We start from the raw sequence: 70295 nt of genomic DNA, 5'->3' as shown, positions 1-70295 counted from the left end.
TTGTGAAGTGTTTAGAAGTCTGTAGGTGAAAAGTGCTAGAGAAAGGCCAAGTAAAATGACTGTATCCTTAAACAGCATCAGTATCATCTTGTTTCACCAAGGAAAGGTATGTGTGGTACTTCTACTTCTATTTGTAATATTAATGACTGACAAGTCTACTTCGTCACCGGAGTGGTGGTAATTGTATTAAAAGTGATATATAAAATTGCCAGCCCTGTGCAGAACAGGGGTTTGGAAAGCAATGTGCTTTGTATTCTGACCTCTTTAGATGGACCAGTTGCCATGGTTGGGTCAGCTGCTATGGGAGGAATACTGCTAGCTTTGATTGAAGGAGCTGGTATCCTGTTAACAAGATTTGCCTCTACACAATTTCCGAATGGTAGGTGTTCTGCTCTTCAGATTACAGTACTTTTTCCTATAATACTTTCTCAGAATACAAGTGCTCAAGTGTAACATTAAAAATGAGTAGTCCTGTGGCACTTTAGAGCATGTCTACGCTATAGGGGGAAAAAAGTAAAATTAAGATACGTAACTTCAACTATGTCAATTGCACAGGTGAAGTTGAAATAGCTTAATTCAGCTTTTGGCACTGTCTACGCAGCAGGAAGTTGAAGTAAGAGCACTCTTCCTTTTACTTCCCTTACTCCTTGTGAAATGAGGGTTACAGGAGTCAGAGAAAGAAGTCCTCCAGTTTGAAATTATTTCAAAATAACGGCTTGCTGTGTAGACACACACTTCGTTATTTTGAAATAATGCCAGTTATTCCAAAATAACGCTGCTATGTAGATGTACCCTTGGAGACTAAAAAATATATATAGAATCATGAGCTTTTGTGTGTAAAAACCAAGTGTAACAGTTTATGGGGAATGAAACAGCAAAATTCCCTTTTCAAGTATTGAAATACCAGGCATGGTAAGTTCATTTTCTGAGCTCTTTAGGATTCTGTTTTTCATTTTATAGTTGGTTTCCAAATGTGTAGTTATTACATGTATATTTTAAAAAAGCTGCATAAATACTGGAAGAGTGATTTTCTGTTATTACACTCCTCCCCCCAAACTTATCACATTATTCCACCTAAATTCTCAGGTCAGCAGAACAGAACTCTTTACATAAGGACATTTGTAATTAAATTTACCTGGGAATGGTTTTTGACCTCCATATAATAGTCTCTCTTCTGTGATGTGGCTGGTCAGTTTCACCAGGATACTGAATATACAAAAAATGCACATTAATGTTGTTGGCAGTAATAAGATGTGGTGATGCCTCAGAACAATCACTGCGTTTAGTTATGTGGCATACCTAACCCAGTTCACATGTTCATGGATGGGAATAACAGTTGTTGTGCAGGCCTTTTAGCAAAACTTTGGCAAATCTGCATTCATTCTTGAGGGCACAAATTGGGACAGGGGTTTTAATTCTGCAGTGATGGGTTGGCTCACTTCTGTGATGGATTGGAAAGAATACTTTGAAAGTGTATCTTAATATTTTTTGTCATAAATCACTGTCCTACTGAGCTTTCTTTTGCCTGTATTCATTATTTTCTTCTTTTTTTTTACAGGCCCTCAATTTTCAGATGATCCCTCCCAGTTGCAGCCCTCCCCATTTGGAGATTACAGGCAATATCAATGATTACATTATTCTGCTGTTTCGCATTGTACGTGAGAGTTGTCATTTATAAAATGCTGAAGAACAAGATGCAGTATGTTTTAAAACCTTACATTGGAAATGGATGCTGGACCTCTTTTGTACAAACCATGGCAAGAGGACATGTCACACTTTTTCACTGTAAACATAGACAGAACTTTTAGAAGATCATACCTATATTTATTCATCATAGGGTTCCATGGTCACACAGTTGATATGTCTGACATAACACATTAATGCTTAAGCTGAGGACCAAACAGAATGCCGTAATACTTTGGATATGGAATGAAATGAATTTCCTTAGGGACTTCTTTGAAGTGTGGTATTAACCATTATTGTTACCTCCATTAACAATAGAAACGATCTTCTCTCTTCACAGTCAGTATCACATTTAGATCACAATACTGAGCATTTTGGTTTATTTTAAGAAAATTCATTCGTCAACACTCCTGAGGTGAACATTGGAGAGGATGTTGTGTATTGAGCCAATGAAGAGTAATACGTTTTTGGAACTATCTTTTGTGCTGCATAAAGTATTTCTCTCCACACAAATCAATTGTAAGTAAAATATCTAGCTTATAAAAGGTTCCTTTCCAGATTATTTCCTACAAGGCTACTGTGCCTTGATTGCTGACCACCTGAAACCTTCCTTAGTGTTTAAATGCTCAAAATACTTTAGAAGAAAAGTTCTCTGCAGATAAGGGTTGTTTGCATTAACTAAAAGTTGCTGATTCCTGAGCTTCAGTTGGGAAGAAGATATTTTTCTTGTTTTTAAACATGGGCCAGGAACTAATTGAAGCAGAACTTGTGACTTGCAGCTTTATAAGGCACAAAAATGTTTGCTTTCCTCCATTGCTCTAAGATGCGATGGTGCATGTTCTAGTGTGAGACCTCAAGTACTTCACTAGTGTATACAGTAGCATAATAAATAATTGACACTTTTGGTGATTCAGTATTTTTGGTTTTGAAACTAGTTCTAATGTTCAAAATGTAGTAGCTTGCACGGTGGGTTTCTTCCTGTCATTAATAGGAATTAGTGAGGCGTGGCTGTATTTTGAACAAGAAAACGAAATAGTGTGTCCATAATGCATATTTTAAATTTTCTTGCCTGTTTGGGAACCTGGGCCTTGAAATGGGTCATTTAAAAGAATTGGAACAATGCTATACTCAAATAAGCGCAGTGTATTGAGTCAGCCATATCTTCTTCCTGGATTGGTACTTGTAAATGATCATGCTTGCTTAACTGGAAAAGAGTGTCAGATCATTACAATGTATCTAAAGATGCTCATGTACAAAATGGAAGTCAGTTTATAATAAATATAATTAGTGCAAATACCACATATGTGCAGTGTGATGTAGTCTGAATTTTAAAATCTTCCTCCTCTTTAACAGAGCTTTGTCAGTGTCATGTGCAAAACACAAAGGATTTATCTTGCTAAAGCAAGGAAGAAATGAAAAGCGTACTGCAAATTCATTCCCACAGTACTGAGAAGTTTTGTGACTGAGGGCATAGCAAAGATGGTTAATGCTTCATGTACCTGCTCATCACAGTGCCCATCACTCCCTGCTGATGGTAGGTGCGGGAGTCCCCCCATCCTTTCTCAGGCAGCATGCCCATGGTGGGCAATAGGCGGCTTAGGACCTCAGCACTAGCATTAGAGAGCAGTTCTTGTACCCACCTGTGCTGAAGGAGAAGCTCCCAGCTGTGAAGAATGACTAAGTAACGGTTCATGAATAAACCCAACCAATGTGGAAGTCCATTGGACTAGAGCTACTCAGCAGGAAGGGGACGAGTGAGGAGGAAATGGAGAGAGCATGGCAGCCAGGCACTGCTGGTGCATGATCAAAAGCAGCCAGATGACGCAGGCTCTGACAAGTAACATGTTATACAATTGATGTAAGGTTGCTGTTTCTAAAGATCTGAAATTGTGTGTGATGGGTTAGCTCACAGAAGTCCCCTTCGTGTTATCCCTCAGTGTGCTGATCATGCCACTGCTGCCCACCTTCCTGCCCTGTCCTGCAGGGGCCAGAAGCTCTGGTCTCCCCCAGCCAAGGCAGAGTTGTGGTTCCTGGCCCCCGCAGATCTCGCAGACACTGAACTAGCTCAGCTCTGGGAGGGCTCAGCCCCCAGGAAATCAACCCCCCAAAGAGACCAAAACCCCAAACAAATCCATCTTCCTCCATGTAAAAGGCTTACGCTGAACAAACTCATAAGGCCCACCTTCTCTTTCACAAAGTAAGCAGCCTCTTAGCTTGGGACCAGTCCTCCCCCCATTCACTCTTAGATGTTTCCAGCAGGAGTGAAACAGCTTGTGGGGTCTTATAGATCACAGCAGGAGACTCCCAAAAAAGTGTCCCCAGAGGAGACAGGAGAGGGTACAGTAGTAGCAGTGGAGCCCCATCACCCGTGTGGTGGTGGTGAGGACTGTGTCTGGCAGTATCAACCACTCTCTACACAGGGGTTGGGCTGGCTAGGGGAAGGGACAGGAGAAAGGATGGGGGGCTGGGAGCCACTTTGAGGGAATGTTGCCTATGAATCTCAGCACTACTTGGCTGGAGGTAGGGGGGCAAGGCCCCAGCCCTGGTATGTGTCAGCTTCAGCACCCACCCCACAGCCCCAGGACTCTGGATCCTAGAGCACTGGGCAGGCAATGCGTCCAGCTCCCTGTGGGAAGTGCACTGGCCTGTGGGAGGGGCCACAATAGGCTATTTGCGGATACTCAGTCTCCCCCTGCCTATAATACCTGGCACCCATGCTATGCTACAGCCTTAGGCAATCTACCATATGTTGCTCAAGTGTGTGTGTAAAAGCCACTTCCCTTCCTGAGCAACCTGTTTTGTCAACAGCACTATAATAAGGACCTAGAATGGCCAGACTGTCAGACTAAGGATCCATCCAGCCCAGTATCCCATTTTCCACCAGTGTCCAATGCCAGGTATCCCAGAGGGAATGAACAGAACAAGTAATCATCAAGTGATCCATCCCGTCACCCATTCCCAGCTTTTGACAGAGGCTAAGGACACAATCCCTGCCCATCCTGGCTAATAGCCATTGATGGACCTATCCTACATGAATTTATCTTGTTCTTTTTTGAGCCCTGTTAAAGTCCTGGTCTTTACAACATCCTCTGGCAAGGAGTTCCACAGTTGATTGTGCATTGCGTGAAGGAACATTTTCTTTTGTTTTAAACCTCCTACCTATTAATTTCATTTGGTGATATTTAGTTCTTATGTTCTGGGAGCAAGTAAATATTTTTCCTTATCTACTTTTTCCACACTAGATCTCTATCCTATCCTCCCTTAGACTCCTCTTTCCTAAGTTGAAAAGTCCAAGTTTGTCATCTCTCCTCATATCGCAGCCATTCCAAATGCCCAATGATTTTTGTTGCCCTTTTCTGAACTTTTTCCAGTCCCAAAATATCTTTTTTGAGATGTGGCCACCACATCTGCATGCAGTATTCAAGATGTGGGTGTACCATGGATTTATATAGCGGCAATAAGATATTCTATCTTATTCTCTATTCCTTTTTTAAACTTATTTCTAACATTCTATTTGCTCTTTTGACTGCAGCTGCACCATGTGGATGTTTTCAGAGAACTATCCACAATGACTTCCAAGATCTCTTTTTTGAGTGGTAATAGCAAATTTAGTCCCCATGATTTTGTATGTATAGTTGGGATTATGTTTTCCAATATGCATTACTTCACATCAGTGTTTCTTAAACTTCTTAAGACCGAGGAACACCAAGGATTTTTTTGTTTGGGGAAGAGAGGGGAAAAAAGGTCAGGAGGAAAGTTATTAAGCAAAAAAAAAAATTCACCATTTTGAACTCTGTTATTCTCTGTGGCACACCTCCGACTTGGCCGCGGAACACAGTTTAAGAAACACGGTTTTGCATTTATCAAAATTCCAGATCGCAGGCCCTGGTTCTCGTGGGGGACTTTAATCACCCTGACAACTGTTGGGAAACCAATACGGCAGTACACAGGCAATCCAGGAAGTTTTTGCAGAAAGTTGGGGATAACTTCTTAACACAAGCGCTGAAGGATCCGACCAGGGGCCGTGCTCAGCTTGACCACCTGCTCACAAACAGGGAGGAACTAATAGGGGAAGTGGAGGTGAGTGACAACCTGGGAAGCAGTGATCATGAGATGGTAGATTTCAGGATCCTGACCAAAGGAAGAAAAGAGAGTAGTAAAATACACACCTTGGACTTCAAAAAAGCAGATTTTGACTCCCTCAGAGATCTGATGGGCAGAATTCCCTGGGATGCTAACATGAAGGGGAAAGGAGTCCAGGACAGCTGGCAGTATTTTAAAGAAGCCTTAGTGAAGGCACAGAAAGAAACCATCCCAACGCATAGCAAGAGAGGCAAACATGGTAGGAGACCGGATTGGCTTACAGGGGAAATCCTTGGTGAACTTAAGCACAAAAAGGAAGCTTACAAAAAGTGGAAACTTGGACAAATGACCAGGGAGGAGTTTAAATGTATAGCTTGAGAATGCCGGGGGGTTATCAGGAAGGCGAAAGCGCAAATGGAATTGCGACTGGCTAAGGATGTGAAGGATAACAAGAAAGGTTTCTACAGGCATGTTAACAAGAAGGTGATCAGAGAGGGGGTGCGGCCCCTAATGGATGAAGGAGGTAACCTAGTGACAGATGATGTGGGGAAAGCTGAAGTACTCAAATGCTTTCTTTGCTTCTGTATTCACGGACACGGAAGTGATTCTTAAGGAATCCATTTTGAGGCACTTGGAAGAGAGGAAAGTGATCAGGAATAGTCAGCATGGATTCACAAAGGGCAAGTTGTACCTGACCGATCTGATTAGCTTTTATGATGAGGTAACTGGCTCGGTGGACATGGGAAAGTCAGTAGATGTGATATACCTTGACTTTAGCAAGGCTTTTGATAGTCTCCCACAATATTCTTGCCAGCAAGTTAAGGGAATGTGGATTGGATAAATGGACGGTAAGATGGATAGAAAGATGGCTATAAGGCCGGGCCCCGCGGGTAGTGATCAACGGCTCGATGTCAGGATGGCGGTCGGCTTCTAGCGGAGTGCCCCAAGGTTCGGTTCTAGGACCGGTTTTGTTCAATATCTTTATTAATGATCTGGATGAGGGGATGGATTGCACCCTCAGCAAGTTTGCAGATGACACTAAGCTGGGGGGAGAGGTAGATACGTTTAAGGGCAGGGATAGGGTCCAGAGTGACTTAGACAAATTGGAGGATTGGGCCACAAGAAATGTGATGAGGTTCAACAAGGACAAGTACAGAGTCCTGCACTTGGGACGGAAGAATCCCAAGCATAGTTACAGGCTGGGAACCACTTAAGTAGTAGTTCTGCAGAAAAGGACCTGGGGGTTACAGTGGATGAGAAGCTGGATATAAGTCAACAGGGCGCCCTTGTAGCCAAAAAGGCTAATGGCATATTAGGTTGCATTAAGAGGAGCATTGCCAGCAGATCCAGAGATGTCATCATTCCCCTTTATTCGGCTCTGGTGAGGCCACATCTGGAGTATTGTGTCCAGGTCTGGGCCCCCCACTACAAAAAGGATGTGGACACATTAGAGAGGGTCCAGCAGAGGGCAAACAAAATGATTAGGGGGCTGGAGCATATGACCTATGAGGAGAGGCTGAGGGACTTGGGTCTGTTTAGTCTGCAGAAGCGAAGAGTGAGGGGGGATTTGATAGCAGCCTTCAACTTCCTGAAGGGAGGTTCCAAAGAGGCTGGAGAGAGGCTGTTCTCAGTGGTGACAGAGGGCAGAACAAGGAGCAATGGTCTCAAGTTGTGATGGGAGAGGTCCAGGTTGGATATTAGGAAAAAGTATTTCACTAGGAGGGTGGTGAAGCACTGGAATGGGTTACCTAGGGAAGTAGTGGAGTCTCCATCCCTAGAGGTGTTTAAATCTCGGCTTGACAAAGCCCTGGCCGGGTTGATGTAGTTGGAATTGGTCCTGCCTAGAGCAGGGGGCTGGACTTGATGACCTTCTGAGGTCTCTTCCAGTTCTATGATTCTAAATTAAAATTCAGCTGCCATTTTGTTACCCAGTCACCTAGTTTCATGAGATCCTTTTGAAACTCTTTAGTCTGCTTTGTTCTATTTTGAGTAGCTTAGTATCATCTACAGATTTTTCCACTTCACTGTTTACCCCATTCTCCAGATTATTTGTGAATACGGTTGAATAAAATTTGTCCTAGTATGGACCTCTGTGGGACACCACTAGTTACCTCTCTGTTCTGAAAATTGACCATTTTATTCCTACCCTTTGTTTCTTATCTTTTAAACAGTTATCAGTCCATGAGAAGACTTTCCTATTGTCCCATGACAACTTTACTTAAGAGTGTTTGGGGAGGGATGTTGTCAATGGCTTTCTGGAAATCTAAGTACACTATATCCACTAGACCCCTTGTACATGCTTGCTTACTCCCTCAAAGAACTCTAGCAGATTGTGAGGCATGATTTCCCTTTACAGAAACCATGTTGACTTTCCCCCAACAAATTATGTTAACCTATGTGTCTGACAATTCTCCTCTTTACTGTAGTTTCAACCAATTTGCCCAATACTGAAGTTAAAATTAGAGGGATCACCTCTAGAGCCCTTTTTGAAAATTGGGTCACATTTGCTATCTTCCAGTCAGTAGTTTGGCACTTTCAAATCTTAGTTCCTTCAGAACTCGTGGGTGAATGCTATCTAGTCCTGTTTAAACAGTTTTTTCCAGAAACTCCTCTAATGGCACCTTAATCTTGGACAGTTCTTCAGATTTTGTCACCTAAAAACTAATGGCTCAGGTTTAGGAATCTGCCTGACATCCTCAGCTGTGAGGACCCATGCAAAGAATCCATTTAGTATTTCTGCAATTACCTTATCATCCTTGAGTGCTCCTTTAGCATCTCAATTGTCCAGTGACCCCAGTGGTTCTTTAACAGGCTTTCTGTTTCTCATGTGCTTAAAATTTACTTTTTGAATTTTTGATTAGCTGTTCTTCAAATTCCCTTTTGGCCTTCCTAATTATATTTTTACACTTTGACAGAGTTTATCCTTTCCATTTTCCTCACTAGGATTTAACTTCCACTTTTTAGATAATGCCTTTATATCTCTATTTCTTTTACTTGGTCGTTAAGCCACTTTTTTGGGTCTCTTGGTGTGTTTTTCGTTGGGGGAGATGCTCTCCTCCCAACGTAGCCTTTGTTTTGTGCAGAGGTGGAGTGTGACGAACTGGGAATTTTACCCACTGTATTGTTGCATGGGAGTTCTACTGTCCTATAAGAACCGCATGTGTGTACCTCAGTTTCCCTGGGCACTGCACCAGTGCCTAGATGGTGATGAGAATTTCGGGTGCGATAGCTTCCTGCATGTATGCAATGGCCGATGCCCTTCAGAGCCTGAGCTTGGGATGGGGGGGGGGGGCAACCAGGTGACAACTTTTGCTCGGGAAGCAGGACAGGGTCCAGGGAAGCCTGGCTGGGGCTGTGCTGACTTGGGGCACAGGACCAGGGACCGTTCTGGGGCCCCCTTCCCCAAGACGGATTGGACTGACTGCTGCTGGTTACTGTGCTGACAAGTCTCTTCTGCGCTGTCCCCCTGTTGCCTAATATACTTAGTCACATCTGGCTGCAGATGGGAGTGCAGGGCCCGGTGGTTCTCCCCCGTGACATGGAGTGATAACGCTGAGAGTGCTTACCCCTGGGCACGGTAGCACTTCACCAGACATGCTGCAGGCTGCTCTGCCATAGCGCAGACGTGACCCACGTAGCTTTGTGGATTTCAGAGAGTTCTGCACAGCTCATTAGCTCTGGGGCTGCGCCATGAAGCTGGGTTTTGAATTCTAGATTAGCCCTGTTCATTTCACTCCCTTTGTCAGGTGCAGTTCATGGCTTCACACAGGGACCAGCTTTCCACATTGCCAAGGATCTGTTGGCTCAGATAACGTGCAGCCTCTTGCTCTTCAGCTTCCCTCTGTCCAACAGCACACATGCTTGCGTGGCCTGCTGGATTGTTCCCTCATGTAGCATCTGCACCAGATAAATTTCACTATTTCTGAGCCTTTGGGATGAGCAGTCTCCTGGTGCTGAAATTCCCTTTCCTATGTGTTAGCAGCCCTGCACTGCATTCTGGGATCAGTGCTGACCTGGATAAGAGGCCTACTGCTGCTATTACTGTTTATTCTTGGCCCAGCTCCTGTATGTTACTAAGTCCGTCTCTCCTGCTGGTGCCATCATCGACCATATGGAGTAATTTGGACCTGCTGTGCTGTTCGAGCAGGTTAGCAGAAGTCCCCCCTTCTCAACATTTTGCCAGACTTGCAATCACTGCTCTCAGCACTGTGCTCGTGGCCTGGTCTGGACCCTCACTGGCTTAGAGCTGGCCCCACACCAGCCTAGCCAGGAGCCATCTTTCCATTCTCACCACCAGCAGCACTAGGGCCAACAAACCAGGACACTGAAGCTCCCAGCACAACTTAACTATTGACCGTTTTATTTCAGTCAGCTACAGCAGCTCTACATTCCTCTAAAGCCCTGTCCTGTCCCTCCCACGTTACCACAAACAGCTTGCGGGCAGACACCCTGGAGTGGCACCAAGTCTCTCTTTAAAGCTTAGTATTAAATATTAAATAGTCTCATTCCATTTACATTACTGGGTCAAGAAAAAGACAGTTAAAAGGTAAGTTACATGAACCTGTGAAGAGCCCCTGCACAGGGCCAGTCCTCAGGAAAGTGGCAGGTTGCTCCTACAGAGACGGGACCCAGACCATGAACTAATAAGAGTTTCCTGTCTCTCCAGAACTGAAGCTAAAAACAGGGGCCAGCCTGCCGTGCTGGAGAGCAGGCAATCTGCACCCTTGGCTTTCAAACAGAATTTCTGCTTCAGACAGAAAATCCTGCTGTGATTGGAACACTGTGGAAGAGGAGGGTTTTTATTTCCTATGAAGGGCTAAGTTGAAAGTGCTTCTTCCCCTTGGCTACTATTGGCAATGCCCAGCAAATCGCTCTGAGGCAGGGCAAGGATTTGGTCATTATGGACTTTGCTGGAGAATGTCCCCTAAAAAAACAAAACCAACCCCCCAAGAGTTAAGTCTTCCTTTCATTTGAGCAAAGAAGTAGTTTAAAAAGCACTTAGGAAGCCGGCACTAGAGTCATTAGAGGTTCTCAGAGCAGAGAGTCGTCCGTGCATCCCCCTTCGAGTCCATAGCGAAATTCTTGCAAGTTTGAGACACCGTAGAAGTGGACAAAGGCTGCAGCCACCACCAGGACGTGGAAGATCTGATGCGACTGGAACTGTGGGGAAGGCGAGATAAAGCCCTTAGAAGACAGACCAGCAAGAATCCAGCAAGCCCAAAAGGTGAGTCCTGTCCTGATTGAACTGTCAGGGCTGCATGTATTGAGACACTTTACACCTTGGGGGAGTGCCCTGTAAGCCCCATAGTCCTCATGTATAGAGAACGGTGATACTGCCAGGTGAGGTAGCAGGGGAAAGGGCATGGCTGTCTGAAAGCCACTGTTCTGCCTAAGTTTGCATAGCAGCAGTGCAGAGGAAAGGTGTGAATTCTGTTGTGGCTGTGGGTTTGGGAAGTGCCCGGACACCAGCTCAGATTAAAAAGGGTGGTACATCCACTTTCCATTGGTGAAGTGATAACCAATTAATAAACGTGCATCGCCCAAAAAAGACTCTTGAGCAGTGCAAGTCAGCATAGTCCTGATGTACTGAGCGGGGAGATGGGGCTGGTGCCTTTCTTGGTGGTTGCAGAGAGGCTCTAGGAGCATTCCTGCAATCTAGCTGGGTGTAGGGCTCCACATGTCTGTACTAAGTGCCTGGGGGGATTTCCTGCTTGTCACTAGCAAAGCACTGAGACAGCCCAGGCTGCATCTGGGGATCCTGTCCAAGCATCGCAAACCAGGCTGACTGCTGGAGGGTACTTCCAGTGCCTCTCGTCTTGGCCTATTGGCAATTTGCATCTCAGTGACTGGGGATAAAGGGAGAGTCTCTTTGAAATGGGCCATTTACCTCCCCCTACTGGAGCTAAAACTGCCTGGGGACAGAGGTGCCGCCTCTGCACATGGCTGTGTGGAATCAGAAGCCAAGCTCACTGGAGGGGACAGGAGCTGCACCAGATGGCAGGGTCAAGTCCCTCTGGAATTGCCCCCAGGAGCAAATCAAGAGCTGCAGGAAGGAACCCTCGGTCTCATACCTTGATCGAAAAGGAGCCCATTTTGAAGAGGCCAATGGAAGGCCAGGGACTGGGGAGCTTTACTCATGGAGATTACAACTCCCAACATGCACTGCTTCTGGCTGATCAAAGCTGTGAGGCTGCACTATACGATGACTCCTGGAACCACAGCCCCCCCTTGCTCTCTTCATAACCCAGAGAGCCCCACTCCCCAGAGCTGTCCCAGACGACAGCCTGTCCACAGTCTTTCCACAGACAGCCTGGAGGGGCTGGTGTTCTCCTAACGCCCCAGCCACCATCTCTTCTTTCTGGGACCCGCACGTGGGCTCTTGCTTACTGGTCCCAGCTAGACCCTAGACTTAGACAAACACTTCTACCACCCTCTGCACTGCTGGCGTTTCCTGCCTCTGCCCGTCTTCTGGGCCCCTCACGGAGAAGGCAGCTCTGCCCGCCCGGCCCAGGCTTTACTCACCCAGATGTCAAACTTGCCAGGAAAGAAGCGCTCTGGGATGCGGGCGGCATACAGCCCTGCGCCTGTTATGTACATCACAGCCATGAGGAAGAACCAGCCCATCTGGCCCACGGTGGTGGCTTTCACAAACCCCTCAGCGATGGTAAAGTGCATGGTGGGCACGACGCCACTCAGCCCCAGCCCCAAAAATACCCCTGGGGGAGAGAACGAGAGCCCTCAGCCTTTGTTCACAACAGCCTGGCTGGATGCACTGCCCAGAGGCTGCCTGTGGAGGGAGGAGAGTCAGAGCAGCGGTACCGATGCAAGCAGGCTGACTCCAGAGCCTGGGCCCTCTTGCTTGGCCTTTGAGAGGCCTGCGTGGACCCAGGGTGGGGGAGAGTAGCAGCAGACTGATGCGTGTCGCCAGATGGGAACTGGAGTGCCAACCCCCACGCCTGCCTTGCAGGGGAGCCCGAGACCATCTCTCCTATTAGCCGTCACCAGAGCCCCCTCCGCACTGATTCTGCAGCCAGCAGCGTTCGTTCAGACTGGCTGGCTGGAGCTCTGCCCTGGCCTCCTGTGGGGCCCCAAGCGCCATGGAGACATGCTGTGGGGGGCTCAGTTTCAGCAGCCTCCTGGCAGCTGCTTTTGAGCTGTAGCCCCTGGGGGCCCAGTCTGGGAAACAAAAGGGGCTTTTCTGCTCATCTTGAGAACAGCCCAGCAATGTCAGGTTTGTATTTTCTATAGCGCGGGCTTCTCGTCTCCGGCCTTGGGGCCATGCTGACGGGGCCCATGGCCTTGGTCCCGACAGACCCATGGCAGGCAAGGGGGAGAGCCACCCCAGCTCTCGTGGCTCACAGCTGTATGGGAAATGAGCCCCTAAGCCCCCCTGCAGGCTGTTCCATGCTCATGCCTACCTGCCCTGGTCTGTCTGTGCTTGGGGGTCGCAAACCGGTCCCACTGAGCAACAATGATAGCGGAGATGCCCAGGACACAGACGATGGAGAGGTAGATGAGCCGAGGCTGCGGAGAACAGTAGAAGGAGTAATAGAGCCAGGGGACGAAGCTCCCCATAATCAGCAGTGCGATTCCTGAGTAATCCAACCTGGAACAGAGCCACAGAGAGCGGGGGTCACTGGACACGCACTCCCCTCGCACTGGCCGCCTACGTCTGGAACCCTAGCGGGGGAGAGCGCGACTGGGAAGCCCCACTGCAATGCACTGTGGGTGCATCTGAGCTTGTGGAGCAGAGGCATAGGAGGGGCCAGGGCATGAGCAGAATCAGGTGTGTCTTCAGCTTTCTGGACAGGTCAGTGACAGCCCAGCCAGGGCACGCACGGGCCCAGGCACCGTGGGAAGTGGCAGCTCAGAGTGCTGGTCTGCACAGGAATGCTGAGACGGGAATCACTTCCCCACCGAAATGCAGCCAGGGCTGGGGTGAAGAGCAGCAGCTGAGTAACACGCCAGGGAACAACAAGGCCGTTCTGTCTGAGCCTGCTCTGAAGCACACAGGATCTTCATGCTGCTCGCAGCACCTGGCAGGCAAAGCCTTGCACACACTGTGGCTTAGTGCCTGGGAGGTTGCGGCTGGGCTTGGTTTCCTCAGGGGCAGTGGGCTGCATGGACAGGGCCAGGAGTTACCTGTTTGCTACCAGCGACTCACTTGGAAAACGTCCGTGAGACCTTCTCCGAGTGACAGTAGACAGTGTGGAAAAGCCAGGAGAAACTGAGGCACAGCACTGCTCCAAGGAAGAACATCCCAAACACCACCTTCTCCTGAAGCGGGGCCATGAAGTACATGTTGGGCCTGAGCATGGTCAGGATCCCCAAGAAGAGGAACAACACAAAACCTGCAGCAAACACAGCAGAGTCAGCTAGCCAGCAGGAACCTCGTCCCCCAGCCACCCATGGGAGCACCTGTGTGAGGGCCACAGCAAACCCAGGGGCTTTGCATGCCCTGCTGCACCCACAGGAGACAGTGCAGGGGGCTCACACCAAGCATCAGCCCTGTTGGAGAGCTTGGTAGCTCCCTTGGAACCAAGAACAGCTGCCCGGGTGGGAGTCTGGCTCCCTGGCAGGGCCTGCAGCAGCACGTGACTGCCCAGAGCAACATGCATGCCACTCTGCTGTCTTGGAGAGCAGTGGGGGCAAGGGTCAGGCTGCCTGGCTTATTCCCCAAAGACCCAGCTGTCTCTGGAGTGAGGCGTGGCAGCTCCCTGCCCCACGCATCCATTCTGCTCCGAGAGGAGGGGAGAGACCTTAGCACCACTGGCTTGGGCCAGGCAGGCCACAGACTGACACCCCTCAGTCCCAGACCACACGGTGGACGCACTGTCCCAGCTGCTCCAGACAGGACAGGCTTTCCCTGCCTGAAGAGCATTGAGAGTCCTGCCGTGTGACGCCCCAACCTGTGCAGAGGATGGGGCCGCTTGGAGAGAAAAGCACAAATGAGCTGGTCCCAGAGGCAGCGAGTCTCAGCACACCCTGGAAGGCACACGCCCGCAGCTTCTGAGAGTCGATGGAGGAGCTCATTTGGAGGGGCCTCGGCCTGCAGAGCTGGAAGGTGGCTGGCGTGTAACGGGGCCAGGTGAGAGCTCAGACCCAAGTGAGCAGCCGGAGAGTCCCAGACAGACAGGTTTGTTGCCCCAGCAGTGTACCCAGCCTTTGGGAAAGGCAAACTGAGCCTCTGCCCTGTTATTGAGGGATCAGGCATGATGGGCCTGTACCAAGCTCCCACCATCTCCTTGCTGAGCAGGAGTTCTCCCCTTCTTGCCCGGAAAAGAAGAGGGAAGATGCGAGGAGAACAGGCCCCTCCTTCTCCTCCTCCCCCCCCCCCCCCCCCCCCCCCCCCCGTTGTGAGAGATGACTGAGTGAAACGTTTCCCCTGGGAAAAAGCCAACCACTGGAGTTGGCTTATGAGTCTGGAGAGTCAGGACCCTTGCGTTGCGAGGGCTCTGTCCAGGGCAGGGCATGCTTGTGGCAGCACGCCCATCACCCCAAGCATCACAACTCCCCTCAGTCACCTAGTAAGTGAGTCCAGATGTTGCCCGTCTCGGTGTGTATTCGGAAGATGCTCTTGAAGCAGGCTCGGAAGGACGGCATGGGAGGTCGGTGTCCATGCAGGAGGTAATCGTTGTCCTTCAGCCAGTCCGGGAGCACATCGTAGGGAATCACCCGCCAGCGCCCTTCCCACACCTGCAGCACACCAACCCACACAGGCGGTTACTGTGACTGGCAGCCCCCGGCCTGGCAACAGGAGCTGCTCTTTCCAGGCTGCCCACTGCTGTGAAAGTCAAGCTGAAAACCACAAAGAACCAGCCAGTCTCTTCTGGGAGGTAAAGACTGGGCTGGCCCCGCTTTCTCCCCTCAGAGGACTTAACTCAAGAGCAAGTTCTGCTGCCACAAAATGTAACGCTTTGCAAACTCCCTAAAGAGGCCCACATAGGGCATTCCCCACACTCGATATCCTGGGACCGACAGAGACCAGCACCCTCAGAATTTGGCCTTTCATCTCTGCTGAGCCCCAGCCGACGCCATGACAGCTGTCATGGGACATGGTGACAAAACCCCCAGTGGGCGGAGACGTTTTTAGCCCTTCCCTCCCAGAGCGCCATTTCCAAAAAGGACTTAACAAACATTTGAACTATCTCACCCATTACCAAGACAGTTTCCCCAATTATCACCTGTAATACCATTAACTCACAAACATCCCACTCTCCCCACCTCTAATATCATCAATTCACAGACACTTACCTTCCTTCCCCCCCCCCTCCTGTTCTGCAATGTGATTTGTCCTTTTCATATTTGTTTATTTTTTTTAATTGTATCCTTTGGTATATATGGTTGTGACTATTTTCTTCCGCTATTTGATCTGAGGAAGTGGGTCTGGCCCACGAAAGCTCATCATCTAATAAACCATCTTGTTAGTCTTTAAAGTGCTACATTGTCCTGCATTTTGCTACAGGTGTGTGTGAGAGAGTTCAGGAGCTTGTGTCCGTGCCCAGGGCTTGCTGAAACCCAGCTGGCTCAGAAGTGCTCTGCTGAGCTAGGTTAGGGCAGGGGGTTGCACCACGTTTACTGCTGCCAGATGTGAGGGGCCTCGCTGCCACATGCACTAGATACACCCAGATTGTTCCACCTGTCAGGCCCCTGGCACCCTCCGAAATGCCCCTGGGGCCAGTGCTGGCTGTAATGGGCTTCTTCGGGGCACCGAGAGCCAGGGTGGGAAGGTGCTAAGGGCAGTCACCTGCCTCTTGGCCTTGCTGGTGACACTATTACGCTCTTGGCTTAGCTCCCGCCCATGAGAACCGCAACACACTGGATTTAGTTACCCAGACTGATGGTGTCCTGGGAGTGGGTCAGAGTGGCCACCCACTGACCCCAAGCGGGACGAGCCCCTCCCTGAGCCTTGGTGGGCAGCACCTGGCCCTACCAGCTCACCTGGACAGAAGCCAGGAGGCGGGACCAGGGATATAAAAGTCCTGCCAGAAAGGCCAGTCAGGCCCCAGCCAGCAAGGAATCCAGAAGCCTCCCCAGCACAACCAAGGAAGGAGCTAGACCCTGGGGAAGCTGACGATTGGCCTGGGCTGTCAGGCCCACTCCTGGAGGACTGCCCGGAGAGTCTGTTTACCTGGCCAGAGGACTCCAGCCCACGCTGCCCTGAGGACCTGCCCCGGAGCCAGGTACAACCCGAGGGGGGAAATGGAAACGGCCCGGGGGTAGCCGACCTTGGTCTAGCAGAGGGTCGTGGTGTGGACCCCCGCTGACCCACCAGCAGAAGGTCAGTGAGTTTTGGCACAGATCCCGGCTGACCCAGCAGTTGTCTACTCTGCTGCTGTTAGGGCCCTGAGCTGGGACGTTGTGGACTAGGTGGGCCTGTCCCCCCCCGGGCTGTTCCCATTCAGCCGCCTGCATCGGCCGGACCCCCACCTGGAGCTGTTGCAAACAGGCCTTGAGCTTCTTACAAACTGCTTTATTGCAGCCCTTCCCTGACCCAGGGCTGTCTTATAGCTGCTTCCCTGTACGGTATATTGCCTGTTCCCCTCCTTGACGCAGGGGGGCTCTCAGGGATGTTGTCGGCCCGCCCGGAACAAGGGCGGGCATATTTGACTGTAGACGGGGGGCTGTGCCGTGGGTCAGAGTGGCCACCCCCGTTTCTGTGCCCCACTGGGCTACAGTCCTCCAGGCAAGATCAACCCGAAGCAGACCCATACAATGCCTCACTCAGGCACAGCAGAGGGGCACAGCAGCCCAGAGCCCTGGAAGCCATCTCTCATTGCCCAGGATTCAGAGTGCCCATGAGACGATACCTTATACACAAATTCCTCCATCTTCTCCATCGCGTGATGAGCCTGGAGTGGCAGAGTCAACACGCGAACCACCTCCTCCTCCTCCTCCTCCTGCGGTGCTGTGCATGGCTGCTCCTTGGCCTACAGGGACAAAGCACAACCCCCCAGCGAGTTGGCACATCAAGATGTGAGGAACTGAGGAAACAGCAGGGACATTCCAACCCTTTGCCTACACAGAGGCTACAGCCCTTCTGAGGGGAAAAACGGGAGCCGCCCCATTGTGCTCTTCAGCCTCACACAGAAGGGCTAATCCCAGATTCAGTCTTGCTTAGAACAAGGATTAGAGTGGAAGATTTTCTTTCTTCACTGCCCAGCATGCAGCCTGACACAGCCACAACAGGGAGCCCAGGACAGAGGCCACCTGGCAGCGGAGTGGCCCCTTTGCACTGCATGCCTCAGGCGCGGGCTGCTGGGGACATTCTGCCCCCCCCATCACTAACAAGGATTAGACAACTAAGTTGAAGGGCCACAAAAGCAGGTGAACCAGCAAGAATGTTCCTTAGAGCCCCTGTGACGCCCGCTGTCACCTGTGGGCAGGAGTGTTGGCAAGGGTGCAGCAGGCCTTCCTTGGCTCATGCTACACGGGGAGGGTTTGCTGGCAGCTGCCAGAGCTCAATTCCCCTCCTGCCCCAGAAGCCAGGAGCAAGCCGGGGTTCTTGCTCATGCCAGGATACTTTCTATGCAACAGAGTAAAAATTTCCAGGACAAATTTTCGGACAAGTCAACAGTGAATACCACAGCGGGGGTGTAAATTCTACCTTTCAGATTCAGTCGTTTCACCTCCACTGTGCATTGGTGTAAAGGGACAAGAAGGGTGCTGGTGTATCGGAGGGAGCACCAAGCCCCACAAAGCTGCTAATGGGATTGCAGACTGATTTCTGGGTTAATCGGCCAGGACAGTGTTGAGAGCCTATATACCCAAGAGCAGTTCGGTCTGTACGTCTGGAGACTACAGGGCCTGCTCAGAGGAAAACACAGCACCTAGCGGGTTTAACATGAGAGTATTCCAGGGGATTGTGGCTTACGCTGGCTGAGCCAGAGGCTCCCTGGGCTCCCTTCCCCTCTAACAGTGGCCCCAGCTCTGCCAGCTCCAAATCGTCTCCGTCTCGGCTGCTGCTGGAAAGTCCATTTCCTTGGCTAGTTGCTGACCCTTTGCGGGATGACATCTGGCCAACGTGCAAAAGTTCTTGAGCGTCTGTGTCCTTGTGCATCACACTAGGAATAAAAACAGCGGCATTTGAGGCCTGGCCCCTGCCCCCTCCATCCTCCTTCCACCCCCGCTCTAACTTGCCACACCAAGCCACCCAGCACTTTGCAACTCTGCCTTGGCCCACACCACGAGAGACTCTGCACGAGTCAACTTCTCAGCCTAGTGCTCACAGCAGCATCCCTGGCGCTTGCAATGTACAGTCGTACTCGGGGCACGGGCCCATTCAGACTTCATGGAAACCAGAGCTCCCTTCTCCCAGGCTTCAGGCCCCTTTCTCCAGACCCAGTCTGCCTTGAGCCCGGGGAAGCCAGCCCAAGAGAACAGCCCCAACATTCAGTGGTGCCGTGGAAGGAGGGACTAGAAGAGCAGCACCTTCGGAAGTACGTATGGTTCACAGAACACAGACCTGCTGGGCTGAAGTTTCTAAATGCAACCACGATGCTGTGACTGGATTAGCACAAAAGCAGCAATTTCACTGGGAATCTACCATAAATGAGGATCCTCCCATACTCTGGGGAGAGGAGAGGGCTCGGGGGTGCTCTTTCAATGGGCAATGGGAAATCAGAAGGCAGAGATGTTAGGTAAGAAGGGAAATGTTCACCCAACCAAATATTGAAATATTAAGGAAATAGATTTCTCATAAGACTCAGCTACCCCTCCAGAGAGAGGGAGCAAGCCCCATGACCTAGCAGTTACAGCAGGAGACCACCAGAATCCCAGCTCTGCCATAGGATCCCTTGCTGGCTTTTATCAAGTCTCTTAGGCCAGTGGTCTCCAACCTCTTTACACCCAAGATCACCTTTTAAGATCTACCGCTCCGCCCCTTCCTTGAAGCCCCGCCCCTTCTATTCTCCTCCTGTCCATCATTTGCCATCCCCAGCCCTTACCTACACACTCTGATAAACACTGTTTATTTTTAAATTATGTGATGTATAAAATTAAAATCAGGTGTTTATAGTTATGAAATAAATGGTCTTTTTTATTCATGCTATTAATCTAAAATGAAGCATTTATACTTATACATTTTGTGGGGACAGAGTTCTGCAGCTGGGGACAGGGTGCCAGTGGGGTCAGGAATAGGGACAGAGTTCTGTGGCTGGGGGCAGGGGAGAGGGTTCTGGGGCAGGGGACAGTGTGCCAGTGGGGAGAGGTTTCTGCAGCTGGGGACAGGGTGCCAGTGGGGTCAGGAATAGGGACAGAGTTCTGTGGCTGGGGACAGGGGAGTGGGGACAGTTCTGTGGCTGGGGAGTGGGGTGCCAGTGGAGGCAGAGAGTCCCCTATATCTGCCTCCTCCCAGGATTCCCCCGCCCCCAGAGGGAAACCAGCGTGTGCCTGCCCCGGGGCTGACTCACCCCTCCTGTGCGGTGCAGGGAGCCGATGCTCCCTCCCGCAGTGCACCCGGCAGAGCAACTAGCGCTACTTCTGGAATCGCCGCAAGTGGCGCTAAGCTGCGGGACTTCTGTCCATGTCCGGGAAGCCTACACTAACCTCCATTTTCACTGGAGGTAGGTAGTGGGGGTGGGAGGGAAATGACACCTCGCGATCGACCTGTTGGTGACCACGGTCTTAGGCCTTGTCTACTCTAACCCCCGCTGTCAATCTAATCTACGTGACTTCACCTATGCAAATAGCGCAGCTGGGTCAATGGCAGCATCTTGTGTGTGGTAAGGCCAGGGGGCTGCTCTTCTGTCAACACTAGCTCTAGTGGAGTACCAGCATCAATGGGCGAGCGTTTTGGGATTGATCTATCGCCTCTAAGCAGCAGCCAGTGGTTCGACTGTCTCTAGTGGAGACAAACCCTTAATCTCTTTGAACCTTAGTTTCCCCCGCTGCAGGCCACGGGCAATACTAATACAGACGCTCAATTCATGAGCCATTTGAGGAGCAGCATTCATACAGTGCCTTGCCTGCCAATATGACTGGAGCAGCGCTAAGTAGCATTTTGTGGATGAAGGGATTTTGGTCTCATTCTATTCACTAGCAGGGATCACTCACATTACAACTAGGGACGTAAGGGAGTAGTTGACTACTCGATAAGCCTATGTTAACTGGGTAGTTTAGTCAGCTACCCGCTTCCCCCTCTTTGCTGTCTGCGTCAGACAGCAAGGGAGGGGGGAGCAGGAGCTGGCTTAAAACCTGGTTTCCCCCAGCACCATCTCTGCTGCAGCGCTGCATTCTAAATGTATTAAGAGCCCGCCAGAGGTAGTGGGGGTAGCTGCTGGGACTAAGCAGTCCTGTGTTGCAGTGGCTCCAGGATCGCTGCAGCTCTGAATTTTAAATGTAGTAAGAGCCTGCTGGGGCTCTTGCTACATTTAAAATGCAGAGGCACAGCAGTCCCGGAGCTAGCAAGAGGTGGGACTGCTTAGTCCTGGCTCACGCTGCTCTCAGGAGTTAACCCCTCTGTGGCTCTGCATTTTAAAGTAGTAAGAGCTGGGCTGCCTACATGCCTGGCTCCTACAACACTTAAACTGCAGAGTTGCAGTGGAAGTAGTGAGTCTCCCACACCCCCTGTCTCCCTCTCCCCCCCCCACCGCCATTGACTAATCCATCAACTACTTGATTAGCTAATTAACTGCAACTTAACATCCCTAATCACAACACCCATGCCATTTAGCTTGCCAGGTCATTCCGGCTCAGGAGATGACCAAGGAGCAGGATGGTCAAAGGCTCACACTACTGCAAGTTTGGAAAAAAGAAGATTAAGGGGGGACATGATAGCGGTTTTCAAATATCTAAAAGGGTGTCACAAGGAGGAAGGAGAAAATTTGTTCCTCTTGGTTTCTGAGGACAGGACAAGAAGTAATGGGCTTAAAGTGCAGCAGGGGAGGTTTAGATTGGACATTAGGAAAAAATTCCTAACTGTCAGGGTGGTCAAATATTGGAATAAATTGCCAAGGGAGGTGGTGGAATCTCCCTCTCTGGAGATATTTAAGAACAGGTTAGATAGACATCTGTCAGGGATGGTGTAGACGGAGCTTGATCCTGCCTTGAGGGCGGGGGGCTGGACTCGATGACCTCTCAAGGTCCCTTCCAGTCCTATTATTCTATGATAAGTCACAATGTAGACACAGGGGAAGCTGTCTCTGCCATTCAGTCCTCACTCACGAGAGCCACCTTAATCCCACCTATTGGTATCAGATTCCCACATTACCTCCTTACCTCAGGCTGACAAGCATTCACCCTCCCTTCCAAACCCCAGGACAAAATACTTCTTCAGGAAGCTTACACGTATCATGCCACCATCTGCAACTTACACAAAGCGTCCTGCTCTTAGGAATCTCTGTCTACACTCCTGCCTATATGGGTGACACATTACTCCAGGTGTGAGCAACATACGTTATACTGCCCTAAGTGCCAGTGTGCACAGCGCTATGTTGGCAGGAGAATGTCTCCCACGGACAGTTTCTGCTGTTTGCAGAGGTGGGTTTTTAATGCTTACAGGAGAGTTCTCCTGTCAGCACATGCCATCCTCCCCAGATGCCCTGAGTGGCACAGCCATAGTGGTAGAGCTGTAGATGTGATGCTCTATTGAGGAAGCATCCTCTAAACCCCATTCTCCATCTATGTAACCGTGATATTGCATATACAGCTGGCCATGTGCAGTATTGGGAACGTCATTTCCCTATCCGTAAACATGTATCATCAACACACATGAATTGCACTGGCTGATTGTCACTAAAAGACTTTGGGAGGCACTCAAAGGAGGTCTATGGAGACAATGACAAGGGAGGAACCCAAAATCCAGGTGGGTATGGTTGAACGGACATCTCCAGCAAGGGAGTTACAATTTGATGACTCACCTGCACAAGGCCATACCAAGGGAATTGCTCCTCTTTGCTTCAGCAACATCTATACTTACATAGAAGTTCAAATTAAGATACACAACTCCAGTGACGTTAATTGCATAGCTGGAGTTGACTTACCTTAATCTGAACTTCAGTGCCATCTGGACAACAAGCGATAGATGGGAGCAAGTGCTCCTATCAGCTTCCCTTGCTCCTCATGATTTGAGGAGTACTGGTGTCGACGAAGGCGCCCTCAGCATTTGATTTAGCAGGATTAAGGGTCTAAAACAGTGTTTCTCAATGGTACTACGAGTACCCTTAAGGTACTTGAGAGAAGTCTGGGGGGAGGGGTACATTTACAAAACTGAATATTTGTTTTAAGTTTTATAGCATTTTATTATTTTTATACTTTTTACACCCAAAAATTTCATCATCCATCTGGCTACAATTAAGTTGTTTAAACAAATGTGCAATGGTAGAAAAAAAATCTGTGTCTGAAATCAGTAGGTACTGGAGGTACTTATAATTTTTTTTAAAGGGGTACTTTATTAAAAAAAGGTTGAGAAACACTGGTGTAAACACTTCTACAAGATTAAAAAGTCTAGGATATTTCAACTTGGAAAAGGGAATACTAAAACTGGATATGATACATCCTTGACTGGTGTGGGGAAAGCAAATAAGGAAATGTTATTTACCCCTTCACAAAACACTAGCGATGTAAGGGGTTACCTGATAAACATTAGCCTTACCCTTACTGGCATGCTTCTCAGGGTAACCAGTTAACTGGCAGCCTAGCCTGGCAGGAGCAGCAGATCCAGCCAGGTGAGAGCAGCTTCCTGCTACTGATCCCAGTTAAACATACCATTTAAATGGTAAACTTAAACTGGGATTTTACATCCCTACATCATACAGGAACAAGGGATCACACAATGAATTATTCCTTTGCACAATTCAGTCAGCCTGTGGAACCCTTTGCCAGAGGATGTCGAGAAGGCTAAAATGATGACAGAATTAAAAAAAACCTAGCTACATCTATGGATGATAGTGCCATTCATGCCTATTAGCCAGGACGGGCAGGGAGGCAATCGTGTACTGGGTGCCTCTAGTCCAGGCATGTCCAAAGTCCGGCCCGCGGGCCAATTGCGGCCCGTGTTCCGGTTTAATACGGCCCCACAGGTAATTTGGCAATATCTATCTTTTATGGCCCCCAACGAAGCCCCGAGCGCCGCTCAGGACTAAGGATGAGCTCGGGCGTGTTCGCAGCTCCACGTACCCGAACCCGCCGGGAAGCTGACAGCGCGCAGCGCTAATCACAGGTACTGAGACATTTTCCCGATCCGCAGCTGCAGAGATCGGGAAATGTCTCAGTACCTGTGATTGGCCCTGCGCGCTGTCAGCTTCCTGGCGGGCTCAGGCACGTGGAGCTGCGAACACGCCCAAGCTCATCCTTAGACTCTTCACCACACACAGCCACAAAGGCAAGAGAATTCTTGTTGGGCAGTGTATTAGTGCTCGGACGAACACACTTAGACCAAAACCTCTGGCACTGCGCTCACATGATCCCTTCCCCTTCTGGTCAATTTCAAAAATGGCGACTGTAAATAAGAGAAGGAAAGTTGACAGTGAGGGACAGGTGGAAAGTGGAATATTTCTTCACTGAAATACGGAATCACTGTGTTTGTCTGATATGCCAAGAGACTGTGGCTGTTTATGAGGAATCTAATGTCAAGAGACACTACCAGTCGAGACATAGCACATACGACAAGCTAACACGGCGCGACCGCAGTGAAAAGTTGAAGCAACTCAAAGCTGTTTTAATGTCACAACAGCGATTTTTCACAAGAGCCCGTGAGTCAAATGAAAATGCCACAAGGGCGAGCTATGAGGTGGCAACGTTAATTGCTAAAAATTGCAAATCTTTTGCTGAGGGTGACTTTATCAAAGAATGCGTTATGAAAATGGTTGAGAATATCTGTCCCGAGAAGAAGCAAGAGTTTGCCAACATTTGCCTGGCTCGTAACACTGTAGCACGGAGAACTGAAGAGATTTCATCAGATATTAAGAGACAGTTGACGTCCAAAGGAGTGGATTTTGACTTCTTTTCAATAGCCTGTGATGAAAGCACGGACCTATCTGACACAGCTCAGTTGCTGATTTTTATGAGAGGGGTGGACGATGAAATGAATGTGACTGAAGAGCTACTTGACCTCCAGAGCCTTACGGACCAAACAAGAGGAAAAGATTTATTTGTTTGTTAGTTCCGCCATAGATGACATGAAACTGCCTTGGAACAAAGTTACTGGGATTATTACTGATAGGGCACCTGCCATGGCTGGTGAACGAAGTGGATTATCAACCCTAATCTGTAACAAGGTGATCGAAGAAGGAGGCAGAGCTATTAAACTCCATTGTATCATTCATCAACAAGTTCTCTGTGCTAAACATCTCAAATATGATCATGTTATGAAACCGGTGCTAAAGACTATTAATTTTATTCGCTCTAAAGCCCTGTGCCACCGCCAGTTTAAACAGTTTCTACTGGACATCCAGGCTGAATACGAAGATGTTTTATATCACAACGATGTAAGATGGCTCAGTCGGGGGTCTGCACTGCAGCGTTTCTACTCTCTCAGAAAGGAAATCGGAGAATTCTTGGAAACAAAGGGACAATCAATGCGAGAACTATCCGATCCTATTTGGCTGGCTGATTTGGGGTTTCTAGTTGACACAACAAAGCATCTGAATGTACTGAACACGAGTCTTCAGGGGAAAGATGCAGCGGTGAACCAGCTTTATTCACACCTCAAAGCCTTTGGAACAAAGCTGCAACTTTTCATAAGGCAGTTGTCACAAACACAGCCCAATACCATACATTTTTCAGCATTGCAGGAAATAATGAACAGTTTTCCACAGGACAATATCAGTGCGCAAACGAGCAGGTATGCAGCAGACATCGCATCTCTGGCTGGGGAGTTTAAACGGCGCTTTCAGGATTTTGCAGCTATTGAAAAGGAGATCAGCCTTTTCTCCTCTCCATTCTCGGTTGACCCCGATGATGCTCCAGATCAGCTGCAGCTCGAGCTCATTGAGCTGCATTGTGACAGCGAGTTACGCAGTCATCACAAACAGCTCTCTCTTGTGAACTTTTACCGCCAACTGGATAAGAGCCGGGTTCAAGAGATTCGAACATTGGCTAAGAAAATGCTGAGCTTGTTTGGCTCAACATATGTGTGAGAAGACATTCTCTGCTATGAAGTTTAACAAGAACCGCGTGAGGACAAGACTGAGTGACTCTCACCTGCGTGACATTTTGCGCATCAAAACCACTGCCTTTGAACCAGACCTAGCCTATGTGCTGCAGTCCAGATCTCAGTTTCACCCTTCACATTAGTGCAGGCAAGTTTTTTTTCCAATTGAGATGAATACATTGTAAAATCTCAGTTAATGTCCGTTGGTCTAAATCAGTTAAAAATATATTTGGACACAACATGTATACTTGGTGTTATGTTCCTGTTCATATTTTTTGAACTTAAAAGTTGACAGACAACCTTTATTACCAATAATATGTAATGTACTTTACAATGTTCCTGACATATATTTCAGCTTCCTGGATTTTTTTTTCATCTGGCCTTCAGATATGAAAGGCAGAGTGATTTAACACCTGTTTAGATTTGTCATCCATGTGACGAAATGAAAAGTATGTCGTTTGCAATAAACTTTGCGTAAAATAGTTAATTTGCATTTAATTTTAATGGTTCAAAGAATGTCAGGCAAAATGGTCGGCCCTCACGCATGTTCACTTCATCAAATCTGGCCCTCGTTGAAAAAAGTTTGGACACCCCTGCACTAGCCGGTTTCCCAGATGTTGGGTGTGGACCAGCAGGGATCGCTCACTTGATCATTGCCGGCGCCGTTCACACCCTCGGAAGCACCTTGCATTAGTCATCATCCGCAGGCGGGATATTGGGCAAGAGGGACAATCGGACGGAGCGATTCCGGCTGTTTTCGTGCCCTGTATTGTCAATGTCTGGCCGCCGTAGGGGCGCTGAGCGGGGGTCGGGCCGCGGGGCCCCCGGCGCGCTCTGGCCAGAGCCGCGGGAGCCGAGGCGCCGCTGGGAACGGAGCCCAGCGCCAGGCCGGCGGGCTCCGCAGCAGCTGCCCCGGCATCACCTTGGCCGCCTTGACTCTGCCCGCGGCGGGCCGCCTAGGCGGGCCCCGGGCCCGCAGCACCAGCGAGCCCGCCGGGAGGGGACCCGGCCCCCCGCCCGCAGCCGCGCCGCGCGCCTGCCCCTTCCCGCCCGCACTCACCGGCCCTACATCCCGGGCAGCAGCAGCGGCGGCTCCGGCTGGCAACACCGGAAACAGCCTCGGGTGTGACGCCACTTCCGCCAAAGGCAGCACCGCCGCTGTGTCCCACGTGATTCAGGGCACAAGCATTTCCGCTGGGGGCGGGCGACAGGCTGCTGTGATGACCTTCCCCGCGATTGGTCGCTGGTACCCCCCGGCCGATGTGATTGGATGCGTGAGTTAAAAGTGCTTTTCCTGCGCCCTTTGAGCCCTAGGCCTCCCCACGGCTGGGCGCGTGCGCAGAGCTGGCAGCTGCCCACGTGGTGCGTTCTAGCCCCGCCCCTTCCCTGGTCTCGGGGCCTCGCTCACCTGCCACCAGATCCCGGCCCGTGTCCCGCCACCCGCGGTGACCCCCCCCCCCGAGCGGGGCCAGGGGCCTCAGTGACCCCCCCCGTGCCGGGGGAGCGGGGCCTCAGTGACCCCCCCCCGTGCCGGGGGAGCGGGGCCTCAGTGACCCCCCCGTGCCGGGGGAGCGGGGCCTCAGTGACCCCCCCGTGCCGGGGGAGCGGGGCCCGGGGCCTCAGTGACCCCCCCCGTGCCGGGGGAGCGGGGCCTCAGTGACCCCCCCGTGCCGGGGGAGCGGGGCCCGGGGCCTCAGTGACCCCCCCGTGCCGGGGGAGCGGGGCCTCAGTGACCCCCCCGTGCCGGGGGAGCGGGGCCTCAGTGACCCCCCCCCCGTGCCGGGGGAGCGGGGCCCGGGGCCTCAGTGACCCCCCCCGTGCCGGGGGAGCGGGGCCCGGGGCCTCAGTGACCCCCCCCCCCCCCCGTGCCGGGGGAGCGGGGCCCGTGGCCACAGTGACACCCTCCCCCCCCCCCCCCACGCTTCTGGAGGAGCAGGGCCTGGGATCAGAGACTGTCCCCCTGCCCCATCCCGTGCTGGGAGAACAGGGCCGCCATGGCCCCCAAGGACATCATGACCAACTCGCACGCCAAGTCCATCCTGAACGCCATGAACGCCCTGCGGAGGAGCAGTACGCTCTGTGACGTGACGCTGCGTGTTGAACAGAAAGACTTTGCCGCACACCGCATTGTGCTGGCAGCCTGCAGCGACTACTTCTGTGCCATGTTCACCAGCGAGGTAGGCTCTCGAGAGCCACTTGTACATCCAGTAGAACACTCTTGTGCGGTCCTGGAGGGGGCTCATCTCAGCCACATTGACATGGTATTGGGCAAGGGCGCATTTCGGGCACATGGGGGGTAGCAGCTGCCATGCGCTCTGGGACTAGGGTTGCCAGGTGTCCGGTTTTGAACCGGAGAGTCCAGTATTTGAGCTTTCTGTTCGGGAAACAAATTGAGAAAATAGAAATATCTGGTATTTTCTAAATCAGGTGTAATGTAGATTGTGATGGAATGTCAAGTGTGTCTGGTATTTTTGTTGAAACAATCTGGCAACCCTATGGGACATGGCTTGCTTTTCATCCTGTTCCCTGGACGGGAGTGAGGGGAAAGTGCTTTTATTCTGTGCATTCCTTTCACACCTGGCTGGTAGAGCATCCCCTATGCTCCTGGTGGCATCCAACAAGCCTTTGTCTGCCAGTTCAATACTACAGGAGTGCTTAGACCCCCTTGTCCTGAGTACATCCCTACTGGCAGTAAATAGCTATTTAAAAAGTCAATGGGTTAAAATATATAATTGTAACTGTTGAACTTTTACATCGCTAACCACCAGAGGCCATTCTAGCCCTTAATAGCTTGCAGCCTGTCACAGTGAAGACTGAGAAATGTGGGGAGGGGAGAGTGGACTTGGCTCAAAGTTGTCCAGCTGGTCCGTGGCAGAACCAGGAATAGAACAGAGCATTGAGCTCCAGGGCTAGTGCCCTGTCCATGAACCAGGCTCTTCTTCTGACTACTTGCTAGTGATTTACACTAATTGCACATCCTTTTGCAAAATGTTGAAAGGAGATAATGTTTGGCTGTGCTGCAATTCACTGTTTGGTTCAGATTGTTAACTAGCAGTCGTTTTCTGTGCTTTGCTTCAAACTTAATGCAGTGGTAAATAGAAAAAAATGAGGGGAGGCAGAAAGGGGTTGGTCCTGCCTTGGGCGGGGCGCTGGACTTGATGACCTACTGAGGTCTCTTCCAGCTCTATGATTCTATGGATCATGGAACTGGGGTTGTAAAAGTTACATTTCTAATGCCTCTTCTTACACAAAGGCTGTGTCTACTACATCCCTCTTTCGACAGAAGGATGTTAATTAGACACTGTGAAATTGCAAATGAAGCAGGGATTTAAATATCCTGTGCTTCATTTGCATAATTGTGTCATGGCACTCTTCCGAAATGGCGCTTGTTCGAAAGTAAAACAGTCTAGTTGCAGTTCTTTCAAAAACGGCAGGCTTTTTCGAAAGATCCTGTACTCCTTGGTATAGACTGCGGTTTTACTTTCAAAATCGTGATAGAAATGTAGCCATGTTAGTCTGGTGTAGCTGAAACAAAATACAGGACTATGTAGCACTTTAAAGACTAACAAGATGGTTTATTAGATGATGAGCTTTCGTGGGCCAGACCCACTTCCTCAGATCAAATAGTGGAAGAAAATAGTCACAACTATATATTCCAAAGGATACAATTAAAAAAAATGAACACATATGAAAAGGACAAATCACATTACAGAACAGAAGGAGGATGCGGGGGGGGGGGGGGGGGAAGGAAGGTAAATGCCTGTGAGTTAATGATATTAGAGGTGGGGAAGGGTAGATGTCTGTGAGTTAATGGTATTAGAGGTGATAATTGGGGAAGCTCACAGGCATTTACCTTCTTCCTCCCCCCCCCCCCCCGCATCCCCCTTCTGTTCTGAAATGTGATTTGTCCTTTTCATATTTGTTCATTTTTTTTAATTGTATCCTTTGGTATATATGGTTGTGACTATTTTCTTCCACTATTTGATCTGAGGAAGTGGGTCTGGCCCACGAAAGCTCATCATCTAATAAACCATCTTGTTAGTCTTTAAAGTGCTACATAGTCCTGTATTTACTTTCAAAATGGCACTTGTTCAAAAGAGTGCCATAAGCGATTACGAAAATGAAGCGCGGGATATTTAAATCCCCGCTTCATTTGCAATTTTGAGTGTCTAATTTACATCCCTCTGTTGAAAGTGGGATGTAGTCTAGACACAGCCAAAGAAGAGAATTTTCTTTTCCTAGTAGCTTCCTAGTTGGTACGGAGAGAGCAGGCTGAAGCAAACTGGGAGTATGTCCACACCACAATTGTGTTCTTCCGAAAGTAAGTAAATCGAAAGAACAGAGGGGTTTTTCTGGCGTTGGTAATTCTCTTTCTACGAGAAAAAAGCCTTTTCTGAAAGAGCTCTCTTGGCAAAAGGCATGTGTGGACAGGGAAGAGGGAGTTCTTTCGAAAGAAGAAGGAAAAGCACAGGTGCCCTGGTGGACGCTCCGCTCGTAGTAATCACAGCTAATATGCGAGAGAGTGTCCATTCAGTGTGGAAGCTCTTTTGGAAAAGGAGATGGCTTTTTCGATGCGCATTGGCAGTTTGGACGCTCTGTTTCAGAAGATCTCTTCCGAAAAAAGGTTCTTCCGAAAGAAGCCTGCAGTCTAGACATAGCCTAGGACTCTGTACAATACTAGTAGCCCTTTGTGGAGATGCCATTTCTCCCCAGATCTTAACAAAAGAACAGATCTGCTTGTCTGACTTATTGGGCACACACACCATTTCTTTCTTATTTAGCAACTAGAAGAATTACCTGCTCAAGTCCTTACTCAGTTTTTGTTTTTTGGAAAATAAAATGAAAATGTACATGCTTCATTTAACTCATTGTTCTGGGGTGAGGCTGGTATTCAGTATGCAGGCTGCTCCGGGGAGACAGGACTATCTCAGCTCTGTCACTGCAGCAGCTTGGGGCGAAATGAGAAGTGCCACTCCATAGCTGTTGCAGGAGACTCAGCCAGGGGGACAGACAGACACTCTCAAATATGTCAGAGATATCTGTTCCTTTCTGCATCCCTGCTGCCCCTTTGGGGTTATAGCTGTCCTAGTCTCCATCTCTGACCCCTTGCTGCCTCCCTGTGGTCATTATACAGTATAACTGTCTCTGCTTTCCATCCCATATCCCCTGTGGTCATTATATAACAGATCACAGATCCTTTCCATTTTATGAGAACCGTGCCAGGCACATCCCATTTTCCTGGCACTACCAAATCCTTACCTTGCTTTAAGTCACTGTGGGACAACCTGTGGGATACCACTAATTTCTTCTTTCCATTCTGAAAACTGACTATTTATTCCTACCACGTTTCATGTTTTTAGCCCATTATCAATCCATGAGAAGACCTTCCCTCTTATTCCATGACAGCTTACTTAAGAGCCTTTGGTGAGGGACCTTGTCAAAGGCTTTCTGAAAATCTAAATATACTAGCTCCCCTTTGGCCACATGCTTGTTGATGCTCTCAAAAAACTAGTAGATTAGTAAGTCATGATTTCCCATTACAGAAACCATGATGATTTTTCTCCAACAAATTATGTTCTTCTACATGTCTGACAATTCTATTAATTATTATCGTTTCAACTAATTTGCTTGGCACTGATGTTAGACTTACTAATCTGTAATTGCCATGATCACCTTTACAGCCCTTTTTAAAGATTGGCATCATATTGGCTATCTTCTAGTCATTTGGTACAGAAGGGCTACATCTGCACTGGCGGCTTCTTGTGCAAGAACAGTTGTTCTTGCGCAAAAACTTGCTGGGTGTCTACACTGCACGTACATTCTTGTGCAAGTAAATTTACAGTACAGTGTCAGAAAACAGGTCTTCTTCCGGAAGAGTTATTCCTCTCCCCACGAGGAATAAGCCCTCTTGCGCAAGAGAGCAGTGTAGGCAGGCAACATGAATTTCTTGCGCAAGAAACCCCTATGGCTAAAATGGCCATCAGAGCTTTCTTGCGCAAGAGAGCGTCCGCACTGTCAAAGACGCTCTTGTGCAAAAGCACATGCCAGTGTAGACGCACTCTTGTGGAAGACTTTTTATGTAAGAACTCTTCTGCAAAACTGTTCTTGTGCAAGAAGCTGCCAGCGTAGATGTTTTAAAGGATGGGTTACAAACCACAGTTAATAGTTCTGCAGTTTCTACATTTGAGTTCTTTCAGAACTCTTGGGTGAATGCCATCTGGTCCCAGTGACTTGTTGTTTAGTTTATCAATTTGTTCCAAACTGGGACAGTTCTTCAGATTTGTCACCCAAAAAGAATGACTCAGTTTGGGAATCTCCCCAACATTCTCAGCAAAGAATTCGTTTAGTTTCTCTGCAATGATCTTACCATCCTTGAGTGCTCCTTCAGCATCTTGATTATCCAATGGCCCACTGGTTGTTTAGCAGCCGTCCTGCTTCTGATACTTAAAAACAGTTTTGCTATTACTTTTTGAGTTTTTGGCTAGCTGTTCTTCAAATTCCTTTTTGGCCTTCCTAAGGATATTTTTACATTTCATTTGACAAAGTTTATGCTCCTTTCTGTTTTCCTCACTAGGATTTAACTTTCACTTTTTAAATAATGCCGACAAACCTTGACCTACCCCAGCCAGGGTACGTGCACCCTTCCCCCGACTGACTGCTGGAGCTGCAGTGGCCACGGAGAGGCACTTCTCACCTGGCCCCAAGCTGATGTGGTGAACGGGCTGGGGTTGGCCTCTCTCCATAGGGAAGCCTGCATACTGACCCCCCCTCCAACCCCACCCCAGAGTAATGATTTACCGTATATACTCGAGTATAAGCCGAGTTTTTCAGCACATTTTTTGTGCTGAAAAATGGCCCCCTCGGCTTATACTCGAGTCAGCGTCTCGAGAACTGAGGAAAGTGAGTACGCTGGTCAGGTTCTAAGGCATCCAGGTTGTTGTATCTGTCAGGAGGTGTTATTGTTATGGACTGCGCTGTAAATTCATCATCAAAGTATCTCGTGTCAATTTCTGAGGTCTGAAAGCTCTATGTATGTGCGATGAACAGCGCACATACATAGGCTTGTTGGCTGCACAGTGACTGCCAGTGATTGGCTTGTCACTGTGCTGTGGGCAGGGGGCGGGTCCGGAGGCAGAAGCGCGGCTCGGCGCAGGCTGAAGAGAAGAGATAAGGTAAGAGGCCTGAATGGAAAGGATAAAATCCTTATGGAAAGCAGGATCTGCCCAGGGATTGTGGAAATATTTTATCCTCTGTGTCGGGGGAATGGTATATGTGGAGAGGGAGTTGCCATCTGCAAGTTTCCCTCAGCTAAAAACACGAAAACAGCTAGGAAGCCGGGACACCTGAGGAAAAGAGCTATGGGGAGCTGATTGAGCTTGGTTGCTGATTGAGCTAAGGTTGTTGTACTTTTAAAGTTACGGTATTTTTGATACCATATTGTTTTTGTTGACCCCCTTTTCCACTTACAGAGCTAGGTTATTTTCTTTGAAATAAATATTCATGTAATTTTATTGGTATCTATCTTCATTTTTTACATTTACCAGTAGCTGCCTCATTTCCTACCCTAGGCTTATACTCCAGTCAATATATTTTCCCAGTTCTTTCTGGTAAAATTAGGTGCCTCGGCTTATATTCGGGTCGGCTTATACTCGAGTATATACGGTAAATGAGGAAAACGGGGTTTTTGGTCTGGCCTCTGAAAAATTAACCATTATATCCCTTGCTTTTAATTTGTAGCTTTCAGAGAAAGATAAACCGTATGTGGACATCCAAGGGTTAACAGCCTCTACTATGGAAATCCTGCTGGACTTTGTGTATACAGAAACTGTTCATGTGACAGTAGAAAATGTTCAGGAATTGCTCCCAGCAGCATGTTTGCTTCAGCTGAAAGGTAATTGCAAACCAATTCGCCATTTCGATTGCACAGTTGATGCTGTTCAGATTGCAGAAGGCAGAAGAGGCTACTGGGCTGTTTTCAGAACCAAGTCTTTGGCTACATCTAGACCGCCCCCCTCTTACGCAAGAGAATATGCAAATGAGGCAAGTGATGAATACTGCCACACCTCATTTGCATTCTTAATGAGCCACCATTTTTGTGCAAGGGGCTTTTGCGCAAAAAGGAACCATATGCACAGCTCCTTTTTGCACAAAACCCCCCTCTTGCGCAAGAGCTGTTCTGCCACTTTTTTTTCTGGGGTATTCTGCAAAAAGGAGCTGTGTAGACGGCTCCTTTATGTGCAAAAGCCCCTTATGCAAAATGGCGGCTCATTAATATGCAAACGAGGCATGGCAATATTCACTGCTTTGCCTCATTTGCATATTCTCTTGCACAAGAGGGGGCAGTCTAGACGTAGCCTTCTTGTCTTAGAACTACATAACAGCTGTTTGTCAAATGTGCTGCCCCATGTGCTTTTGCGGAGATGTAGTGATAAAACAAATAATTGTCCTGGGGCATCTCCAACTCTCAGGCCATACAAATTCATAGAATCATAGAATACTAGGACTGGAAGGGACCTCAAGAGGTCATCGAGTCCAGTCCCCTGCCCTCATGGCAGGACCGAGTACTGACTAGACCATCCCTGATAGACATTTATCTAACCTACTCTTAAATATCTCCAGAAATGGGGATTCCACAACCTCCCTGGGCAATTTATTCCAGTGTTTGACCATCTTGACAGTTAGGAAGTTTTTCCTAATGTCCAATCTAAACCTCCCTTGCTGCAGTTTAAGCCCGTTGCTTCTTGTCCTATCCTCAGAGGCCAGGAAAAACAAGTTTTCTCCCTCCTCCTTGTGACACCCTTTTAGATACCTGAAAACGGCTCTCATGTCCCCCCGCTCAGTCTTCTCTTTTCCAAACTAAACAATTCCTGAGCTGCGTGAGGCTCCCTTTTCAGTCTTCTGTATCTGCCAATTATTTTTAACATAAATAGTCAGTGTCCTAAAATACTGCCTTTTTCCTCACCCCTGAAGAAACATTTGCCTTTACGCCTCTTTGCATGCGCCTACCTTTAAGAAAGGCTTTGGGGTTGGCATTTGCTATAGACTAGAGCTTGGTTTTCTAGAGTACTTTCCAAAGCAGTGATTGGGTAGCAGATGTATGTGAGGTTACTTACTGATTTCATGTTCATAGGTGTGAAGCAGGCTTGTTGTGAGTTCTTGGAAAGCCAGCTGGATCCATCAAACTGTTTGGGCATCCGAGATTTTGCTGAGACACACAACTGCATTGATCTAATGCAGGCAGCAGAGGTCTTCAGCCAGAAACACTTCTCAGAGGTGGTTCAGCATGAAGAGTTCATCCTCTTAAATCAGGAAGAGGTGGAAAAGCTCATCAAATGTGATGAAATTCAGGTAAAGGTAGCAGGAGCCATTGTGCAAATCAATGGGAGCAAAATACTGCTTAAGCAAATCATGGTACAAGTTGGACCGTGCTGGTCTGGCTCCCTCAGGACTTGACTGGTCCCAAACGAGAGGGTTTGTTGGACCAGGGAAGATCCCTCCCGTCATGGCCTGTGCTGCCACCTGGCTAGGCCTCCAGCTGGTCCCCACTGCTGCCCCAGCCCCCCAGGGCTCTCTAGATGTCACCGGCACTGCTGCTGCCAAGGCTGGAACATCACGGCAGGAGCTTCGCAGCCATCTGGCTCTGCTACCAGGGCCCGAGCCTCCTGGCTGCTGCTGGAGCCAGAACAGCTCCAGAGCCAGAGCTCTGCATCTGGGGCTGGGGCCAGAGTTCCCTGGCTGCCTCTGGGGTTGGAGTTCCCTGGCCACGTGGGTTGCCAGTGTCCCCTACGGTGCTCCTGCCCCGCCGCCAGACCTCCATGTTCCTGGGCTCTGTGGTCCATGCCAGACCACGGATGTTGCTGGACCATGAAGTCCTGGTTAAGGGCTTGTAGTCCCCACACATTGGTAGTCTCTTTCACCCCACATTGGTTAGCTCATAATGCTCTTGGCGTGGCTATCTCAGGCAGGCTCTGAATGCTCTCAGCTGCATGTTCTGAAGGTGACAGGTGTAACCTCCTCTCTACAGCAAAGTAGCTTTCATTGGAACATTGGTTTGTAATACTACAAACCGGAACCAAATTAGTTACAATCAAGGAAAGAGGCTAAGATACAACAGCGATGGGCATGATTTCTGTTCTATGCCAAACAGAAATATCCAACACTGCCCTGGATTTGGCAGTCAGTGATCAGCTGTGTTAACAGCTGGAGTGAAACCGGAAATCTGTACAGTGGGATGTATTTATTGGGTGCCAGGTTATGCGTGGGCCACTGCTGAGTGTTGATGGGATAGTGATTGTGGATTCAGCTTTCATCTCCTTTTTTTTTCATGTCCAGGGATGATGCTGTACCCCAGCATGACAACACTTATGGAGCTCGTTTATATTAACTTCAGAACAAATTAAAAACACCCTGTCATTTGTATTGCTATTCTTTAGGCATCACTAATAAAATGGTGATATAAATTAATTGAATGCTTCTTAATCCAGCTGCATTTGGGAGTTGTGCTTGTCAGTGTCCTCTGGATGTAGTCTGAATTCTTCCCCCTTTCTCCCTTTGCTCATAGGCTTTAAGGCCATAAGGGATCATTGTGATCATCTAGTCTGACTTCCTGCACATCACAGGCCACAGACCCTCACCTCTGGCTGAGGTACCAAAGTCCTCAAATCTTGATTTTAAAAATGTTGTTAGAGAGAATCCGCTGCTTACTGTAGTTCAAATCAGCAAGTGACCTATGTCCCACACTACAGAGAAAGGGGAAAAATCCCAGGGTACTTTGTTTGACCTGGAATGAGGGGGATTCCTCCTTGACCCCAAATATGGCAATAGAGTAGACCCTGAGCATGTAGGTGAGCTCCACCAGCCAGTGCCCAGAAAAGAACACTTTGTAACAGCTTAGCCTCCCCCGTCTAGTGTCCATCTCTGGCCATTGTAGATGTTTGTTAATAACAGTTGCAGATGGTTGATATGCCATTGTAGGTACCTCATCGTACCACCCTCTCCACAAATGTATCAAGCTCAGTCTTGAAAGAGGTTAGGTTTTGTCCTCACTACTACTTGGAAGCCTGATCCAGACCTTTATTCATCTGATAGTCAGAATCCTTTGTTGTGTTTCAAGCCTAGACTTGTTGACGGGCAGGGTATATCCCTTTGTACCATCGTTGGCCCTTACCCCCTCTCCCTCTCTGGTGTTTGTGTGTCTGATGGCAATTATGTCTTCTCTCTGTCTTCATTTCATTATGCTATTTAAGCCAAGCTCCTTAAGTCTTCTCGCATAAGGAAGGTTTCCTTTTTCTCTGGTTATCCTCGTAGAACCTTCTCTGCATGTCGTGCAGTCTGAGTTCATCTTTCTTATACGTAGGAGGCCAGAATTACATAGTGATCCAGATGAGGATCCCCCCAGTGCCTTGTATCATGGTACTGATGCATCCCTATCTCTACTGGAAATATGTCACCTGATGCATCCTAGGATTATATTAGCCTTTATCATGCTTGCATCTCACTGGTGGCTCATGGACATCCTGTGATCCACTCCACCCAGCTCTTTCTCCTGCTTGTCCCTTGCAACTGACTGAGGTCACCAGCTGGTAGCAAACCCCCTTGTGTTAGTCCCTAAAGGCATGATCTTGCACCTCTACTATTAAATATCATCCTATTTCTATTCTTTCCGCTTTCAAGGTGGTCCAAATCGCGTATAATATTCCTGTCCTCTGTATAGGCAAAACTTCTGTCATCGGCAGATTTTATTAGTACATTCCTACTTTGTGCCATTTAATCAATGAAAATGATAAATAAGATTGGTTCCAAGATAGGGATATAAAAGAGTAGTTGATTATCAGAGGCAGCAGGGGCAGGGGAAAGCAGGAGCCAGCACTGCGGGGGAACTGTGGTGCCTCCCCCCATGCTGCTGCAGCAAAGCAGCCCCTGTCCACAGCGGGTCCATGCTTCCCGCTGGGACCCCTTGCGAACAGAGGCTGCTGGACCTGGTGTGAGCTGGGACAGAGCAAACCCAGCTCAGTCCCAGCTCACACTGTGTCTAGGAGCTACCCCCACTGCGTCTCTGCAGTTTAAATGTAGTAGGAGCCAGGTTGCCTGCGTGTCTGGCTCTTACTATATTTAAACTGCAAAGCTGCAGCGGGGGTAGCTCCTTCTGAGCACCTTCCCTTATCGGCTAATTGTGTAGTCAATGCAAATTGTATCGACTCCATGATTACTCAGTTACCTGCCTCTTAGCCTCCTTATTCCAAGACCAATCCTTGAGGAGCTCCGTTTGTATTCTCTCTCTTTAGCCTGATAGTTCACTTTTCAGTGTGATTTGTTGTAGTTTCCCCTTTATCCAGTTTTACCCACCTTTCTGTTCTTTTAATTCTCCAGTTTACCTAATAATTACCCATATGCAACTGTATCTAAGGCTTTACTAAAATCCAGTTAGGTTAGATATACTTACTTTTCTTTGTCTAGAAAGTCTTATCTCAAAAAAAAGAGAGCAAGGCATCTGTGAGGGCACAGGGACATGAGGGGAATCTTTACAATCTTCCTTTTGTAAAACCATGTTGTATTTCTCCCAATTAACATTTACCCCGGTCTTTAATTACTCTCTTACAGAGTTTGTTCTAAAATCTTGCATACAACTGAGGTCAAATTACTTGGTTGTAGTTTCCTGGATTACTCACCCCTCTCTTTTTCTTAAATGTGTGGGGGGTATGTATATAAGTGTATAAATTAATTAACAGGGCTGGACAAATGCACTCGCCCACGGCGAGTAGATTTTACCAGCTGGTGAGTGCATGGGCAGACTGGCCCAGTGGGCCGTTGTGAAGAGCTGGCGGAAGCCCGCACTACATCTGATCCGCTGGCTGGCGGAGGAGCAGAGCGCCGCTGGGAACGGGGAAGTGTGGAGATTCTTCCCACCAGGCTGCCTGCGTGCAGCTCCGGTGCAAGGAGGCAGGGCAGGACACCAGGGCTCTGGTGTGACCTGGCCCCGCTGATTTTAAAGGGCTTAGCTCTGGCCACAAGTCCCTGGGAGCTGGCTGCGGCGTGCGGCACAGCCAGGGCTCGCCCCGCCGGCTCCAGTCCTACCACGGCCCCAGCCTCCCTTTGTCTCCGCGCCGCCCGTTCCACACGCCTCTCCTGCACCCTGGACCCCTTGCTCTCCCTCTTCCCTGTGACCCTTTGGCTCTGCGCTGCCCTTGCACCCTGCTCCCCCCAATCTCTGCCCCCCAGCTCTGTGCTGCCCATTCCCTGCACTGCCCCTAGACCCCGATCCCTCTGCCCCTCCCACTCCCCAAATTCCATTCCCTGTGCCTGCACCGCACCCTGCTCCCCCCAATCCCCGCATCCCTCTGGCTCTGTGCCTCCCATTCCCCGCGCCACCCCCGTACTCCCCCACTGTTCCCTGCACCCCTCTGGCTCTGTGCTGTCCCTGCACCCTGCTCCCCCTGTGGGTCGGAGTGAAGCGTGCTTGCCTATAGGGAGGGGCTGGACAGGGCAGGGAAAAGGCTGCTGTGACCCAGCAGCAAGTGAAAGGGGGAGTTCACTTGAAGCACCTTTGCCTTTATGGAAAAAAATGAAAATGCTATTTGCTATTTATAGGGCTAAAATGCCGGGACAAAAAAGAAAACAACAAAAAAAAACCCCATTGAAAAGTGCAAACGTGTAAAAGGCAACAACAAAGGGGAGGGGGCAAAAGATGTTTTGCTTGGGGCAGCAAAAAACCTAGAGCTGGCCCTGAGGGAGGGGAAGGGGCTGGGCTGGGCTGTGGGGAGGGGAAGGGAAAAATATGGGGAAGGGCTTGTGCTGAGGGGAGGAGGTCGGGAAAAGAATAAGAAGAAAGGGGAAGGCACCAAGGCTGTGTCCAGACTCAGGGGTTTTTTCGGGAAAAAAAACTTCCCCTGCGTCCAGACTCAAGCCGCGTTCTTTCGAAATAATTTCGAAAGAACGCGGCTTTTCTTTCGATGGCGGTAAACCTCGTTTCACGAGGAAGAACGCCTTCTTTCGAAAGTTCCTCTTTCGAAAGAAGGCGTTCTTCAATGTAAATAGGGCTTCCTCGAAAGAGAGCATCCAGACTCGCTGGGTGCTCTCTTTCGAAAAAGCGGATTGCTCTTTCGAAAGATCCGCCTGCAGTCTAGACGCGATCTTTCGAAAGAGGCTCTTTCGAAAGATGCTTTCGAAAGAGCCTCTTTCGAAAGATGCTTTCGAAAGAGGCTCTTTCGAAAGAAGCCTGCAGTCTAGACATAGCCCAAGAGACAGGGGTGCAGGAGAGAGAAATGCCAGGGAGCCAAGTGCAGACAATGAGGAAAAGGGCAGGAGGGGAGGTGTCAGTGGGAGAGGAGAGGGTAAGGACACTGGGGGCAGGAGGGGGAGGTGCTGGGAGAAGGCTTAAAAGAAGGGGTGGGCATGAGAAAGGTGGGGATGGAGCAAGGCATCTGTGAGGGCACAGGGGCATGAGGGGAATAGGGGCAAAGGGTGTGGGCATCAGGGAAAAAGGGGGCAGGGGCAGTGAGGGAAGGGGGAGTCACCAGGAGGGTGCAGGTGCCAGGGGATTCTGGGGGTGAAGCAGAAGGGCAGACACCTGCAGGGGAGGGACCAGCACCAGAGGAGAGAGGCAGGGCAGGTGTGTAGAGGGAGGTGTTAGGAGAGGGGATGAGGAGGGGTAGCTCACATGATTAGAGTGGGGCTCTTGGAGGAGTGGGCACAGGGGGGAGAGAAGGGCTGGTGGAGGGGGGCAGGTTTCAGGAAGGCTGAGGGCAGTGAGAAGGGCAGGAGTCAGGACAGCAGAGGAGGGTGAGGAGTTGAGGGGGCAGCAGGCACCAGGGGAGCTGATGGAGCAAGGGGAGGAGACATGGCAGCAGAGAGAAAAGGTAGAGGTTTATAAGATCTTTATTAATAACCTGGGTGATATTTATTAACTTATTAGTAATTACTGTTCTTATTCTTATTAGGAATTTATGCCATAAAAAAACACTTTTTGTGGGGGAGGGTCCCTTTTTTGTCTGGCAAGTAGGGTTTTCCAGAATTTGTCAACCCCTGTTAATTAATATATATATATTAAAGACAAATACTAGTTCCACTTCTCTAGTCATTAGGTATGAATTCTGAGTTATGGATTTGTTAAAAATCCTTGCTACTGGTCTTTCATTTTCATGTGTTAGTTCCTTTTTATATTCTTGGATGGAGATTATCCTGACCTCCTGGTTTGGTCCTGTTAAAATGTCCGAGTTTGGCTTCCATCTCACGAGGAAATTTCTACGAGAGGCCCCCATTTTTGTAAGTGTGGAAGGGGCCAGAAACCCCCGACTTACATCCTCGGCCATTTACAACGACGCCTACCGTAAATGCGGGTTCAAGTTAAGACGCCCCTGACTTGCAACGCTTCCTCCAGAAGCAATCGCATCTCCAGTTGGGAGCCTCTTGTGCTTCTGTCTCCTTGTTCCCGATAGTCAGTGGGCTGCTTCCCTCAAGTTCTCCACTTACCTTATTAAAAACTGAGGCAAAGTATTTCTTTAGGTTTTGGGCTATTCCTACATTATCTTCAATCTTTCCTCCAGATTCCCCCTTCTTTTGTCGCTGTTTTTATTTGACTGAAGAATCTTTTATAATTAGTTTTAATTTCTTTTGCAAGATCCAGCTCTGCTTGGCTTTTGACAGTTCGCACCTTATCCCTGTGCTTCCTGACATCCACGAGGTAGCTTTGCTTATTCATCCCTTGTCAGTTTTCTGCTTTTTGTTAATAACTTGTTTGAAAAGCTTGTTTGTTCAGTCTGATCTTCAGCCATTCTCTGAGGCTGTGTCTACACTGGCAGCTTCTTGCGCAAGAACAGTTATTCTTGCGCAAAAACTTGCCGGCTGTCTACACTGCACATGCGTTCTTGCGCAAGTAAATTTACAGTCTAGCGTTGTAAAACAGGGCTTCTTCCAGAAGAGTTATTCCTTTCCCCACAAGGAATAAGCCCTCTTGCGCAAGAGTTCTTCCACAAGAAGGCACTGTAAACAGGCAACATGAATTTCTTGCACTAGAAGCCCTATGGTTAAAATGGCCATCAGAGCTTTCTTGAGCAAGACAGCGTCCACGCTGCCATGGATGCTCTTGTCCAAAAGCACATGGCAGTGTGGACACACTCTCGTGGAAGATTTTTTGCACAAGAACTCTTCCATAAAAGAGTTCTTGCGCAAGAAGTGCAGACATAGCCCAAGGGTTTGCTGATATGCTTGCTTGGCTTGACCGTTCTATCATCTTGTGGCTGAAACCCTTGGGGTTTTACCAGACCCCTCATCTCTCTGCCCATCATCTGGCCTGCCCTTACTTCTAAAATAAGAGCCATTGGAGATGCAGAATCGAAAGCATAGGCAGTGGAGCTAACTTTCCTATGTGGCTGGAATGAAATCTCTAGTTCTACTGGTAGTATAACCCTAGTGATTTGCTGAAACCCTTCCTACTTACAAGCCTTCTCCACTGGTTGCACTTCAGTCAGACAGTTTGCATTTTTAGAGCTGAGCCAGAGAGCTCTAGGCTGTCTGCAGCAGATGTTAATTGGCACAAATCAGTACATATTTCTGGGAAGGGGTGAGTATTTGGAGGTTGTTTCCTCACATGGGGGAGAAATGGACAAAGAAAGCCAGGGCCTGTGGTGTGAGGAGGTTAATGTTTGAGCGTTTGGACATGGGCTGCAGGTAGCGCTAATAGGGGTGCGATGAGTAAATTCTAAAGGCTATGGAAATACGTTGGGACAGGTTGGTGACAGAAAATGAAAACATTGGATGGCACTTTTTAAATGGGGAAAATCAAATTGAACTTCTTGGTGATCATTTGTAAATATCATTCATGATAAACTGTTGTTTAATAATTCAGCCATTACTAAGAGAAGCAGGGGCAACAAGTTGGAAATGTATTGCTTAACCCGAATCCAGTACTGGAACCACTCTCCCCGACCGTGTGATGACTATTTACTTTTTCTTTTCAGGTGGATTCTGAAGAGCCTGTTTTTGAGGCAGTTATAAACTGGGTGAAACACTCAAAAAAGGAACGGGAGGATTCCTTGCCAGAGTTGCTGCAATATGTGCGCATGCCGCTTCTTACCCCCCGCTATATCACAGATGTCATAGACACTGAGGTATAAACAGCACAGTGATCCTCTGATATCCTTGTTCCTTTGCTTCCTGTAGTTTAGTCCCCATGTATCTCAGCAGAACACATTAGGGACTCTTTCCCCGCTGTTTCTTTCAGTGATGGCCTATAATCCATAGCGCTGTCCTTACCCAGCTGGAGATGCCCACATGCATTACCCTCAACAAGCAGGGCAGTGTGTCCTGCTGCAATCTGCATTGTAATGGTTTCAATGGAATAATGAAATTGATCCAAAACTAATTTGTATTGCCGTTTCCCAGCACAGATGTAGTTGAGCTTGTTTAAATGTTACTTACATTGGTTTATCTTAGTTTGGCAATTTACTCCATGTTGTATGTTCCCCTCAGTTAGGGAACCCTGCAGTACCTGGCATTTTTAGCCTTTATTGTCTGTAGCACTTGCAGCCATTCTCTGTTGCCAATAGGTCATTGTGCAAGTCAGAGTTTTAATGTCACTTAAATTCAGGGGAACTAGGTCTAATACGATTGTTTCTAGGGGATTTAAACAAATCAAACATACGCTATATGCATGTTTTCCCCCAGCCTTTTATACGGTGCAGTTTGCAGTGCAGGGACCTCGTAGATGAAGCTAAGAAATTCCACCTGAGGCCTGAGCTCCGGAGTCAGATGCAGGGACCCAGGACTAGAGCACGACTAGGTGAGCAACAAAGGAAAGGACACACAGGAGTTCTTTGGGAAATCGCCAGGTATTGTATTTAGATGTTTGCCTAGTGCCTTCCGACTGCTGATCTCAGTGCTTCACGGATACTACAGAGCTAACACTCAACCCCTTGAGAAGCAAGTAGTATCACCGTTGTTCAGAGAGAAACTGAGACACTGAGAATGGAAGTGATTTGACAGAGAACCCACAGTGAATATGTGGCAGAGCTGGAAATAGAGACCAGGTTGCCTAACCTCCCAGTCCTGTGCTTTAGTGGAAAGATCATCTTTTCCCTTTGAGTTGTCCATGCTACTAGACATGTATTGCAGCATGCGCTTCCTTGGGAGCAATGTGGAGGGGCAGTTTCTTTCTACGCCTCTCACAGGATCGTTAACATCATGGAGGTAGGAGGTGAAAGAGATACTTCAGTATTAAAGAGCAAAAATAAACTTTGCCTCCCCTAGACTCACAGTTCATAAGCCCCTTTCTAGCTTGAAGGCATGATCTGCCTTTCTGACAGGACTGCAGAGTTGAGCTCAGACAGTTGCCATGTAATTAGAGGTCAGTTACTCTTGGCCTGCAGAAGCAGCACACCAGTCCTTTTGCATAGGAATAATGCTCTCTCCAACTCCCACCCAGGGACTATTCTAATCTACCTGACCTCCTGCATAATGCTGGTCATAGAATTTCACCTAGTTAACTCTGTATTCAGAAAGACTCTAAGCACTGGACAATCCACCACATCCTTAGGTAAATTATTCCACTGGTTAATTATGTGAACGGACACATGCATACTTGATTGTTTGTGTCAGTGCCGCATGTATTGACCAGGCATGCTTGTATTGATGCAAAGTGCACTGCAAGAGTGGAAGCTATCCCAGTGTACCCCATGCTACTGTCCAGTGTATTGTCTTTGGGGAAATGTTTGCAGTGTAGCGTGGGATAGAAATGACTCACCCAGGGACCTCTGGGACTTAGGGTTCCAGCATGCAACTTTCTCCATCTATCCCATAGTGTCTTCCATATGCATAAATTTTGCACCATTTTCAAAAAAGTCTTAAACACATCCGACGCTTTTTGGTCTCTGCCATCTCTAACCGAAGCATGGTATACACCGAGTACTGCGCTGTTCTCACGAGCATTGCAAATACAGGGTGCATAATTCTCTCATACAGGCAGTCCCCGGGTTACGTACAAGATAGGGACTGTAGGTTTGTTCTTAAGTTGAATCTGTATGTAAGTCAGAACTGGCGTCCAGATTCAGACACTGCTGAAACTGACCGCCAGTTCTGACTTACATACAGAATCAACTTAAGAACCCCAGGCGTCCCCAAGTCAGCTGCTGCTGAAACTGATCAGCAGCTGATTCCAGGAAGCCCCGGGCAGAGCAACTCTGCCTGGGGCTTCCTGTAGTCAGCGCTGGTCAGTTTCAGCAGAAGCTGACTTGGGGACGCCTGGGGCAGAGCAGCTGGGGTGCTACTGGACCAACCCAGCAGCACCCCATCTGCTCTGCCCCAGACGTCCTGATTCAGCCGCTGCTGAAACTGACCAGCAGCAGCTGAATCAGGACCTGGGGCAGAGCAGCTGGGGTGCTGCCGGGTTGGTCCAGTAGTGCCCACGGGCGCTGCAGGACCAATCGGCAGCGCCCCAGCTGCTCTGCCCCAGAGTCCAAAACAAAAGCCTGGTCTGCTGGGGGTGGGGGAGCACACTAGCTGCGCGCCCCCCCCCCCCAGCAGACCAGGGACACGGGGAGCAGAGCCGCAGCGGCAGCGGGGTGCCGCGCCTCTGAGGCTTTGCTCTGGCAAAGCCTCTGAGGCGCGGGACCCCCCGCGGCTGCGGCTTCAGTCCGGGTGCCTGTGGTCTGCTGGGGACCGTCCCCAGCAGACCACAGGCACCGGGTCTCATGCGGCAGCAGCGGGGGTTCCCGCGCTTCTGAGGCTTTGCTCTGGCAAAGCCTCAGAAGCGCAGGAACCCGCCCGCTGCTGCCGCTTGGGTCCCGGTGCCTGTGGTCTGCTGGGGACGGTCCCCAGCAGACCACAGGCACCGGCACCCAAGTGGCAGCAGCAGCGGTTCCCGCGCTTCCGAGGCTTTGCTCTGGCAAAGCCTCAGAAGCGCGGGAACCCGCCCGGTGCCCCTGGTCTGCTGGAGACGGTCTCCAACAGACCAGGGGCACCGGAGCAGCTTACGAACGGGGCTTTCTCGCCCCGACTTCCGGGGCGAGAAAGCTCCGTTCGTAAGTCGGATCCGCGTAAGTCGGGGACTGCCTGTATTTGCAGACAGGAAATATCACAACAACTAGAGAGATAGCTGAGGGCCATAGCAAAAAAGAATCAGTGGTTGTTCATGGCATTCACAGAGCAGCTGAAGATGGAGTGCTGCTTCTGGGCCTGAGAAACAAGCACTGACTTTGGGATAGTGTGGTTGAGGAGGATGGGAAAGAGAACATCCGACTACGATTCCATAGTTGGTCCTCCTTCCAGATGATTATGTGCTGTGTTATCTTCTCACACTGAGAATAATCTCTGGGGGAGGGGACTCCAGTTATTGGGATGAGACAGGTAATAGTTATGGGGATTTAATCATTACAAACATAGATAGTTAGATTTGCAATGACAACGAGAACCACATGGTGACTTCCCTGACTGGTGCAAAGGTTGTGGATCTCTTGAAACATCTAGATAGCCTTGTGTGTAGTGCTAAGCAGGAGCCGGTGGTCATGGTATAAGTAGGTAACAATGACCGGGAAGGATAGGAAAGAGGTCCTGGAGACCATATTTAGACCGCTAGATAAGCAATTGAAGTCCAAGACCTCAATGGTATCATTCTTGGAAATACTTCCAGTTTCATACAAAGAACCAGGTAGATAGCAGGGTCTCAGTGCATGAACGAAATTATGATGTAGGGAGGAGTAATTTATTTGAGACCGGGCAAACTTTTTTTTTGGGGGGGGGGAAGCCTATACAGGACAGATGGGCTCCACCTAAATGAAAACGGACTCAGATGGCCGATTTCATAAAATTGGAAAGGTTGTACACAGTTTTTTAAACTCAGAGCTGAAGGAAAGCCAACAGGTGGCTTGGACAGAAGTATCCCTTAGGGAAGGATCTGTTAATGAAGATTTTCTGTCCTAATGAGGCGGAGGAGGTGGTAGATGGTAAAATCTGGTATTGCTGGCACATGCTGACATATCACATTAGTTGATGTGCATGTGAATGAACCTTTGATAGTATAGCTGATGTGGTTAGGTCCTGTGATGATGTCACTAAGCTAGATAGTTGGCAATGGGGTTTATTGCAGGAATTGGTTCCTGGGTTAGTATTTCTGTTGTGGGATGTGAAGCCAATTCCTCTCTGGATTTTCTTTTTTTTTTCTTTTTTTAATATTGGGTGGTTTTTGTTTAAAAAACGTTAAACTCCCCCTCTAAACTCCCTTGCAAAACTCTCTTCTGATTACTTCAGAGTGGGCTTTTTAAACCCTGGCCTCCTGAGGAGTCCTGCCCCTTGGTTAAGTCTTGGTGGATGTGAAAGGGATTAGGTATCAAAGCCTTGTTAAGAAGCTCTCTGCCTTGCCTAACAGTCTTGCAAGCCTGAGCACATGGTCCTGTAAACAAACAAGCTCAGCACACGGTATCTTTCAGACATGCAGCAAGCACACCACACGCACATACTACAGACAACAACCCCATCACAGTATCCCACAGTACCTGGAACTTTTGTCCCCTGCATATCAACTGTAGACCTAGGAATGTATGAACTGCGGGGAAAACTCTACTGTCCACCCTGTTTCCTGTCTGTGGCAGTACTTTTGGTGGGATGCAGAAGCCCAGAGAAACACACAAGTACATAAGCAGCACAATTAACTTCTGTGGTGGCTGTCTCAGTAGAATGATTGTAGTTCAAGAAGGCTTTATATTGAACTACCATGTAATCCAAGAATTAGGCTTTCCATTTCTAGGTTGAGTCACAAGTAGGGCTGGGGGGGCGGTGTTTGGGGAACAAGGGACAGACATTGGAGCAGAGACAAAGCACTGTCCTATAGCAGGCCCACTCTGAGAGCTGCAGCACTGCTCTTCTCCCACCAGGAATTCTGGGATGCATCCAGAGAACTTTTAGGACCAGAGACCAGCTGCTTTCGTACTTGCATGCAGGAAAGCAGTAGGACTCAGACTCTCTGGCCCTGCAGGATCCTGAGACCCTGGGCCTAAGTTAGCACATTTGCAGTGTGGATGCAAAGGGGTTTGACTTGAGCCTTGGCTAAGACCAGGGTTTAAAGTGCTGTGTAGATATACCCTCAGGGAACAGTCAGAAATCAGAGAGACAGTGAGGAGAGCTCTGGAGGTTTGGGATAAAACACATGCATGAAAACCAGTTTCTTGTTGATGTGGTTTTAAGGAAAGAAAGAGTTTGATTTTTTTTCCTTCTCTGTGATGTAAAAGGAAGAATTAGGCAAACTATTGATGATATTTTCTTTTCAGGACTTGGCTATCCTTATTTACTTGGCAGTATTGTGGGTAACTGGGGAAAGTAATAGGATAATGTTAGAAGTAACAGGGAGGTGAAACTGGGTAACTGAGTAGGGGAAGGGATTTTGAAATTGATTCCACTATTCTTTGATGGTTTTTATTTACTTATTTATATTCAAACTTCTGACAAACATTGGAGGGGAAATAAGTTTTTGTTAGTTCCAGCACTGCTCCCCTTTGGGTCACGGCTCGGCAAGCTCTCATTCCAGTAATATAGGCCTCCAATGAGACCTCCAGAAAACACAGAGGAGGAAACATGACATTCTTGATATTTTGAGGCTAAGCAGAATAGGCAGGAAAATCGCTCTTGGGCCTGTCTTAGTTGTTATGATAACCGGCACAGAGCTCTGTTCTTTCATTAATAGGAGAATTATTGAACACCGTTAACTTCATGGTCACCTGAAAAATGTCTTTGTTTGGATATTCCCACATTTCCCTGGTGTTTGTCAGGTCCTTAGGGAGAAGCTTGGTGTTGGGATTGTGTGGGGTGCAGGAGTCAGGGTTGGGTGTGAGGAGGAGCTCTGGACAGGAGACTGTATATGCCCCGGGGGGGGGGGCAAATTTGTACCAGGGCTACTTGCTCTTCTCCGTCCTGTCCCTGTCAGGGAGTGAGAAAAAAGTTCACAGCTACCCTCTGCGCTTCCTAGCCAGAGTGAGGCATGCAGCAAACTTTGTACTTTCCCCTCGATTCCTAATGAAGGGGGAAAGCCAGGTATGTCCCCATTTGAATTGGTGGGGGGTCAGAGGCTTGGGGCTGAGGCAGTTCCAAAGAGGGAGGAAACTGCTGGCCCCTTTCACCTGCCTAATGATGGTCTCTTTCTTGTGTGGTTTTATGAGAAGCAGTCCTATTCCAGACACATCCTATTTTCCTGATACCATAACTTAAAGCAATGTAAGGATTTGATTGTAAGAGGAGGCTGAATTTGGTGGTCCTAGCTCCTAGGCTTCGTCTACACGTGATCTCATTTGCATATTTTCTGCCAATCCGTTTTTGCCTACGGGTTGTTACACAAAAACAAGCAGTTTAGACATTTTCTTTTTGTGCAAAACCCCTTTTCCCGCCAGATCAGTAAACCTCCTTTTTTGGGGCATAAGGATCTGGTGGGAAAAGGGGTTTTTGTGCAAAAAAACCCCCGTCCACGCTACTTTTTTCTGCCAAAAAAAGTGTGCATAAATTATGCAAATGAGGCCGTGATATGCTAATCCACACCTCATTTGCATCCTTACTGCCAGCAAAACCGGCAGTGTAGACGTACCCTTACTGTTTAGGAGATGTTCTTGAACAAACAGACCCAAACTCTCAAATATATAGTACATTAATATTTTCAGAAAATAGTTCTTCCCCCATATCATCCATTCTACCTTTAAATAGGAGTGTTCTATAGTTGACTTGCTTCCTTTCATCAAGATAGGTCTCCCATTGTGCTTCATTGGGGTAGTTAGGTACAGCAACAACCCTGGTTGCACGAGGAGGGCATAGGAGGTTGATGCACACAGTGAAATGGTGAATGAGAGTGTACTCTGTCTGACCGCCACTGAAGGGGTACCTTTGAGACAACAATTTTTGTGAGATTAAGCTAGGAGGAGCATGCACTCTCCATCAGCCGCTTTCAGGTGTGGAAAAGATGGAATATTGTCTGTATGGTACAGTGATGGAGCAATATTCATTTAGAGGCTCCTGTGCCCTTTCACTTCAGATACAGACCATCCTTCCAAGGTGGATTCTAAGGTTTCATTAGAGGATTCCCTTGATGGCAGAGGAATTAACTTGACTCTCATCTTTTTTAATTTTCTCAGGTGCTAACGAGGTCCTGCTAGTGATTGGAGGCTTTGGCAGTCAGCAGTCCCCTATTGACGTGGTGGAGAAATATGACCCAAAGACTCAGGAGTGGAGTTTCTTGCCAGTAAGGAATCATCTGCTTTGCCACATATTTCACCATCAAGGGGTCCTGCAAATATAATGGATCAAAATACTGATAGGTCTGAACACCCTCATAAGGTACCAATTGCTTAGTGTTTCCCATGCGGACTGCCCTTTCTCTTCTGCTTAGAATTGGAGATTTATTTGCAGATTTATCTGCTGAGGGTTAGATGTTGTCAGAAGTGTTGAGGAGCATCCTTCCTCTACTTGACTGAGATGTGCACCAGTGCTGCTAGTGGGACTGTCTTTTAGATGAGGTGTTAAAATTGGATCCCAAATTCCTATGGCCGTAAAAAAAATTCCCCTGAAACTTTTTGCAAGGGTTTGTATCAGTGTGTGTTCTGGCCAGATTCCAAATTGGATAATTGTAATCTACCTCCTTACATTACCACTGCAAAAGAAGAAATGGAGAATACAGAACGGAAGTGTTGTGCAGTGTTACTACTAGCTGTTAAACAGCTACCACATTCTAGCTAGAAGAGGCTGTATTGCAGTGGGAAAATGATGCTACTATTTAAACAGTTTGTAATAAGTGAGTGAAGTTTTAAGTAAAAACTGTGGAGGAAAGATGTCACTAATTGATGACTGTTAGTCTTAGTATTGATAACATAGACATTTCAGGATTTATCTCAGGAAATACACATTGCGAAAAATATCTTACTTCATAGATTGATAGATTCCAAAGCCAGAAGGAACACCTGCATAACACTGGTGGTAGATCTTCCCCAAAATAATTCCTAGAACAGATCTTTTAGAAAACACGTCAGTGATAGAGAATCCACCATAATACTCAGTAAGTTTTCTACTGATTAATTATTCTCACAGTTAAACATTTACACCTTGTTTTTAGTCTAAATCTGTCCAGCTACAACCCTCAGCCATTAGAGTGTGTTTTCTTTCTCTACTAGATTGAAGAGACTATTATTAAATATTTGTTCCCCATGTAGGTACTTACAGACTGAAATCAACTCACTTTCTCTTTGATAAGCTAAATAGAGGTCTTTGAGTTTCTCATTTTAAGGCAAGTTTTCTCTTCCTCTGATCATTCTTGTGATTCCTTTTCTGAACCCTCTTCAATTTATCCACCTCTTTGTTGACTTCTGGACACCAGAACTGCAGCAGTCATACCAGTGTCAAATAAAGGTAAAATAATCTCTTCTACTCTGGATTCCCCTGTTCATGCATTAACTCTTTTGGCTACAGCATCATACTAGGAGCTCTTGTTCAACTGATGATCCTCCATCACCCCCATTTTTTTCCCAGCAAAGCCATGTAAATATGGCCCATACTCTTTGTTCCTAGATGGATACGTTTATATTTAGCCATATTAAAATGCATATTGTTTGCTTGCACCCATATTACCAACCAATCCAGATCCCTCTGAAACAGTGACTTTGTTACTTACCACTCTCCCAGTTCTTGTCAGCTGCAAACTTTATTAGTGAAGTTTTTATATTTCTTCAAGTGCTTGCCCACATCCATTCTATGCTTGGTAGGTGCATGCTGCATGCAGCGTTCCTGGAGATTTTTAGTGGTATCCATTGGACAATTCTTGTGCCCATATAAAGTCCTGCACCCTCTCGTTTCCTTTTTACTGCCTATGATGGTGGCTGGAATGACCGTTGCTTCCTCTGACGAGGTTACTTTCCATTGGTTTGACTCTTTGTTTGTGTACAGTGTATATGTAGTTTTTCCAAGTTGTGATAGTGTATATAGCTCCTGTACTTGAAGGACTTTTTGCCTCCGGGGCCCAGGCATGCCCCAGTTCCCATGTTTTAAGCCTTTTGCCTCTTGTGGCAAACCTGTGCCTGAGAGTGCTCTGTAGTCAAGTGGAAAACTCCATGTAAACGACAAGGACACAATCTTTTGGAACTTCAGACCCCTCGTTAAAAAGGACCAGGACATCAAACTAAAGTCTGTCCTCATGGAAGCTACCCTCAAACCTATCTCAGAGATGAGCCACTTTGATTCAGTGCCAAGCACTTTGGCATTGGTGCAAAGAACTCCCCCAGCGCCATTCTCCATTGCTAGTAATGAGGAAGAAGCACAAAAATCAGCACATTGAGAAAGGATGCCACCAGCAGATGTGTGCCACTAGAATATTTTTAGAAAATCACCATAGGATTAATTACAGGACAGATTAAGCATTTTAAAACTCACTCCTCAATTAAATTTAAGCAGAAGAGTGAAATTAAAATTTTGACATGCACAAACCAGTCAAAAAACTAAAATAATACTTTGAAATAAGTATCAAGAAGTAACCACAATAATAACACAAGTATGTGTTGGGAGATGACTGTGAAGGATAGGGATATTAAGAAGCGTGTTTTTTTTCGACTACATGATTAATCGATAAGGGACAGCACTCAATCCCAGCTTGTGCTAGGTTTGGTAACTACCCCAACTATGGCTCAGCTACCCTCGCTGCAGATCTGTAGGAAAAAGTCATTTAGGAGCCGGGCAGGCAGGCAGCCCAGCTCAGTCCTGGCTCATTCCAGGTCCTGAGAACAAGCCCCGCTGCAGCTCTGCTGTTATTGTCATTCAGTGATGAAGTCCCCATTTAGTTACATTTTGAAATCTATCAGTTATCCACCTTTTAATCCATTTAATCTCTGCCATGTTACTGTTGCATCTTTTTAGAACATCAAAATGTCATGTGGTACCAAGTCAAACACCTTTACAGAAATATATTAATTTTATCTGTCAAACCAAAGCTAAGTTGATTGAATCTATTTTGTATAAATCCATATTTGTATAAACCAGAACACAAATATTTTGTGAACATGTATATCTTTTCTGCATTATAACAAATAAATCTCTTACTCTGTGTAAAAGATTTACACAGAGAAAGCTCATAAGGCCAGCTCCCTTTATCAGTGAAAGAGAGAGATGTACAGTGATTTGCTCCCTCCACCCCTGGCCCGGTAACAATTATTTACACTGGGCTTGAGAGTAAACAAGTGTTGTATTAAGTAGGATTTAAATGGTTGCAGGTGAAAACAGTCAGTCAGATCAAAGTAAATTACAAAATTAAAATAAAGAAAAAATGCCTCCTAATCCACTCAGAAATGTATTAAGTGCAAATTCTTATCATAAGCAGTTGATCCAAACTTCCCTTTAACAAGCTAAGCAGCCTTCTAGCTTTGGCCCGATCCTTCCCTCTGTTCAGTGTTTCCAACAGGCATCTTAGGCGATAAGTTTGGGGGGGGGAGGGTGGATCTCCTGGCATCCTGGCTTGATCAGCACACCACAGGACAACCCTAAGGGGATTTCTGGGATCAAATCCATCATACCATGTATTATTTTTAATATTATGTAGCTGTCTTCACTTTCCCCCTCCAAGGTTTCCCCTTTAATTTTTTTAAATAATATGGCCTTTTTTGTTGATTAAGGGATGTGGCTTTTGGAGAATCTATAAAGTGGTCTTTAGTTATTTCCAGCTATATCCTCAAGCAATAAAGATAGGGAAATAGGGATGTTAATATCAGTTAATTGAATAGTTGAGTAACCTCATGAATTCTTATTGGTTACTTGACTATTCTGTAGTCCCTGGGGGTGGAGCTGGCAGCCAGTGCTCTCTGACCTCACTCCCGAGGAGACCCCTGCCACTTGCACTACTCTCTCTGTACCAGAGGCAGCAGCATGGGGTGCCAGGCAGGAGCTGTTCTATGAGGGGAGCCAGTTTGAAAACCAGCTCCCCTCGCAGCATGGGGTGGCAGCAGCCCCATCCAGGGGGGAGGGAGGGCAGTCTGAGCTCCTGAACCCGGCACTAGCCAGAACTGAGCTAGGCTGCCTGCCTGCCTGCCTGCCTGCCTGGTTCCTAATACACTTTAAAAGCAGAGCCACCGCAGGGTAGGTCCCAGACCTGTCGCAAGCCAGGACTGTGCTGGGCTGCTGGCCAGCCTGCTATAATATTTACTAGCAGGGTGAGGGAAGGGGAAATGTGTGTAGTCTATAGCATTAACCTATAAGCTTTTGCTTATTGGTTAATTGACTCCACTATTACATCTCTATATGGAAACATGGTTTAATCCGTATGTGATGCACAACTTCTGAAAACTCCTTATGAGTTGACCAGCTGAAGAAACCTGTAAGAGAATTAGAATGTAAATTGTACTTTATTGAATTACAGCCGGTCCCCGAGTTACAAACGCATTACGGACCAAATGCTTGGCCATAACTCAGAACCCATTGAGTTCCATTGCGACCGCGCTGTTCGTAAGCGCCGGTCGCGTTCGTAACTCGGAGCCCGCATTTACGACCGCTTTGGTTGTAAGTGCGGATGGTCATAAGTCGAGGTGGCTGTAAGTTAGGGACTGGTTGTACACTAAGAACTCACAATATCAGTACTCTAGAGCACTCTTCTTTTTGTTAGAAATGTGTGTGTTGCCTCTGCAGAACTTAAGATAGGGCTCAAATGGAAATCTAGACTTATCTCCAACTTCTCTCTAGTTTCTGATTGGAGCAACTGATTTATTTGTAAATAGGAATGTTTATTATAGGGCAGGCAAAGGTGTTTTATTTAGTTTTTTCCCGTGATCTGGGAAAATGTACTTCAGATGTTTGTGTGGTGCCTAATTGGATTGGGCTGTGTTCTGATGTGGTTCCCCTGCTCTCCTCCAAGGCTGTGTCTACACTGGCGTGATCTTGCGCCAGAGATATGCAAGTGAGGCTAACTGTGGAATATCGCCGAGCCTCATTTGCATATCTAATGAGCCACCATTTTTGTGGAAGAGGCTCTTGTGCCAGAAGGAGCGTCTACACTGCCCCTTCTTGCGCAAGAAAACCCCTCTTGCGCAATGCCGTTATTCCTGAAAATAATCAGCGTAGCGGCATTGCGCAAGAGGGTTTTTCTTGCTCAAGAAGGAGCAGTGTAGACAGCTCCTTCTGGTGGAAGAGCCTCTTCTGCAGAAATGGCGGCTCATTCGATATGCAAATGAGGTTCAGTGATATTCCACGCTTAGCCTCATTTGCATATCTCTGGCGCAAGATTGCGCCAGTGTAGACATAGCCCAAGTGACTCTTATTTGTGCCTTCTTGCTGTTGGTCATCTTCCTTTCCAAGTGCTAACTAATGGTTCTTATCAGCCTCTTATAACTACTAAGTCTTTAAGATGCTACTAGACTGTTGTTGGTTAAGCTTCAGAAGGATAGCTGAATGAGTCTGTCTACTCACTGTTTTTCTTCCTCCCCTTCAGTTTTTTCTCCCCCCCCCCCCCCCCCCCCTTATTTATCCTTGGATCTGGACTTCCAACACGCTGGTCACTGAAGAAGTGGGTTGTACCCACAAAAGCTCATGATACCATCTACAGGTTTTGTTAGTTTTTAAAGTGCTACTAGACTGTTGTTTTTTTTTTAAAGTTTTTCCTGTTACAGACTGACCTGGCTACCCCGCTGCAGCTTTTATTCTCAATTGTGGGACATTTTCAAAATTCCCAATTTTATGCACAGCTGTAGCTCCTTATGTACTTGGGAATAGGGCTTTTTTTAAATCATAGGAAAGGATTATATAAGACTCTTCGGGGCTCGACAAACCGCGGCAAAATCCACTCGCCAGCCCCGCACCGCGCATGCGCACACCACTGGTGAACGGGGCGACCAGCTGAAATCTACTCACCACGGGTGAGTAGATAAACGGATTTGTCGAGCCCTGAGAATACTAATCTAGTGGATTGAAGCCATAGAGTTAGTAACCAATTAGGGTAGAAAAGCCAGTTTCTCCAAGATCAAAAAAAGAGAAAGGAGTGAGAGAATGAGGAAGAGAAACAGATGAAAGAAGAGACATGAGGGACTGGAGAGGGGAATCTAGACCAGGAAGGAGTGGTAGAACTATGCTGTCTCTTGCAACATCAAAACAAAGACCTCTGTAATGTGATTACAGGGCTGTATAAATGGCTGAATCATTGCTGATATTTTTAAAGTTGCTGTATAGCTTTGGAAGACCCCTCTACACCAGTGGTCCCCAACGTGGTGCCCGTGGGCGCCATGGCGCCCGTCGGGGCATTTATGTGCGCCCGCCGAGTGACCAGGGCTGGCCCAAGCCATTCTTGTGCCCTGGGCGCCCAGTGCATGCGAGATGCCACCCCCAGACGTGCGGTGCATGCGTGGTACCTGCCCCGGGCACCCAGCAGCCCCAAGAGGTTGGGGACCACTGCTCTGCACCCTTAAAATCTGCAAAGGATTTTCTCACATTAGGAATAGAATTGTTTTTGTTTCTGGGTTCCTATTTCTTTAACCTCCGGAGTATCTATCAGGTGTTTCAACTTTGATCTGCACTGTTCTGCTGAATGTCATGGAGCATGTGCATTATCTGCTTTCTCACCTTGATTGCAGCTAGGAAGTTGGGGAATTTGTAACAAATATATCCTTTCTCCAAAATATTAGTAAGTTAAATAGCTGTGTTTTAAAAAATGTTTAAGGGATTAAAAATCCCTTCTTTCGATTACTATAACTCTTGCTTTCTTATGATGTCATCCTATTGCTAAATCTGCGTTTACCACAATGTGTCTACACAGCAATTAGACACCAGTGGCTCAGGTGTCTGGGCTTAGGGCCTGTGGGCTGGCTGAGTCCCAGACACAGGGTTTCTGCCTAAGCCTAGACCTCTATATTGCAATGAAGCAGTCCCCTAAGATCAAGCTTCATGAGTCTGAGTGAGCTGGCCTGGGCCAACCACAGTTTTTCTTTGCTGTGTAACTTGAGACTTGAACCTAGACAGAACCTGAATTTCTAATATAGGAAAAGAAACAAGGGGGAAACTTAAGACACAGACATTGAAGTTCTTCTTTTATCCATCGTTTAAAAAAAATGTAAATGCTCTAGCCCTATTCTTGCCTTTGCAGGTCGCCGTTAAGTTTCATATGGCCCAGGGGGAAAAATGAAAATATAAACTTGATGTGAGCCACACTGAAGTTTTAAAGGTGCCAGGACTTGGGCAACCTGAGTTCTGTCCTCAGCCATGCTACTAGAACTCTGTGGATTTTGGCCACCTCTCTGTGCCTGTTTGAAATGGCGTTAGCAATACCTTCTTCTTAAAGCACTTTGTGATCTGCTGCTAGAAAGCACTGTATGGAGGCTAATTATTACTGTTATTAACTGAGTCTGCAGAGACACCAAAACTCTAGCTCCATGAGTGTGTGACTTGCCCAGTTCACCTCAGAGGAGCATTAACACTGTGAAGCTTAATTGTCAGTTGCCATTATTTCACCACTGATATTTTAGCAGAGACCCCTTGTTAACGTGCGTATTTGTGATTGCTGAAGGTAATGGGAGGTAGTGGAGATGGAACATGGGAGCTCTGGGGATGGAGAGTAAGGAGCACTATTCCCCAAATGTAAAGCCATTTGCCAAGTGGGAGCAGGTCGGAGAAGGAATGGAGGAACTTCATTTCCTTCCCAGTACCAATAAACCTAGAAGAGCCTGGGTGCCAAGAATTGCCAAATTCCATTCTGCTCTGGGGTGAACTGCCTCCCTATATATCGGTTGCACCTTCCAACGTTCGCTCTTGACAGTTACTACAGTACAGACAAATGATGGGAGTGCAGATATGTTGGGCACGTTGAAGATTTTGGGGGCAATGGAAAGTAAACTGAATTTAATTGCAAAATAAATAGTATAAAGGGGATACTGGACTGGGAGGTTAGAAGTACTGAGGAGGAGACCATAGGGAAGGGGATCCATACACACGGATCCAAGATTTCTACATATAATTTTCACCCAGTATGCCACACAGAATTGAGGACTTTGGCTATGTAAATAGGTCCCTTTGAGTGCAATAGCAGAAAGGGATGGAATAACCTAGAGAGGCTCTGAGAGTGCTCACTGTATTGGTGTCATTTCCTGTCTTTGACACTTCTTCAAATGTGTTAGAGCATCACCCGTAAGAGGCGCTATGTTGCCACGGTGTCCCTGCATGATCGGATTTATGTGATTGGGGGATACGACGGCCGCTCCCGTCTCAGCTCTGTGGAGTGCTTGGATTATACGTCGGATGAGGATGGCATCTGGTACTCAGTGGCTCCAATGAATGTTCGTCGAGGCCTGGCTGGGGCCACTACCCTAGGAGGTACACACTGATCAGCACTTGTCAGAGACCAGATGGGTGCATTATCAGCATGAAATGCAGTGTCAGCACCTTTGGCATGGCTGATAAGGGGAGAGGAGTAACTGACTGGAGATTGTATCTCTCAGCATTTGGAGTTTGAGAAAATTACTCGTCCATTAACCCTAAGAGCAGCTTTTCCTCTTCTTCAACCTAAGAGGATTAGGGATTGGACTGATGACCTCCTGAGGTGTCTTCCAACCCTAGGATTCTCCTGTGTGTTTCTAGTTCCAGGGAGTGAGTATGTTCCATTCTGTACCCTGAAGTTTAGAATTCATCTCCCAGGTGTCTGTACTTGCCATGTATATACTTACTGTCTGTACTTACCATGTATATAATTACCGTGCTGGAGATCAATCTATTGGTGTTTGATTTTGTGGATCTAGTAAGGACCCACTAAATTGAACACTGAGGGCACCCCCAGTCAACACTGATACTCCTTGAATCATGAGGAGTAAGTGAAGTTGACAGGAGCATTTGCTCCTGTCAACTTCCTGCTGTGGAGATGGTGCCAAGCTCAGCTTAAGGTACACTGACTCCAGCTACATTATTTATGTAACTGGAGTTGTGTACCTGAAGCTGATCTTCCAGGTGTAGTATAGACTTGGCAGAGGCCAACTCCTGTGTGTCCCAGCTGGATGTCACTGCTGGGACCTCTGCTAACAGATGGGCCCCATTCCTCTTTTCTTGGCTGGGAGCACCTTCAGGGGCCTGTATTGATTTATTTGCTGCAGTTTAACATGTTGCTAAACATTCTGCTAAATTACATTTGCAGTAAACAATGTGAATATAATCAATAGATCTTTTGTTCCATAGAGCTGTATGAGGGAATATGGCTAAGGAAGGCCTTTGGGCTGCGATTTATGCAGTAGGTTTCAAACATAGTGTTTACATAATTTAAATATTCGTTCTAAGGAAGTGCTGATGTAACATCAATATATGGCTGTGTCCAAATGACTCTAGGTCTCTTATGTACAGACACACTCGGGGTGTGTCTAAACTAAATGGCTCCATCGACGGAGCCATGTAGATTAGGCTGATCGGCAAAGGGAAATGAAGCTGCGATTTAAATAATCGCGGCTTCATTTACATTTAAAAGGCTGCCGCACTGAGCCGACAAACAGCTGATCAGCTGTTTGTCAGCTCAGTGCACTAGTCTGGACTCTCCCGCGCTGACCTGAAAGCCCTTTATCGACCTCCCAGTTATGCCTCGTAGGATGAGGTTTACCGGGGAGGTCGATAAAGGGCTTTCATGTCGACGGGAGCATCCAGACTGCCCTGATCTGCCGACAAACAGCTGATCGGCAGAGCGGGACAGCCATTTAAATTTAAATAAAGCCGCAATTATTTAAATCGCGGCTTCATTTCCCTTTGCCGAACAAACAAATCTACATGGCTCCGTCGACAGAGCTATGTAGTTTAGACGTACCCCTCATACATGGTATGCATGAAATAGGGTGGGATGTGAGAGAGAGGGAAGGGCATATATTTCTGCTCATCTCTTTCTGAATCTGCTCTCTGTATTATGTTGCAGACATGATCTACGTTTCTGGTGGTTTTGATGGAAGCCGGCGTCACACCAGCATGGAAAGATATGATCCAAATATCGATCAATGGAGTATGCTGGGAGACATGCAGACAGCTAGGGAGGGAGCAGGACTTGTTGTAGCTAATGGTGTTATCTACTGCCTTGGTAGGTACCCTTAGGATCCATCACCATTTTGCAAATGTTAGTGCCCTACCCAGAGTGCAGGGCAGATGCCATCTATAAAGGCTCCTGGGGTGTGCAGAATGTTGCCAACTTGTCTCTCCTGAGATTATTGGGCAGCTCTGTTCAGGAGACAGACTTCTCTGAGTCACTGCTGAGACTTTTTGATGGTTTGTTCTGGAGTTATAAGAGGCATTTTGGACCACATGGCAGCTGAGATTTGGACACTGGATTTCAAGAAGGCAGACTTCAGTAAAATCAGGGAGCTGGTAGGTAAAGTCCCAGGGGAAGTAAGACTAAGAGGAAAAACAGTAGAAGTTGGCAGTTTTTCAAAGGGACATTATTAAGGGCATCAGAGCACACTATTCCTCTGTATAGAAAAGATAAGGAGTCACCCTGTCTTAACCAGGAGATCCTACAGGATCTAAAAATCAAAAGGGAGTCCTATAAAAAGTAGAAACTAGGACAAAGTAGAAAGGATGAATGTAAACAACACAAGTGTGCAAGGGCAGCAAGATTAGAAAGGTAAAGGTACAAACCAAGCTCAGTCTAGCTAGAGACAAAAGGTTAACAAGAAAACAATCTACAAATGTATTTGAAGCAAGAGGAAGCCCAAGGACAGGGTAGGCCCACTTGCTCAATGAAGAGGGAGAAACAATAACAGAAAACATGGAAATAACTGAGGTGCTTAATTGCTTCTTTCTTTTAGTTTTTACCAACAAGGTTGGTAGTAACTGAATGCCTAACATAGTGAAAATGGGGTAGTTAAAATAGGAAAAGAACAAGTTAAAAATTCCTTAGAAAAGTTAGATGCCTCCAAGTCATCAGGGCCTGATGAAATGCATCCTAGAATACTCAAGGAGCTGATTGAGAGAAGTATCTCAGCCATTAGCTATTATCTTTGAAAAGCCATGTAATATGGGAGAGATTCCAAAAGACTGGGAAAGGACAAATGGAGTGCCCATCTATAAAAAGGGAAATAAGGACAACCCAAGAAATGACAGATCAGTCAACTTAACTTCTGTTGCAAGAAAAATAATGGAACTAATTATTAAGGAATTCATCTGGTAGATAATAAGGTGATAGGGAACAGCCAGCATGGATTTATAAAGAACAAATCATGTCAAACCAATCTGATAGCTTTCTTGGATTGGATAACAAGCCTTGTGGATAAGGGGGAAGCGGCAGATGTGATATACCTAGACATTAGTAAAGCATTTGATTCAGTCTTGCATGACCCTCATTAACAAACTAGGGAAATAAAACTTAAATGGGGCTACTATAAAGTTGCATAACTGGTTGGATAACTCTTCTTAAAGAGAAATTATCAATGGTTCACAGTCATGCTGGAAGGCATAAGAGGTGGGGTTCCACGGGGATCAGTTTTGGCACCGGTTCTGTTCAGCATCTTCAGCTATTTAGTTGATGGCATAGAGAGTACACTTTACAGATGATACCAAGCTGGGAGGGACTGCAAATGCTTTGGAGGATAGGGTCATTCTTGAAAATGATCTTGACAAACTGGAGAAATAGTCTGAAGTAAACGGGATGAAGTTCAATAAGGACAAATGCAAAGTACTCCACTTAGGGAGGAACAATTAGTTGCACACAAACAATGTGAGAAATGACTGTCTGTGAAGGAGTACTGCAGAAAGGTCATATCTAGAGGTCATAGTGGACCACAAGCTAAATATGTGTGACACTGTTGCAAAAAAAGCAAACATGATTCTGAGATGCATTAACCAGAGTATTGTGAGAAAGACACAAGTAATTCTTCTGCTCTAATCTGCACTGATTAGACCTCAGTTGGAGTATTGGGTCCAGTTCTAGGCACCACATTTCAAGAAAGACGTGGAGAATTTGGAGAAGGTCCAGAGAAGAGCAACAAAAATGATTAAAGTTCTAGAAAACATGACCTATGAGGGAAGACTGAAAGAGTTGGGTTTGTTTAGTTTAGAAAAGAGAAAACTAAGAGGGAGCATAACAGCGTCTGAGAATAGGATAAGAAGCAATGGTTTTAAATTGCAGCAAGGGAGGTTTAGGCTGGACGTTAGGAAATATTTCCTGTCAGGGTGATTGAACACTGGAATAAATTGCTTGAAATAAATATCACTGGAGATATTTAAGAGCAGGTTGGATAGACGTCTAGCAGGGATGATCTAGACCGTGCTTGGCCCTGCTGTGAGAGCAGGGGACTGGACTTGATGGTCTGTCGAGGTTCCTTCCAGTTCTAGGATAATGTGGGACTGTGTGCTGGCTGGAGTGTGGAGGCTGTGGGATAGCTAGTATCTGGGGAGTAGTTTTAGCTGTGGTGCCACTGGAACATGGAAATGCCTGTCTTGAGCTACTTGCGTTCCAGCTTCTCACTGTGGAGGCCGAAAGGCTCCCACTGCTCTCACTAAAGATGTTAAGTAACGGTTAATTCACTAGTTGAGTAGTCGATGGAATTTCCATCAGTTGCTCGACTAGTCGATAGGCATTTGCACAGTCTTCCTTTGAAATGTATGAAAGCCCCTACTTGGGCTCTTGTACATTTCAAAGGAGGAACGCTGAACTCAGCGTGCAGCCCGAAGTCCCACTGACTCCGGACTGCAAGTGGCGTGCCAGCGTTGAAACGTACGAGAGTCCCCAACGGGGGCTCTTGCGCATTTAAAAGCGGAAGCATAGCATGGAGCCTGGGGTCAGTGGGAGACTGAGTCCCCCGCTGATCCCGGGCTCCATGCTACGTTGCCGATTTGAAATGCCATGGGGAGCTGGGGAATCCTCAGCTGATCCCGGGCTCTGTGCGGCATTTCAGCAGAACCCAGGATCAGTTGGGGATTCCACAGCTAACTGCGGCTCGTGCAGCATTTCCCCAGATCCTCAGGTCTGCAGAAATTCTGTGCTAGAGCCCTGGATCAGCTGGGGAGTCCCCAGCTGACCCCAGGCTCCACAAACTCAGCTGTGCAGCACTGTCCCTTTGAACGCCGCCTCAGTGTTTCAAAGCGGCAGCGCTGCACAGCTGATCCCGGGCTCAGTTGTGTGGTGCTGCTGCTTTGAAGTACCACTTCTTCTCTCCCCACTTTGCTGCCTCTGATAGAGGTGGCAAGGGTGGGGGGAGGAATCAACTAGTCCACTAGTTGACTGACTACTTGTTTATCGGATAGTCGACTAGTCCTTAACATCCCTAGTCCACACTGGATGTTGAGAGGGCCAAATGGAGAATGCCTTAAGCAAGCTCATTCTTTGAATGCGTATCCAGGGTCCTTAGTCAAGGCAGCACCATGGCTTTGTTTTCTGACTACCCTCATCATGGTCTTGTTCTAGGGGAATCGTATGTTCTACTCTAGATAAGGAGTCCTGTGGCACCTTATAGACTAACTGAAGTGTAGGAGCATAAGCTTTCGTGGGCAAAGACCCACTTCGTCAGATGCATGCATCTGACGAAGTGGGTCTTTGCCCACGAAAGCTTATGCTCCTACACTTCAGTTAGTCTATAAGGTGCCACAGGACTCCTCGTCGCTTTTGCAGATTCAGACTAACACGGCTACCCCTCGGATACTACTCTAGATAGTCACTCGCTGCTCCATGCTTAGTTCCCCAGCCTTCCTTGGCTCTCTTATTCTTCCTGCCTTATGTGCTGGTAGCACAGTGTTTTTGCACTGCTGATGTAGTGTGATGTGGCCACTCTGTGTACAATTTCCTGAAAAAGTTGCAGTAGTCGTCTGTGCCTTCCATCTCAGGTCATCCCCAGCCCTTGTTTTCTGTGTCCTCCATGACTTCAGCCTCTGTCTGGTGCAGAGTAGACACTGTGCTCACTTCTGTTCAGCCTGTCAGGCGCTATTAGTAGTGTTGCTAACGCTTCCAAGGAGTCATGAAGCCAGAGCCATCTGGGATGGTGCAGACACAGGCACTGCGATGCTCTCTTTGAAGAACCAGTGGTCAGGGTTGATCCTACTGTTTGCTCTCATGTTATTGCAGGGGGCTATGATGGGCTGAACATCTTAAACTCTGTGGAGAGGTACGACCCTCATACTGGACACTGGACAAATGTCACCCCAATGGCCACCAAGCGCTCAGGTGAGAACTCTGATATTCAGGATTCAATGCGAGATTGGACAGAGCAGGGATTTCTGGCCTGCCTTCGTATCCTGGAGGCCATCACACGTCTGCTGTCGTGTGGAGCTTAGCTGTTGGAGATGCGCAGCAATACTTACTCAGCCCTGGGTGACCATTCAGGAGAGCCTTTGCCTTCTCTCCACAAGGGGGCTTTTCTGCTCTCTTCAGGGTAGCCTTGGTGCCAAAGGGACAGTGCTCCCAAATGATGAGTAAGGATATGCCCTGGTCAGCCGCGTTCCCCTGTCTCTCTTGGGCGCTCAGTACCAGTGCTCCCTCTTAACGTTTTCAATCCTTGGGCGAGTGGAATTTTCTTACGTGCATTCTTGAGGTTGTGTATGGATGTGCACCATCGTTACCCAAAAAGCCCCTAGATGACTTCAAAGGGAAACCTCAGAACTGTCATTCATGCTTAAATTTGACACTTTACGAATGGGCCTTAACAAAGGTGCTAATTACCGTACCAATTACAAGAATAGCTTCCCCAATTATCACCTCTAATATCATTATCTCATAGACACTAACCTCCGCCCCTTACCACCCCTCCTCCCGTTCTAAAATCTGATTTGTCAATTTTATGTGTTTACTTTTTTTGATTGTATCCTTTGGTATATATGATCATGTCAATTTTCTTCCACATATTGATCTGAGGAAGTGGGTCTGGCCCATGAAAGCTCATCACCTAATAAACCATCTTGTTAGTCTTTAAAGTGTTCCATAGTCCTGTCTTTTGTTTCAGCAAACAATAGATATATTTGTAGATAATATTTTAGAAATATCTGTCCATCTGTTTGAGCAAGTACTCCTTCTAAACAGTAACAGCTAGTGTCACCAAATTTGGTAAGCAGCTTTCTCTGACCCTAACTCAAGGTTTCTCAAACTTTGTGACCCCGTGACCCCCCTCTAAGCTGCTCGTGACCCTCCCCCCCCCGGGGGGTTGGGACCCACGGTTTAAGAAACGCGGCCCTAACTTAAAGCTAGGGTAGGGTTTAGTTGTGCTAAGAACATGGGAAGTGGCTGGAATGGGGCTGTTTTCCACAACATGGAAAGGGAGGGGGGCAGAGAGAGGAGGGATGTGATCTTCACTCTCACCACGGGGGACAGCGAGCGGAGACAGGATATTGCAGAGTGAGCACTAGGGACAGCCACAGCAGCACAAAAGTGAGAGGGAACGGGGCTCTGCATGTTGCTGGCTAGGCCACCTTTTACGGGTAAGGTTCCTCTCCTCCCTGCAGCTACAGGGCCTGGGCATTACACTGCACCCTGGTACTGGGTCTGGGGATTCCCCCTGCCTATGGAAGCCTGCACATTCCCCCTCCTCCACACAGGCACATGGAAATTCCTGTGTCTCTCCCTCCCTCCCCCCGTACCTCTTTCATGCAGCCTTTATGCCCTTAAAGACAGCTTTCCCCTGGCTGGGTGTGGAAGATCTAAGGATGGGGAAAAGTAATTCTAACCCCGCAGAGCAGCTGCATTCTCTCTGCTAGAGCTAATGAGCTGTGTAGCAGCCAGAAATGCATTGCATCCACTGTGCAGGGGTTAGGCCTATGTGCGCGTAGTAATGGATCCACTCCTTTGTACGGCCACCAAACTATTCCTCTGTACTGAGTCCCCAGTATGGCCTCCCACATGTACTTAGGAGAACCATGGCAGTTCATTTGGCCTTTCTGCCCCCTTAAGTTGAGGGTGCATGTTTATAGCTTGAGCCCAATGTCCCTCCCTACTCCCTGTGCATATGAACCAAACTGTCACTAAAAGTAGGAAATTCCAGGTGTTCTCGGTTGGATGAATGAAAATTACAAAGTTTGCCCAACTTTCACCAAAGTGTCTCCTTTGGGGCAAGAAAGATCAGGAAACTCTTTAGCCTTAACAGGCTGTTTTGCAGCAATGAAGCAAGTCAGATACGTCCTTTCTGTCCCTATGGGTACGTCCACACAGCAGTGTTTTTTGGAATAACTGATATTATTCCAAAAGAACATAGTCCGTGTCTACACTAAAGCAGTTATTTCAACATAATGTCTACATAATTTTATAAACCCTGATTTTACGAGGAGTAAGAGAAGTCGAAGGAAGAGTGCTCTTTCTCGGACTTCCTGCTTTGTAGACAGACAGCACCAAAAGCCAAGTTAAGCTGTTTCAACTTGAGCTACGTCAGTTGCGTAGCTTAAGTTGTCTAGCTTATTTTGGTTTCAGCCCTGCTGTGTAAACATGCCCTATAAGTGCAGCAGCATCCTTGCCATGGGGCTGCAACTCTTGGGAGTACTCCAGCCAGCCTGGTTGCAGTGATAATCGTGTGCTGGTGGTTGAAGCTCAGTGTAATACCCTTCCCTCCACCTCCAGGAGCAGGAGTAGCCTTGCTGAATGACCACATTTATGTTGTTGGTGGGTTTGATGGCACAGCGCATCTCTCCTCTGTGGAAGCATATAACGTTCGTACTGATTCCTGGATGACTGTGACGAGTATGACAACACCTCGCTGCTATGTGGGTGCCACCGTGCTGAGGGGAAGGCTGTATGCAATAGCTGGGTAAGAAAGGGGGGCTTTGCTGCTCTAGAGAGGGGAAAGTCTTTGAGGGCCTTGTCTACACTGGGAACTTGCTTGGTGGTATGAAAGGAACCTCCAACATGGTGCTAAATAGACAAGGACGCTGTGTTTAAAACACGGTGGCAGTAGTGTCCAACCCAGGCTGGGGGAAGGGTGCAATAGTGTGTCACCAAGCACACAAGCCAGCGTATAAGTGAGTTCACTGTGGTGGCTGCAGATCCTTCGTTAGAGCTTCACAAGAAGGGTGCTCTGCATTTCCCTTCTGGCGCACTTAAATAATGACAGGCCAGAGCGTTCCCATAATGAATTAAACAAGGAACGCTGTGTGCTGGGATGCTGCTGAGCTGGCCAGGGAGGTGGTGGGAGACTCTAAAACTGCTGTGATATCTTATTTCAGCTCTTCTTGCTTGTAAACACAGGTTTGAATGCCATGGGTAACTCAAACTCCTTCCCAGTGCTCTATTACTTCCTCCTCATCCCCCCCCCCCAATCATTGCTCACTTGTAACCCTCTGTCCCTTGCAGGTACGATGGCAACTCGCTGCTGAGCAGTATCGAGTGCTATGATCCCATCATCGACAGCTGGGAAGTAGTGACCTCGCTGGGGACGCAGCGTTGTGATGCTGGTGTTTGTGTCCTTCGGGAGAAGTGACTTTGGAGAAGCCAGGTGAGAGAAACTCCTTGAGGACAGGCTGAAGGAGGAGAGTCTCACGTGGTTTGCAGGGACTGTTCCTGATATCTGGGGAAGCTGCATTCTTTGAAATACAAAAACACATCACCTCAGCGGCCACTCGAAATCTAGGGTTCCGTGAGAAGCTAGAAAGTGGACCAGGAGAGATGTGCATCTTCTGCCAACTTGCCATCCCAACACTTAACTTTATCAGCGCAGCAGATATGCCTGGAGCTGTGGCTTTAGCTGGTCAGCCAGCCTAATGAATGCTTAGGAAATTCATACCTACAACTGATCTGACTGTTACCTCTGCACCTGCAGCCCATGCAGGGCCATTGGCAGTTCTGAGCTGCCTGTGTGTTTGAGTGGATTCCAAACTGTGCTTGATGTGCCAGCTTCAGCTGCTCATACAAACAAAATGTTTCAAAGAGTTCCATGCAGCAAGTGCACTTCAGTGCAGATGGTTGCCAGTATGCGCTACGCTGTCGCTGCATCTGCAGGTTATGCATGGGCCTGTTTCGAAAGGATGGAAATCCCACATTCATGCTTTCAGCTACCGAAACCCAGATGCAGCAGAGGAAGGGGAAGGTTCTAGCACTCCAGCCAATAGTGGAGGTGGCAGACGCGGAGACTGACTGGGGTGTTGGCAACATTGCAGCAGCCATGACCACTGGCTGGAAGAGGTGCGGAGAATAGTGTGTCTAACAGTCACATTTTCTTCAAGAAGCTTGATGGACTTGTCTTGGGAGTGGGAGCTTTTTTCTGGCAGCAGAAACACCACTCTTGTTCACCACAATCCAGTGTGTGGTTGTCATCTTGCAGTACAATGGATCTGATGGGTCCCTTGGTGACTGGAGGCGAGGTGGGGGACAAGTAGGACTCTATTTACAATACACACATGCTACTGAATAAGAACGATTCACTGCCTTGAGAACAAAAGGCAGCTAGAACAGGCAATTCAAACCCCTTTCATGTCTTTCCTCTTAGCTATTTACTTCCTTGGCTCCTCACATCCATAATCCTGTGTGCAAACCTCATCCATAGGCTTGCTAGACTACCCTCATCTCCAACTGGTCTCTCCGCTCTTCAGTCTCTCCTGCCAGCCTCCCCCCATGTCTGTTATGGGTGGTGCACTTTCACCCAACACTGAATTCTTGTTTGTTCCTGTTGCACATTGTGTATCATTTCCTGTGTATCTTTTAGTGAAAGTATCAAAAATAAAGTATCTGTAGGAGTTTTGCCTTTGTTCTCTGCCCTTTAATCATGCATTTAAGGGATTTGGTGGAGGTACACCTATCTGGCTGCCTTAAAAGATCCTCATTAGACTATTAGTTATGTTAAAATTCTATTTAACTGTGACTTTGAACTGCAGTTTACAGGCTTGGGTGGGTGGTTCTTAATAGATGTGTCCCGTCCGTTGTGGTCAGTGTAACAAACATCTTTTTAGGGACAGGAGATCTGGCTACTGTTGCCAAATTGATTTGAGGACAATTTGGGAGGATTCGGGAAAGTGTTGGATATTTGTGGTTCATGGAACACCCAGGGCTATGCTAAATGAGATTGCTAAATGTGTTCCTTTCGAGCTAGTGCAGTGAGGCACAGCTTACCGTGTGTCCTATTACCCAAAGGGCCTGAAAAGAGCAGCCCCTATTTACTTTCTGCTAAGGGCGTAATTGCAAAATACCTTTCTTCTCCACTCTTCCCAAATCCTTTGGTGATCCTGGCCCTGGGTTGAGAGTGCTCTTGCAGTCCCCTAGCTTGTGATTTAGTCCCCTTGTAAACATTCTCTCATGTTTTCTGCATTTTAAACATGCAGGTTTCATCAGAGGGAGGGTCAGGATGGACCTCTCCCTAGCCCTCTTCCTAAGCCCCAGGTTATGTCTGGCATGCCCCTTGTTGAGGAGTGTGAGCTCCCATGTAGGGAGCCCTATCCAGGACTCACTAGGAAGCACTAACCATTTCCATAACTGCAGGCAGGATCCCAAGGCAGTCAATAGGAGATGGCATAACCTGAGCCTACCATGAGTCACTGGCAAGGAGGAGAGAGACCCCTGAGCATCCCCAGGCTATCCACACAGCACAGCTGGGGGAGCTACACTCAAAGCAGGCAGCAGCTCCTATGGTCTTTCTGGGCTCTGGATGGGTGCTGATGCTTTTTGTGCTGTTTTCTAGCATCAGGCCCCAGGCTTCCACTTCCCCTGTTGTCCAGCCACCCGCCAGTTAGGACAGTGGTGGGCAATCTGCAGCTCGAGGGCCACATGCAGCCTATTGGGATTCCATGTGTGGCCCATGAGATGTTTTGTTTTACTGTTGCCCACGCAAAAGGTTGTCGGATTCTGCTGGTTTTTGTCCATGTGGTTTTTTCTCCACCTATATTACAAAAGTGACACTCGCTTAAAGCAGGGGTATGTGAAATGAGGTGTGTGCTGGTTACATACAACATTGTGAGAGCCACACACTCCTCCTACAGCCACTCAGTGTTGCTATGGTTCAGCTGGCACACCCCACAAGCACAGTTAGCAAAACTATCCTATCCCGGGAGACTAACTTGGTTCCGACAACCTTGTGGCCTACTGCGATGGAGGGCCACTCGTGTCACCCACTTTCTAGCCTAGGTTGCCCCCTCACTGAGTTAGGATTATCCAAGCTTGGTTCTTCTGACATGAAATAATGGGACTTAAACCAGATGATAGCAGGGCTTGGCCCTGTCCACAGAGCCATGGGACCTTTCTAGGAAGAGCTGTATTATAAAGGTTACATTTAGCAACGCCATCCCTTACTAGCAAATACATCACAAATAAAAAAAAATCCTAACAATAGTTTAGGTTGATTTGTGATGGAGATGGTAAAAATGTTCATCTTGACTGAGAAAATAGAAGCACTGATTTTTTTTTCCCCCTAAGTTTTGAAAGAAGCTAGATGACATTCACAGAAACACTCTATTCCAACAGCAGCTAGGGACGATGTTACACAGCTGTTAAAGTTAAGCATTCCTAAGCCAGCAAACTGGATACCTTGCTTCCAAGAGTTGTAAGAGAATTGGCTGAGTAATTCTCTCAACCATTGATGAGGATTTTTTAAAATCTTGGACTATTCCA

At 47.8% G+C, this 70295-nt stretch overlaps 3 protein-coding genes across 4 annotated transcripts in view; 2 read left to right on the top strand and 1 right to left on the bottom strand.

Moving 5' to 3' along the window:
- TIMM17A (translocase of inner mitochondrial membrane 17A) overlaps window positions 1-2984 on the top strand; it is an 18563-nt gene extending 15579 nt beyond the window's left edge. Inside the window, exons 5-6 of the mRNA XM_075910302.1 lie at window positions 269-379; window positions 1559-2984. Coding sequence (XP_075766417.1) covers window positions 269-379; window positions 1559-1629 — 182 coding nt within the window. The 3' untranslated portion in view covers window positions 1630-2984. The remainder of the gene's footprint in view (window positions 1-268; window positions 380-1558) is intronic.
- A 7119-nt stretch (window positions 2985-10103) lies between these two features.
- On the bottom strand, window positions 10104-27062 carry ADIPOR1 (adiponectin receptor 1). Its single transcript, XM_075910301.1, has 8 exons — window positions 26919-27062; window positions 18641-18830; window positions 17577-17696; window positions 15291-15462; window positions 13931-14117; window positions 13185-13372; window positions 12289-12482; window positions 10104-10926 (listed from the first exon to the last, which is right to left on the bottom strand). The coding sequence occupies exons 2-8, from the start codon at window positions 18824-18826 to the stop codon at window positions 10798-10800; spliced, it is 1176 nt and encodes a 391-aa protein (XP_075766416.1). The 5' UTR covers window positions 18827-18830; window positions 26919-27062; the 3' UTR covers window positions 10104-10797.
- Window positions 27063-27213: 151 nt separating this feature from the next.
- On the top strand, window positions 27214-68435 carry KLHL12 (kelch like family member 12). Of its 2 annotated transcripts, XM_006135730.2 has the most exons (12): window positions 27214-28035; window positions 33596-33749; window positions 34989-35206; window positions 41475-41537; window positions 42814-42963; window positions 43520-43634; window positions 49957-50063; window positions 57949-58144; window positions 59715-59873; window positions 63849-63947; window positions 66324-66510; window positions 67053-68435. In XM_006135730.2, the coding sequence occupies exons 1-12, from the start codon at window positions 27853-27855 to the stop codon at window positions 67177-67179; spliced, it is 1758 nt and encodes a 585-aa protein (XP_006135792.2). In that variant the 5' UTR covers window positions 27214-27852; the 3' UTR covers window positions 67180-68435. The 2 variants fall into 2 exon arrangements, with proteins under 2 accessions (XP_006135792.2, XP_006135793.2); XM_006135731.2 differs by lacking the exon at window positions 41475-41537 and having other exon boundaries at window positions 27385-28035.
- Window positions 68436-70295: the final 1860 nt, after the last annotated feature.

The sequence above is a fragment of the Pelodiscus sinensis genome, chromosome 27 (genome assembly GCF_049634645.1).
Source record: "Pelodiscus sinensis isolate JC-2024 chromosome 27, ASM4963464v1, whole genome shotgun sequence".
Classification (NCBI taxonomy): Eukaryota; Metazoa; Chordata; order Testudines; family Trionychidae; genus Pelodiscus; species Pelodiscus sinensis.
This window is presented reverse-complemented; position numbering and strand designations above follow the sequence as displayed.

What these genes read in the sequence shown, in the direction of transcription:
- KLHL12 (XM_006135730.2), top strand. Translation starts at nt 27,853, where the DNA reads ATGGCCCCCAAGGACATCATGACCAACTCGCACGCCAAGTCCATCCTG. An exon ending in CAGATGTCATAGACACTGAG is followed by an intron (nt 42,964 to 43,519) that starts GTATAAACAGCA and finishes GTTTTCCCCCAG; the next exon opens with CCTTTTATACGGTGCAGTTT. An exon ending in AGGAGTGGAGTTTCTTGCCA is followed by an intron (nt 50,064 to 57,948) that starts GTAAGGAATCAT and finishes CAAATGTGTTAG; the next exon opens with AGCATCACCCGTAAGAGGCG.
- ADIPOR1 (XM_075910301.1), bottom strand. Translation starts at nt 18,826, where the DNA reads ATGCACAAGGACACAGACGCTCAAGAACTTTTGCACGTTGGCCAGATG. An exon ending in GTCTCACGGACGTTTTCCAA is followed by an intron (nt 13,373 to 13,930) that starts GTGAGTCGCTGG and finishes GCTCTGTTCCAG; the next exon opens with GTTGGATTACTCAGGAATCG. An exon ending in CTGGCAAGTTTGACATCTGG is followed by an intron (nt 10,927 to 12,288) that starts GTGAGTAAAGCC and finishes CCTTCCCCACAG; the next exon opens with TTCCAGTCGCATCAGATCTT.